At 41.0% G+C, this 72089-nt stretch overlaps 2 protein-coding genes and 2 long non-coding RNA genes across 4 annotated transcripts; 2 read left to right on the top strand and 2 right to left on the bottom strand.

The window, feature by feature from the left end:
• The first annotated feature begins 20716 nt into the window (after nucleotides 1-20716).
• On the top strand, nucleotides 20717-30334 carry LOC111852778 (uncharacterized). The gene is made up of 3 exons (XR_002840316.2): nucleotides 20717-20826; nucleotides 29412-29661; nucleotides 29761-30334. It is a non-coding gene; the product is annotated as an uncharacterized lncRNA (long non-coding RNA).
• An 817-nt stretch (nucleotides 30335-31151) lies between these two features.
• Nucleotides 31152-55418, bottom strand: LOC111852755 (uncharacterized). The gene is made up of 3 exons (XR_002840314.2): nucleotides 55287-55418; nucleotides 39764-39849; nucleotides 31152-33350 (listed from the first exon to the last, which is right to left on the bottom strand). It is a non-coding gene; the product is annotated as an uncharacterized lncRNA (long non-coding RNA).
• Nucleotides 47160-50982, bottom strand: LOC111852754 (zinc finger protein ZIC 2-like). Its single transcript, XM_023828985.2, has 3 exons — nucleotides 49273-50982; nucleotides 48234-48397; nucleotides 47160-48134 (listed from the first exon to the last, which is right to left on the bottom strand). The coding sequence occupies exons 1-3, from the start codon at nucleotides 50240-50242 to the stop codon at nucleotides 47943-47945; spliced, it is 1326 nt and encodes a 441-aa protein (XP_023684753.1). The 5' UTR covers nucleotides 50243-50982; the 3' UTR covers nucleotides 47160-47942.
• Nucleotides 53746-58154, top strand: LOC111852753 (zinc finger protein ZIC 5-like). The gene is made up of 2 exons (XM_023828984.1): nucleotides 53746-54887; nucleotides 56187-58154. Exons 1-2 carry the CDS (start codon nucleotides 53852-53854, stop codon nucleotides 56609-56611), a joined length of 1461 nt encoding a protein of 486 aa, XP_023684752.1. The 5' UTR covers nucleotides 53746-53851; the 3' UTR covers nucleotides 56612-58154.
• The last annotated feature ends 13935 nt before the right edge of the window (nucleotides 58155-72089 follow it).

Raw genomic sequence — 72089 nt, 5'->3', positions numbered from 1 at the left:
ACCGGTTCAGGCAGTCGGCCACCTCCACCCTCACCTCCTCAGCGGCTCCTGAAGGACTCCACTGTGAGGAGAGCACAAGGGCCCAGCTAGCAGAGGGACGTCGCAGCTTACCTGCATAAATATGCAGAAAATGAGTCCGCCTGCAGAGAGGAAGGCAAAGGAGCATCCATAGGTTCTCTCATTATTAAATAATCACACAGGCCTTATGCTGGTGCCAGCGTGGCCTCAGCTTCACTGTTTACCGAAGTTCTCCAATTTATCAGATGGTTGGGGGGTGGATTCAGAACAGTCTTGTTTCTGCCCTCAAACAGTAAAAAACCAACGATACCGGCAGCAGTGTACTCAATACTGACTAAACAACACCAGACTTCCTTATCTGAAGTTAAAAAGCTAAAAAGGAATATGTGATACATGTAGATGTATATGACTATCCAGACATTGCTGGACACTGAAAACATCAAGGTCTGCACTGACTGGCCATTTAATTAGGTAACTCTACATGGCAGAGAGTAGCAGCCCCTTCTGTCTCCAGAAACAGCCTTTCTGCACGCCATCTTTGCACCAAGCTGTTATCTTTGCACTTGTGGCTCTCTCTTGAACTTTAACGAGTCCGGCTGTTCTCCTCTGACCTTTCTCATTAACAAGGTGTTTTCAGCAACAGAACTGCCACCCACTGGATGTTTTTTATGTTATTTACCACGCCATGCTCTGTAAACTTGAGACACGGTAGTACCCGGAAATCCCAGGAGGGCGGCTCTTTCTGAGGTACTGGAAGCACCTGGTCTGGCAACAATAATCAGACCGAAATTTAGAATCACTTAGCTCACGCATCTTAGCCACCCTATTGCTTAGCCACACAGTAACCGAACTTCTCAGCCCGGTCTGCATGGTATATATGTACTCAGGAGCAGCCAAATGATTGGCTATTTGGAGGATCGGGCAGTTTGCCTTAACAAGCTGGTCTACATAAGAATAACAAAGAGTGCATAGCAGCTCGATGCTAATTAAGAACAGCCCTTATGGAACCTTGCTGTTTCCTGAGAATCCTTTGGCTAGAGCTTCACTCAGTACACAGTATGGTACTTTGTCGTGATGTCCAGTCATTCGGTCATACCTGCCTTTCATGAATTTCATCATTGTGTTGCCATGCATATTGAATATGCGTAACGTTGTAATCGATCCAAAAAAAACAAGATCCCAGATATTTTTCTTAACATAATATTGATTGCAGTGTAATAATTTTCAATATATTATTTGCATAATTACATTATATTACAAAATTGCATTATGATTATTTATATCTGTAACATTGACAGCAATTATTGACGTGGATTTCCCACCTGTAGCACCAGTATATAATTCTTGTTAAAAACCTTAAACATTAAAAATGTCACATTACTCAAAAAGACGCATCAAATTTTTAGCGAGTTTTAAGCAGGACCCATTCATTGGTCCATTGACAAAAAAAAATGCATGTAGCTTGTTAGTTTTTATCTGAAAGATAATTTTTATTTTCCATTATGTAAAAATAGAAAATCAATAATTATTACATTGTTATTTAAACTGAAAAATATTCTGGCCTATGCAATTTTAGTAGCAGTACTTTTAATTATAATTTTTTAAATTATAAATAACTAATAACCGCACAGACAATTTTAACTATTATCATACGTAAGATAATTCTGGGTCACTGACCAGTGCGCAGGAACTGGGGGGGCGGGAAGGTCGTGTCCCTCCCAATATTTAATTTGGATCCTCTAATTAAGCAGACCTTCGTATTTAAATTATTATGTTATACCCCCCCCATATCACCCTATCTACTTTGCTGTTATCTCTGTCCTTCCTTTGTAATATATAGCTGTGTTTAAAGCTGTAAACTGCTGCGTTTAAGTGTGACTTAGGAAGGGATGTGCCTCAGAAGACTGGCGATGTTATCAATGGGACTTCATGCAGAGCAGAGGGTGTAAAACTATGTTAATGAGACACGCTGACCACAGCCCCATCCAGATTGAGACGGACATGGAACACATATCAAGCTCTCCGCTTTGTCCCCATCCGGCATCCATTTTAAGCAGATGGCAGCCAGACAGTCTGTCATGTTTGGTGCTGCATCCCTAGTAGAGAAGCGTTCTGCAACATGGTCCCGTGAGCGACCCCCTGGGGCTGGGGGGGGGGGGGGGGGGGCAGCGATCAGAGACACTGGCCACCCGCCTGCTTCTCTAAGCTCCTCTACCTGTCCAGACATGCTACATTTACGGCGATTAAAATGAGCATGCGATTTGCATATGCGGTGACACTTTCACTGTGCGCCCATGAAGGCCTAAATGCATTCCAGTCCCCATGGAACTATGGGGAATTTTTAGTGCAACTGTAAATGAAAGGAAGTGATTTACAATCTGCATTATAATGAAACAACAGAGCTACATTTGGACTTGGTTGCATGACTTAAAGTTGTATATATTCACGTATTGTATGTGGGTTGTAATGCCCCTTGTAATGGGATTGGTGGGCTTTGACCTCTTAGAAATTCAAGTTCCTTTGAGGCCTTCTTGAGATATTGGGACTTCATTCTTACTGTCTTTCTTATAGGAGAACTTAACATCAAAACTTGCCAGCTTTCCTTAAGTTTTGCAGAATTCCTCCGAATGGTGTCAAAACATAGAGTCCAGATGTCACTTTGTTACACCTGGTCTCTGGGAGGCTAAGAGTGCGGCTGGATGAGGGGTTTGATCTTTAACATGTGAGGGGGGGAAAGAAAGGAAACAAAACAACCAAATGACAGCCGGCTTGAGTGTTTTTTGTGTTTAAGAGATTTGCTCTCTGACACCAGAAGATTTTATTACTAATGAGGTCTGGCAGCTGACATGAGAGGCTTAAAACACCAAGCCAGTTGTGTAAATACGAGGTCGCATTCTATCAGAGATGAGCCTGGTTTCCAAATAACAATACAAGAGTGAAGCTCGCGAAACCTTTCGGGAGAAGTGTGTTTGAAGTGTGTTTGAAGTGCCTCGATTCTGGCTTTTGGTGAGTGAAACACAAGCCATTGGCCGGCCCACAGGACTCCCTGATTGAGAACATGTGCGGCTTCTTCCTTTCCCCACTGTACACTGCAGACACACAAAAGCGTGCCCACACACACACACACCCATACACACACCACATCAATTGACTTCATGTAAAATCTTTGTAACTTGGTGGTATTACAAATAAAAAATGAATCTTTAAGTTCAGGCCTCATACCGCTGAAGACTTTCTAATAAACAAAAAGCGAAGTCATCGATTGACAGGAGACTTTAACTGTGTCACATGACCAGGCAGCAGAAATGGACCTCAGTGCAGGCGGCCAGGTTTTCTTTCAGCAGAGATGCTCCCGCCGCTTGCCAGGGCAGTAGGGATACAAAGCGACGGCAGAAACCTGGAGGGAGCGAAGGAGGAGGAATCGGAGAGAGCAAAGAGGCTGGAGAGAGATGAGATGGGGGTCAGGCATGTGAATGTCCTCAGGTCAAGGCCTGAGATTTTTAATGTGCTGGAAACCACAAAGGTAGCGTGGTGGGGGGGCAGAGTCAAGGCAGCCAGCAGGATGGGAGGAGCTCAATGAGGCAGATGAAAGCCAGCCAACCGTTGGCTACTTTGCAGGGGAATCGTACCCCTTCCTGGGCTTGCACTCCAGCTGCTCCACTGACAGCCTCTCGTCAGCGTTCTGGCTGAGATCAACCACCGCTTGTTATGACAACACACACACCAAACGGAATATGGCCGCATCCGGCGGACTCCGGCAACGTCTACCCACAGCTACGGTGAGCCCTCGCCTGGGTTTGGCTGCTACAGTCGCCTCTGGCAGAAGATATTCAGCGATAACAAGAACATAGAGCACAGCTTCTATACGAATACAAGTGCGGTGAAGATCCCGAGTTGAGTCACATGTGTTGTCTGATTATTGAGTGTTTTAGAGCTATGGGCCTGTTGTGTATTCCCGAGCTCAGTGGTGGACTGCTCTATAAAAGTCATATTTATAAAAAGTACTGTTTTTATAAAAAGGCGCAGTACAACGGAATATCGCACTTCATGCTGTGTTTACGCTTCCTCTGCTTTGCACAAACCCAGACACTTGAGGCCAGTAAAACAGACTCAGATAAAAATAATAAAAAAAATATGTCTCCAGACATTTATATGATTACTGATCTCATTATGCGGGTTAAAACTGTGCCCCCCGCAAGCAGCAATATCAAATTTCACAGTTTTAAAACTTATTAGGAATTACTTATGACACTTTTAATTTGAAGTACAACAAATGACCCAGCTGATGATAAAATCATTCCAAAATGATATTCTGATTCAGTCGTGTATGTTATTGGGCTTTTCTACCATTATTTCAACAGAAATTCACTTTACACAAAACCTTCAGGAGGACACTGGGCAGTGTAATCTTTTACCAGTAAAAGGGGTCTCCTCTCTGATGTCATCCCTTTATGCACAGAGTAAAAGGGGTCTCCTCTCTGATGTCATCCCTTTATGCACAGAGTAAAAGGGGTCTCCTCTCTGATGTCATCCCTTTATGCATAGAGTAAAAGGGGTCTCCTCTCTGATGTCATCCCTTTATGCACAGAGTAAAAGGGGTCTCCTCTCTGATGTCATTTTCATGTAGTTGCTATTTCTCTCCTTTTTCTCTTCTTTCCTTTTTGAGAACATGGCCTTCTCTCCTCTCTCACATCCTCAAATGTAAACAAGGGCTTTTCCCCCTCATTAGACAGGAGACTGGCAGCTCACCAGCAGCCCGACCAGAAGAACCTCAGTGACATCCTCCTCAGCAGCCCAACCAGGGCGAGAACCTCAGCGACATCCTCCTCAGCAGCCCAACCAGGGCGAGAACCTCAGCGACATCCTCCTCAGCAGCCCAACCAGGACAAGAATCCCAGCGACATCCTTCTCAGCAGCCCAACCAGGGCGAGAACCTCAGCGACATCTTCCTCAGCAGCCCAACCAGGACAAGAACCTCAGTGACATCCTCCTCAGCAGCCCAACCAGGACAAGAATCCCAGCGACATCCTTCTCAGCAGCCCAACCAGGGCGAGAACCTCAGCGACATCTTCCTCAGCAGCCCAACCAGGACAAGAACCTCAGTGACATCCTCCTCAGCAGCCCAACCAGGACAAGAATCCCAGCGACATCCTTCTCAGCAGCCCAACCAGGGCGAGAACCTCAGCGACATCTTCCTCAGCAGCCCAACCAGGACAAGAACCTCAGTGACATCCTTCTCAACAGCCTCTTGATGGGGTCGACATGCACAAATGAAAGTTTCACTCACACTGGTCCTCTTGTTTTTCTGTTTTTTCTCCACAAAATGAGCAGAATAACAGAATAACACACACACACATATGACTTTACTTATTTAGTTTTGGTTGATGACTTCTGTATAAAATGTGTCAGTTTTTGGTGTCTCTTGAGATACTTGAGGTTAAATATGAATTTCCTGCTCCAAGTCATTTAAAATTAATATCATGTCACAGGCATCCCCTAGTAGAACAGTCCCCAAACGAATTAGCCAAATGTCTGATAATTAAAAGTAAAACATTATGCCCAGGTAGAATTTTTAAGTAGTATTTGCAGATACAGGCCTAGGCAGAATCCCAGCCTATTAAGATGCCAGATTGTAGTGGTCTTTGCTGAGTGGTTGGTCCACCACTTAGTCAGTGTCCAATCAGAGGGACAGCCCACTGGTGAGTGGCAGGAACGGGCCAGCCTCTGGATCGCATGCTGTGTCTGTGCCTCCCCATGGCACTTGGTATGGGGCCTCTACAAAAATACTATCTTTGGCATCAGACCAGGAGTTCGTGTGAAGACTCTACTGGAGCTTCAGCATGTCCAGATTCTCCAGTGTGGGAGTTTTTACTGGAGAAAGTCTGACAGAGGCTTGAGGTTGAAGTAATAATCAGGAACAGACGAGGATCACTGGTCCATATCCAGATTACTTGGGCTGTCCTTTTGAATTCCACCCTCACATAGATAGATACAACACAGAATGTTAGGGGCTACTTTACATTATCATCAAGAGTTAGTTTTTAAAATAATGCCATTGCGACTTAAAGTAAAACAGTGCTTATGGTAAGAGTTAATTTTTGGACTCTCTTTGAAAAGATCGTTTGATATGAAGGAAAAAAAAAAAGTGCTTTATTATAACCTACATCATATATATATATATATTTAATTCTTAGTTTCCTCAATTCCAAGAAACACACCAAGCAGCTGAACGGACATGAGCTGAACTTTATAAGTAATGAATTTAAAGAAAAAAATGTTAAAAAATTATTAGACATATAAAAATAAAAAAAAATCTGGAATGAAACTGTAGATTCAGACATATTGACAAAATATATTAAAAGTATTGATTGATAATTTTGGGGCATAAGTTTAAAAGGAGCCCAATACCATTATCAGTACAAGTTGGAAAAATAAAAACATACAGAACATTTTGACCCCAAAACATCATTTAGTTTACACATCATGGGAGGATTAAACATATGGCTCTTTTACCCAGTTATTTAGGCATTGAAGTAGTTGGTATTAAGAAAAACGTATTTATCAGGATTAGCCCATGGATGATTGTACTCATTAAACACGCAAAACCCACCAACTCCCATCAAAACTGAACAATGAGGATTAGTAATCTGACAGTCACTTATCTGTGCACCATAAAATAAAATGCTTTTGTGTTGTATTCGCAAATACCAAACATTGCTTTCTCTAATCAAAAGTTTGTTTCTGACATTTCTTTTTTTTTACGAAAAGATGCATCCATAAAAGACTCTTTATGTTTGTCTTCTGTTACACTTCGCATGACTCAAGGTGTAAACATGTCCCTACATGCACTTCCTGTGGAGCTGCGCTTGAAAGGTACAACACTACACATCTAAAATGTTGTGCGGCAAACGGGTCACCAGAGGAGCAGAAAGGCTGCATTTTCTATTCCACTAGGAAGAATTGATTAAAACAGAGACACGCAGGGCCAAGAAAATAGTTCCGCTAACAGAGCAGAGACGGTTCGGGGTTCCTCAGGATGACTGGTGATTCTTGGCTTTTAATTGCAAGGAGTCCTGGCAAGGAAACTTCTATCAGGAGCAAACAAACTCAACATTTAGGGGCCACTTTAGCAATTCGCATCGGAGCTCTTGTTTAGCAGGAAATATGAATAAATATAAATATGAAGGGCCTCCAAGGAATGAGATGTTTAATATTGAGGAGACGGCCAGGCCAAGGGAGCGAGGGCAGCAATAGCAGAACGAGATGAAGAGAATATACTGGTAAATCAGCATCCAGACAGCATACAGCTAAATAATCATTACAACACTTATAGCACTGATGTATATTGTATAGTCTTCTACAACATGGAGTAAAGAAACACTTACATGACCACAACAAACTCAGCCTCCTCACCTTCTCCAAGAGAATCAAACGAGCATCGCTAACAGCCGCTGTCACGACAAATGGAGGATGGGTACAGACGTCACCCTGACTCATGGTGACATGAGCCATATCCCTTCACCCTGGATATGTGCCACGTGGCAGGCAAGCTGCACCGAGGAACCCAGCGATGGCATTCCTGACCCAACGATGGCATTCCTGGCACAGATGCATTGCTTATGAACAGCCTCAGTGTTAGCTAGTGTCCCTAGAAATGTGAAAAGATGTTCTGCTCCAGTTGAGTTTCAGAAACCATCCTAATGAATAGGGGGCAAAAAAGCAGGTTTAAACGGGAAGATGAGGTAAAGGACTCACTTACTATTACTTTGAGCTTAATGTACATGCATTTGTCTCTTGATAAAAGGAGACAAGCACCTTGACATTGAGACATTCCCTGGCTAATTAGGGTCGGCTTTTAACCTGGTTGGGGTCCTTATTAGAATGAAAACACCAGTTCCCTTGCGGCTACTGGAAAGCTTTGGTGCCAGCTGACTAGATTTTTTCTCTATGAAGGGAAAACTGTTCCATACTGGGGTTTGTCCATCAAGGTCAAAAAAACAATCATGAATTTTGGAGTACACTGTTTGTACACCTGTCCCTGTGCAGGATGAAAGGCATAGAATTTTTTATTTACTTATGAGCCAGCTGTGAAAATAAGATGAAGGAGATGGGAAAAAAGTTATGGATCTTCTTAAAGATATTTCAAAATACTTCGCTGTATCTTGCAGAATGTAATATAGCAACCAGAATGACAGTATTGCCCTTTTAATATGAATTTTCATATTTTGTTATTTTTATTATTTTGTAGTTAACATTCTCCACCCTGGGTTATTCCCTGCCTTCTGCCCACAGTGTCCGGGATCGGCTCTGAACCCCCGCGACCCTGCATTGGACAGGTAGGTATAGAAAATGGAGGGATGGATGGATTTAACAAGCATCACATCCCCGGAGAGTATAAAACTTGTATTTAAGGTTTTCATGTATTAAGTTTGCCGTTTCCTTGGAATATAACCACAGCAACCTGATAGGATGCAGGCCTAACCCTGGCAACCTGATAGGATGCAGGCCCAACCATGGCAACCAATAGGATGGGGGCCCAACCAACGCAATATGGTCAGGTGGAGATCCAACCATAGTACTACAACAGGATGCGGGCCCAACCACGGCAATACAGAAGGATGTGGGCCCAACCACAGCAATACAGAAGGATGCGGGCCCAACCACAGCAATACAGAAGGATGTGGGCCCAACCACGGCAATACAGAAGGATGTGGGCCCAACCACGGCAATACAGAAGGATGTGGGCCCAAGCACGGCAATACAGAAGGATGTGGGCCCAAGCACGGCAATACAGAAGGATGTGGGCCCAACCACGGCAATACAGAAGGATGTGGGCCCAACCACGGCGATACAGAAGGATGTGGGCCCAAGCAAGGCGATACAGAAGGATGTGGGCCCAAGCACGGCGATACAGAAGGATGTGGGCCCAAGCACGGCAATACAGAAGGATGTGGGCCCAACCAGAGCAATACAGAAGGATGCGGGCCCAACCACGGCAATACAGAAGGATGTGGGCCCAACCAGAGCAATACAGAAGGATGCGGGCCCAACCACGGCAATACAGAAGGATGTGGGCCCAACCAGAGCAATACAGAAGGATGTGGGCCCAAGCATGGCAACACGATGGAATGCAGACCTATTCATGGCGGCGTCTGCTGTCTCGTAAGGCCTGGGTGGGGTGACTGCCAACTTCATGCTGTAACAAGGCCAAATGAGGATTTCTTACTTCTTCGCAAATTGTTTCCTCTTCCCGGTACAGTTGGAGATGCTGCTACTCGGGCAGTCTGTGATGCAGGCCCACTGACAGCGCCACTCAGCGGGATGAGTGAAAACACTGAGGATTCGCCAAGAGATTCAGAGCAGAAGCCCCCCCCCCCCCCCCCCCCGGGCTAAAACTCAGTACATCCACATGTATGTTATTGCAGGAGGAAACATGGGAGATCAAAAGTGGGGAACTTATGTTCCCAGATACTGCACAACTGCCCTTACAATCTCCCACAGGTTCATTACTATTAAACTGCAGTAAGGTAATGGTCACACTGGGGCCAGTTCATTATAAGTTCACTATAAATTTGGTGCTAAATTGATTTTATGTGTATACTTTGCTAACATGACACTGACCTATGGGCATACTTGACCCTTTCTTTAAGGGTATATGTTTGCCACTGTGTGAACACGCGTCATAAAACTCAATCAATTCCAAAGAGTCCTAGTAAAAATAATAGTTTCTGACGAAAGAGAGAATAGCACAATGATACTGATATTACTGGAAGCTTTGCAGGATTCCCAAAAAGCCACATATTATAAGAAAATCTGGAAATACCAATAATCTGTGCTTTGCCCAAAAAAGATTAAAATAGTAACAAAACAAGGAAAAGGAACATTTGTGTTGGGTTTTATATGCTGGTAAATTTGCTGGCAAACTTTCTCAAAAGTATGTTGATATACTTGGCAATTTTTTTCTCCAAACAGTTGGGGCTATCGCAGATCCAGCTTGGGCTTAATTGGTTTTTCTCACAGGGTTGAATCCAGTCATCTCTCACTCACCAGAGAGCCAAAAACCGCTCCTATTTCCGAAGACCAGAACCTGCCCTAGCCATTGTGATCACCTTCACCCCCACATCAGATACTCTGCAGTTCTTCACTGCATCTGCACCACACCAGGAGCTCTGGGCAACTTTGGGAAGAAAAAAGAGGAACATCTGTGAGGTGCAGCCTATGTTTCGGGTCATTTACCTGGGGTTCCATGGAAATTTCTGGAAGAGGAGCAACGTTATTGAGGCCTTAACATGGCTAGCAGCCTCAGGCTGACAGCTGGTAACCCACAGGGCCAGTAGCCCTACATCAGGGGGTAAGTAAATAAACTAACCAAATACCTAAGTAACAGAATAAAGGTGAAGGATCTGCCCAGTAGAACTGTCTCATTGTCCTCAATATGAATGAATAGAAATTTTCACGTTAGGATTTCAATTTCAATACACACAAGATAAACCTACGCTTTGTAATTCATGCTCAAGAGGTGGAAGTATGTCACGACTGATAGTCCAGTTACAGTCTAAATGAGAATGTATAGGGGATCTTCACAGGAGACCGTCACCGCTTATTTTCTCAAAGGGCCGATTTTTTTTCTCTTTCAGTTTGCTGGAACATTTTTCATTTACACAAACACACATTGCGGCAAAGAGATCTAGATCTGCGTTTTATAATAGACCAGTTAGGTCAATTCCATTAATGAAGAGTGTGACTGGAAATATCACCGAAAAAACACAGTGGGATGCTTCTCCCCTGTAGGGACAAAAAAGCACACACTTCTTCCCCTTGCTGTTTTCTCGATGCAGAATTTTCGGAATTAGGAAAAAGCCACCCAGGGCATTTTCGGCGCTGCACCAGACTCATAAAACAAAGAACTTGCACAGTGTGATTAAAAGATGCTCAGCGCCTGGCCTCCTGTTGTCGAGAATTCTGAAAAAGGCACCAGGAACCCTTCTGAGTTATAGTTGCTATCCAATAACCACTCAGGTACCTTTTCAGCCTCTCTCCCCAAATCCAGCATCTGACGACGAAATTGCTTTTGAACTCTAGTTTACCGATGCAACTATTTTCTGCTGTATTGGAGCGTGTTCCACATATCTGTTCAGTAAACTGTGCTTCAAAACACGTTTTGAAGTGTAGGGGGTAAATAATGAGTGATAGCACCCCGTGGGACCGCATCCGAAAGCAGGTGGTGCCAAAGCATGTAGCATGATGTAACAGGCAGCAATGTGATGGGGAACAGGCATCTCTACCACCTCATGCAATGTATAATGATCCTGAATTTGGAAATCCAGCACTAGACACGTATTATACACAATCTTCTATACCTTTCACCAGTGACATAAATGCAGCAAGTTGCTTATATATTGTACTGTAGTGAGGAAACAATATTTATTGACTGATTCTGAGGGGACTAACAATTCCAGAAGGCTTTAAACTACACCTTGTCTCTGTGGAATGCTTTTCCATGTTATCTGGCATGTTTACAAACAGGAAATAAACATCAAGATGCAGGTACTGCATGGTGAAATATACTATTTGCAAAAACAGTTTGCCACCCAAACAGTCCATATATAACATTTTAAACTGACATAAAAAATGAGTTTGTATATTGTCGTAGGACAACAATCAGAAAATTTGCAGATGTATTGAGAAACTGAGCAAGAAAATAGGCATCAACCCGAACAGATAAATACTGAGCTTCATTGTGTCCCATTTGCCAGCAGTAACGATACAAATTCAGTTCCTGAGGTTTCTGCTCTTTCACAATGGAAGGGAAAAAGCAGCCTTGCTTGAACCTAATACAGTGCGCCTTGTCTAGGGAGTGCTGGACACTGGCCAAAAAAGCCACTCTCAAAAACTCACTGCTTATTCCTCACAGCCAGAGTGCCGGCTCCAAAGAAAGTGAGATAAAATGTCCCTGCGTTAGAATGAAAAGCAGAAAATTTAATTTTCAACGCTCACAAAGGAGGTAAACACACCCAAAAGAAACAGAAACCATTGATAAAATCAAAACTTTCGCAGGGGAAAAAAAAACACTGATGTGTGCAGGTTAACTTTTTTTCCAGTCCATCAAAGGAAATTTCTTTGAAAGTTCCAAACAAGACCTCATGCATGTTATTTAGAAAGAACTCCATGTCAGAGTTCATGAGGTCTCCATCTGGGAGCTCATGGTGGAGCTGCAGAGCCATGACCTCCCTCCAGCTGATGCAACTTCCTGCTGCTTTCAAAACATAAATGAAACTCCACGAGCTGCATATTTAAACGATTCTCCAGCATTACGAAGTCACAGCAGATTCAAGACTGTTTGACAGACAGGAGGATTTCTGTTCATGTTTCCTGAACTCTGTGTTACTTTTCAAATGAAACGTTTATGAACTCTTGTTTTTCACTGTTGGAAAGCAGTTGCCCGTGTCCTCAAAGTGATAATATCTAAGGGATGAATGTGCATCTTCCCACCACTTATACAGTGCAGGGTCACACTGGGGCCTGATGCCTCGACAGGATGTCACTGCATTACAGTGGCATGCATGGGGGAGATGGTGGCGCGGGAGGTAGTGCTATCGTTCAGCAACTGGAAGGTTGCAGGTTTGAGCCCTGGTTCCTCCTGACCCCATCAAAGTGTCCTTGAGCAAGACACTGAACCCCAAATTACTCCCAGTGTGCAGGTTGGTGCTTTGTGAGGCATAAATTGTAAAGCGCTTTGAGTACTCCTAAGAGTAGAAAAGCACTATATAAATGCAGTCCATTTACCATTTACAGGGCACAAGCGAGCACATACTACAGTGTACACCTTCAGACAGCCAAAGGAAACCAGAGGAGCTGGATGAAACCCAAAAGAACACAACGATAACAAGCCATCACACACACTGTATGTTTGTGCCTCAGCGGGCTGTGTCTCTGAGATGGGAAGGTTGCTGGTTTGAGGCCGGTATCTGCAGAATCATCAGGTCCACGGGCCCTTGAGCAAAGCACTTGACCCCCGGGTGACGGGCGGCTTGGCCCGCTGCGGGCGACTGCCCTTCAGTGCCGAGCAAACGCTCACCTACGTGTGTGTCATGGAGAGCGAGATGCGGCAGGCGAAAAGAGAATTTCCCCATGTGGATCAATAAAGTGCTGCTATTATATCCTGAAAAACATTTAATAACTAGCTTATGAATTCCAAAGACCTGAACCTAGACATCTCCAAAGATTTACAGGCGAGCTGTGAGTCACCAGTATGTTTTTCTGTCCCAGGTGAGCTGTATTTATTTGTTCCTGTATTCGCACAGAAATGTGACTGATGCGGTTTGTATGTATGATCTAATCGCTAAATACATTAATATCTGTTCTTTATGCCATCAAACAGAGGGGCTGAAAAGGAGAGTCTTATCAGGAGCCAGGAGGAAATTGTTCCTATTTTTGCTTGTTTTTGGTTGATCTCCCTCAAGACTGTAAAAATGTAAAAAGTGTCAAAAACAACACTGACATCAGCAAAGGTTTAGTGACATTCAGAGCCGCAGTTCATTTCCAGCCCCCCATGCGCTCTCAGCATCATTAATGCAGACCTTGGCCCACCTGCTGGATGTGTGAGAGTGACCTTTCCTACTGCCCAGCAGCACTGCTCACACCAGCACATTGTGGGAGCTGAACCCGGGAACCTGCATCACAGCCCCTAGACCTGGGGGGGGGGGGGGTGCCCATAAAGTTTTACTTATTTCAAATAATAGGCTTCGATTTGAAATGCTAATATGTTAATATTTTAAAATTAATTTAGTTATTATATATGCATTATGAGATATAATGTTCTTGGGTATTTGTACTTTGTGAATTGATTTCTGGACAGACATATGTTTGGTTTTTTTTGGGGGGGGTGGGGGGGGGATTGCGTCAGAGAGTTCGTTGGAGAGAGAGCGGGAGCTGAGCTAAGTGTCTGTAACCGTTCTGGTTAGAAACTCAATAAAAGTTTTTCTAAATGAACTGCAACCGACTCTTTTAATCCACGCATTTTGGGGAAGTATTATTATGTACAAAAATGTAGGATTACAAAATTATTTAATCATATTAAAGAAAAAATAAGAAATTAACCTGAATCGTGGCTGCAACTGAATTTTGTAGAGCATGCAGTTTCGGTTATGAAGTTCGCCTACCGTCCGGCCGCGTACCAGAACGGAAGAGCGCAGTGCGGAGGACCTGCTGCTTCAGTTTGGGACAGAAATCACCTTTTACTGAGAGAGATCACAGGAGAATGAGCAGGGAGACCACAAGTGCAGCTGCCTTCCTACATATCTAATAAAGTCACCTCACTGAATTGCAAAATATTAAACATTTTCCTTGAAAAATGTCCTCTTTTAAACAGTGAAAGAAACACTGTCCTCATCAACTCTCTTTACTTAAGTTTAAGTGGTAATTTATTCATTTGCAGTAATTATTGTAGTATTTAGCAATTCTGTGACCGTCCAGTATAAGCAGTTAGAAAATGGATATTTTGCAATGATGCAATATTTCATGTTAACTTATGCTTTAGATTAATATAACAGAAAAATCATTATTCATTCAGATTTTTTTGACAAGCACGCCTGATGGTTTTAGCACAGTGGCAGTGTGGGTTTCTGCTGCTGTTTTGCTTGTCAGGATAGAGGGTTCTAATCCCCCCCCCCCCAGCTCTCTGCTGCATGTTCCTTCCTGCTCATATGGGTTTCCTCTTGCAGTCTAAAGTCTAGTTGGCGTTTCAAAGTTGCCCATGTGTCCTGCAGGGACACACCCCCCCCCCCCCCCCCCCCCAGGCTGTACAGCAATGCTGTGTGGTATGGCTTAGGGTCCAGACCCCCATTGCCCTGACCTGAACAATAGACTGAATGATAGAGAAAAACAGCCTTTAATAATAAGTGTGCATCTTTTCCGATTTATTATGTCAACAACAAGGTTATATATAGTTCACTGTCTTATTCTGGTAAGTCCAAAAATATTGTTTCTATTAATAAATCACTCACCCCACTGAAAACAATGCTTTGTCTCTAAACAAAATACACCAATACAAAGACGTCTTATGCCGTTTGTTTTCTTTCCGGGTTCAAAGCAGCTATAAGACACCATTCATCCTGGGCATCACGTCTTTGTTATTTCATGAGCAATATGAAAACAGTTTTTAAACAGAGCAAAAGCATAATAAAGAGATTTTTAAAACCTCAAAAGGCTTCCTGAATATTATCTGTGCTGCGCAGGGGACGAATGCCGAGGTACACAATCAAACGGCCTGCTCTCGTTTGACGCGCTGGAGCTCAGAGGGCTCTATGGCGTGGGTATTATGGGCTGGTCCCTTGGAGTACGGCCGCTAGCCTGCCCTCCGTGTACCTGAGGAAGAGGAGCCCGATGTGATTTAATGTTTGCGGAGGAGTGGATTCCGAGGCCTTCGCGATGGGCCGAATGTGATCGCCATGGCGATCCATAATTGCAACCGCCATTGCTTTGACTCATCCTGATGGATCCCAGCAAAAATAATCCAGCTTGAGTTCTCCTGCCTCCAATCTAATTATCTATTCTCTGGGCCGTTTAGACAAAATGCAACCTTTCCAAAAGCACACAATTGCCGCTTGCAAAATATTTAAGGCATTCTAATTGTTTTTTCCCCTCCTCTCCACCTCATCCTCCACCTCATGTGGTCACCTCACAAGTGTAAGTGTTACTACACAAAACTCCCGCTGTAGCATTAATTGAAGGGAGGTATGGTGGGAGAAAGACCGTAGGGGGTAGAGAATGTCCATTATCACTTATGCTTTCAACAAGTCTCACATTCTGAAAACTGCAAATTGCGAAAACTTGCAAGGGCAAAATGTTTGACATTATTTATCTGCAACCATATGGTGAAAAGCTTCTTTTGAAGAGATAAAAATAAATAAAGAAAAATAAAGAATAATTCTCATGAAAAGAAGGACAAGGAGAAGAAAAAAACATAAATGGGAGTTTATTTTTTTATTTTTCTTGGAAATTTCATCTGTAAGGCCACCTTTTTCTAAAAAATAAAAAGATATTTTTGCGTAATTCTGGAGGCAGAGGAGCAATTGTTAACTAAGCGAAACATTCCCAGCTAACTCTAAACAGCTAAATGGCAACCAGCATAATCACAGAAGAGAGTCTATGCGGATGTTAGCTTACTAGCTAGTCTGACGTCTTCATTAACAGCGGGATTTTTATATGTTGGTAGCATATTCAAATGAAAAGTATTATAACAACATTATAACAAGAAGATTATCCCTCACACCAGTGTTATGTACATACTGCACACTGACTGTTTTGCATTATGCCGTCTGTGCTGCCATATTCTCTCTATGTATTGGATGACCATGCATTCAAGTTTCAGTAACCAGCATGTATAGTAAAGTGCCTTTGAACTCTAGTTCACCAATGTAAACTGTGCTTCAAAACACGTTTAGTATTTTAGTACTTTTAGTACGTTTAGTATTGAATTTGATACAAATATTAGTACTTGGGTCAGATGGGGAGGGAGGTCTCTCCTGACCCCCCCCCCCCCCCACATTATTATTGTTCCAGGTTTATCTTCATAAGCTGTAGAGTAACACTGTAGGAGTGAAGACCTAATGGCTCTAATAGTAATTACTAATGAAGCAACTTAAAAGTGCAAGTGAAGATTTCTCCAGTGGTTGGTGGTTCATCAGCTCACATGGGAGATTTATTTTATCATAACATCCTGGATAGCATCATCAACACTTTAAACACGCAGGAATCTCAACCTTTTGAAAATGATAACAAAGGGACCTTCAGTGAGGTCTTGTTCCAACTTTAATGGAGGTGTGAGCTTCCAGAAGATGAACAATATTAAGAAGCCCGGTCTGAATGTATTTGTTAAACCTTGAAGAACAGAGGATGATCTCCCAGCAGTGGAACGGGTCCATGGGATGAATTAGCGAGGCATGTTATTTCAGCTAATCCAGGGAGTGTGCTAGGCTTCTATCGCTAATCACATGTTTACTCAAAATCAAGCTAACAATGCTAGCGGTCTGGCCCCTGTCATTCTCAGTGCTGCGTAGTTCTAAGGTACAGACTAACTTTCACACAACATTAAGCTACTATACGTTTTTTTTTCCTGTGGAAATCTTGTTTACTATTTCATACAAAACAAATAAAAAGGAAAACAGTTGGGAAGCACACAAGAGAAATATATGTATTTTGAAAATCAAGCTGCTACATATTCGGTATCAACTAATGTTTATAGAAACTGTCACGTGACAAAAATGAAAAACTGGGAGATAGAAATGAGAATAATCAAATTTTTATTATTCAACATGATAAATAAACGAGCCATTGTTTTATTATCTACACTAATCAGGATGTAGAGAGAAACTAATTCTGGTTTTACTGACTCAGAATAAAACATATCAGTGATGCATGGACAAATACACCTGATGATCTGAGAAGATGCTGAGAAGACATAGAGAAGAAAGAACCTGGAAACAGCCAACAGCTGCACCATGAATTTAAAGACACTAGGCAGGACTTTTTCTTGCCTAATTATCTCTTATTATATCATTAACACAATTAATTACTGCTGCTTCTTTTCTTTTTTCCCCTCCAAACAAGCAGCGAATACATCTACTGGCACACTAATGACTCAGAACCTCACTCTGATTAGCATGACAAAGAAAATTATCACTAGGTTAAATAGTTCAAGTAGAGAATGGCGTCAAAGGCATGCAGGATGTAAAATCTGTAGGAAATGAATGTAATTAAAAAATGAAAACCTACAACAAAAGCTATGAATGGGAGTAACCAGAAGAAGTAATTACTTAAAGACTATTCTACCGCACTACAGGATCCGCTCCACTGAAGGGCCAAAACACTTAGACCCAAAGGCATAGCTCTAGGCTAAGCATTGGCAGGCGGGCGGGGGTGAGGTCTGCACCCACTTATGGGGGTCCAGGGAGAGCTGTATTGGATACTTTTGATTATCTCCTTATAATTTATTCCCATGTCTGAACCCCAAGGATGGTGAACTTACATCAGATGAGTTATCAATGGTAGAACCAATCCAATGATGTTTTAAATGTTAAATGTATGCATGGTCTTTGTGATACTTCACAATTGTTGCTCAAAATAACACACCAGCCTTTAAACTGATGGGTCTTGAACAAATGTCAAATGTATTTGATCAAACATATTCCCATGTACAACGTACCAAGAAGTCCATTGGCAGAGGTAGAGTATTTAACTGCAGATCAAGAGCTTCCCCAGTTCAATCCCCAGTGCCCCCGCCTTTTCCACAGTTCCTTTCCAGATTAATAGAGTATCTAAGTGGAGTTTACTCATATCTCTTTTCCTTATCCGTTGTCAAATTGCTAATAATTAGATAAAACTCCCTCTTCAAATACAACTAAAAGAAATCATAAGGCCAAACAATTTAAAAAAATGCAGAGAACAAATATGAAATGAGCCACAATCGCCACAATCCAATGAGGCAAACTTGGGTTCCCCTCTTCATTGAGCACGTTGGCAGCCTCACTTTGAGAATGAAAGAGAAATCCTATTTGTTTAATGCCCCCTTTGGGATCTTTAAGATGTGTTTGGGACACTTTGTCAATGTTTGCACACAGTATTGGCACTGTAAAATGCTAGAAAGTAATGCATTTAGCTTCTATTGTGATAATATAATGGTGATCAGGGAATTAGATTCACATTTCTAACACTTGTCATCACCAGTGAGTAAACCCTTTTGCAGCTTCCCGAATAAATTTCACAAACTTTGTGAAAATGAACAGATGAGCCTGCTAATTAGCTCCGCTTGTGTTGTAAATCTGTTTATAAAGAGAGAAAGGGTTTCAAATATCTTGACACGTTTTATTAACAAATCATATCTTGAGGAAACACCTCAGGCCACCAAGGAATTCTGGGCTCCTAACGACACCCAGGCGGAAGAGATGAAAGTTTGGCAGAGCGAATCCTGCGGCGTACTTGCCGCTCATGAATATGAATGCCAGTTGGCTTTTATATTTTCTGCATATGCCATGAGTCCAGACGTTGTTCATGGTGCACTGCGCATCTGAACTGACCGACGGGGGTTAAAGAAAAGGCACAGGCTGTTGGAACTGACCATGGCCCTCATCACAAAAAGGAACAAAGTGCTGTAAAAGGAGCCACAGTCTGACACAGTCTCAAAGGTAACACTGAGAGATTTTTCAGCTAAATATGCTGGGGAAATCAACCAAACTAACACCACGCCCCAACATGAATGCTCATTATAATGACCGTCATTGGTCTGTAGCAGTTATTTAATAAGATCAGACAAGACTGATGTGTTGAGCTACTAGAACCAGTCGCGGTGTGCACAAATGGAGACTCTTCTCTTCTAGGTTTTACTATTTACTGAAAGCTAGGTGACATGGCCCTTTCAGTATATAACTAGGTGCTCCCAATAACTGTCTAAGATGGGACAGAAAGGGCTTTGACATTTCAGGTAGCTGCCAAGAACAGATCCAGGTTCATCCACATCAGAAGGACTATTCCTCCACCCTTAAAGTTCTATGAACAATGAATAGGAATTCGAGTTGATGTCGAAGAAAGAAATAATCTGTCTGTAAGCACAATGTCTGTGTCCTGCAGGCCTCAGCTGAGAACCATGTTGAGAGATGATGTCCGTGTTATGTAGGAATGAGAGGATGACACACAGCACAACAGTGCAACGGGAGGTATTGCTACTCACACTGAGAGAAAATCACCTCAAGTACCTCAACTGGAGCTTCACAAGTCTCACATCAATAGGAGACATCCAGCTAATGGTACTGAATTCCCCATGTGTAGAAATAGCCTCCAGAAGGCATGCATGCACAGACAGACAGACAGAGTCAGACAGACAGACAAACAGAGACACACAGACAGGCAGGGAGACAGAGACAGACACACAGGCAGTCAGGCAGACAGATAGAGAGAGACAGAAAGACAGGCAGACAGACGGACACACAGACAGAGACAGACACACAGAGACAGACAGGCAGACAGATAGAGAGAGACACACAGACTCAGACAAAGACAGACAGACACACTGACTGACCGACAGACAGAGAAAGACAGGCAGACAAATAGATAGACAGGCAGACAGACAGGCAGACAGATAGAGAGAGACACACAGACTCACAGACAAAGACAGACAGACACACTGACCGACCAACAGACAGGCAGACAGACATGCAGGCAGACAGATAGACAGACAGACACAAACTGATAGATATTTCTAAATGTTTTCTTATTGCTGAAAAATAGCATTGAAGCTTTTCATTGTGCTCTGTGTTAGGATTCAGCTTCTTTGTGTTCATATTACTGACAGGTCACTAAGCTGCCACTTTAATCCAAACTGACTCATTAATCTGGCCCTTTATTCAGCCAGCATCACTATGGCAGTAGAACCTGAGCACCTGGTACAACCAGGAGCGCCGTAAAGGGGGGTTAGGACCAGGGCTCTGAACCGGTTCAAGGAACGAAAGCGAAAAACGAAAACAAATGACATTGAACAGGAACAAAAACAAAAACGAAAACAAAATCAATTTTAATCGTTCTGAACAGAAACGGAAACAGAAATTCCAAATTAACCGGTTAATAACGGTATTTTTTATCGTTCTCTTTATTATATCAATTTGGCAGACCAAAAACACGAATTCAAATTGTGTGCGCAAATGCGACGGTGACGCATACAACGTGAAATGCCCGCGAAGCAGACGTCATAAGCAGAGCCCTTTCTGATGCGACGAGCTTAAGGTTACCAAGCACCTGGCTGTTTCATGTGCAAAGGTATGTTTAGGTTTATGTTATTGTAGCCTAATTAAAACTTGTAGTTAAAATTACAAAAAATAATTACTGATTGTCTATCTATTAACTGCATAAAGAAAATCCCTTTCGTCAATTTTTTTATATGACAAATCGTCTGATAAATCGATCTGTAATATTAAAGGATGCGGGGCAGAAATAGCTGGGAATCATGGCGGTAACCTGCAGAGACACATTCAACGTAAACACCCAACGAAATACAGTATTTTGAGTCGACCAGCAATAAAAGGTCAGCAGCTGATAGACAAACGACTCTAGACGCGGTCGTAGTGAAAAAGCCAAAGACAACAGGCCTACATGTTCAAATGTCTCCAGAATGTCTTCCAGTAGACTATTTGGTATATTATAATTTAAGTTGTTGATCTGTTTTGTTAAATGTTAAAAAAAATCTGTTGTTGTGCATCTGTAATGCATTGTAATGTTACAATGCATTACGTTTTCTTTTACTTTTATGCATTAAATGTAAAATCATAACTATCTGGAGTTCTGCTTTGTTTGAGTGAAAATAGCCTATAATAGGCTATTATGCATATTAGGTAAGGAATAAGTCAACAGGTTTTTATCGCAGATTAAGCCGTGTGGTCAGGATGTTAAGCGGATGGTCTTGAAGGGGCTTATTTCGCTATAGTATTATCAAACAAGAAAATTGTTTTAAAAAAATTATTAGCGCATTTGTAACGAGTTTCCAGGTGAACTCGTTTACTTTCGGTTTTAAAGACAAGAAGTTCAAATGACACGAACACGGAATTTGGTTTAATCATTTGTAAACATAATGCCAAACATGTTATTAAAAGGCACACACTATCTATCTATCTATCTATTGCGCCGTGTAATAAAATAACGTTTATTAACCGGTATTTTTTCTAGAAAACCGTTTTCGGAACGTATTGTTTAATGAGGAACGCAAGAACAGAAACGTTATAATATCGATTCTGCTCGGAGTGAACCGAATGGATTTTTTTTTTTTCGTTTTTAAGCCCTGGTTAGGACAATTCCATGCTTTCATGGGGCCCAAAATCTTTAGCGACACCCCTGGGTACAACTGTAGTCTACCTCAACCCTTCAAAGAACCTTTGCATTGTGAGTCCATGCCCTTAACCACCAAAGAGCCCCTCCCATTATAAAACTGTACTGCACCTTTCAACCTTTTGTGTTAATGGGCTGATAGGCAGTCTAATTATATAAGTCCTATGTCCAATAGTTTAATCATCACACATCTCTGGTGGCACACCGGGTTCCGTGCTGCTGAGGAACAGGGAGAGGACGGGCACCTGTAGACCTACCACTTGTTCATTAGAGTGACAGTGCCATCTGTTTACTTACGGACAGTGATACTCCCTCTGTGAGTAATAGTCCTGAATGCAAGCATGTACCTATAGTCCTTCATCGCTTTGTAGAATAACCTCTTTCCATGAGAAGATAATGTTTGCATCACCCTCCCTTTACAGCTGACATGCTTAGCACAGAGAAAGGTATGTTAAATCACTAGGTGTTTTTCCTCACTCTGTGGTTTTTAAGGGGGTCAGAGGTCAGCAGTCTTTGACAGGCATGCAGATATACATACATACTCCTGAGACCAAAAGTTGCTGATCCCTCACTGAACTTGAAAAGGACACATCAGCTCATTAAAGAATGCTATTCAGCCTGTTCATTATTACCTCCAGTTCCTTGCACTGTGGTCTTTGCTGGCTTTAATATACGTACGGAAGGGGGGACTTTTGTGACGCCACCCAGTGGAAGTCCATTGTGCTGGACAGTACTGCTGCTTTTCCATAGAAAAGATCTCTAATCTTACTGAATGTTGCAAACAGGATGATACTTTCCTTCAAATGTTACAAACTTCATTGACCCAAGTAGTTTAAGAAAGACGATTAAATTTTTAGTAATTCTCAAAAGCCTGCTATGGCATTTTAGCTAATGTCAACAGACATGCTCAGGCTGTGTGTCTTGTGGTTTGTCGTATACGGAAGACTTCATTAGCGATAAATTAGACTAGCTACTTTTATTCTTAAGGACAAATTTAAAATTGTACCAGCTAAACGTAGGAGTTTTATATAGCAATTGATGTTGTGTAAACCGACTTGTGAACTTGACATTGCAGATCACATGCGTCACAGCCACTGGTCCTGTTTTTATTTTTTGAGCGCATATCTAGAACAATTTCTTGGAGTTTGTGCATGCTCGGCACCCTACTGTATAACAAAGCGGGAAATTGACATATTATCATAGCTAATCTAAGAAAGCGGTATTGTGCGTAATTGCGTGTGTATTTGTAGACTTTTAACTGCGGTGGTAGATTATTTCCTTCAAATGGTTATGAAGAAATGGCTCGGTCCCTTTTGCCTGAACAAAATTAAGTTTTTATAGTCCTGAACAATCGCTATACATTTTGTTTACATGAAACTTTCTTTAACATTGAAAAGAAACATCGAACTTTCTGCAACTGAACAACGGATGACGTCTTCAACATTCCCTGGTGAAATGGCCACTACGGAAAAATTGTGACGTTATACGCATGCAGCTTAATACAACCCATTCAAGACAAGTCTGCATAGAAAGGGTTGGTCGGGCAGCAGGCTGTTATTCTGGCTTTTATAGGGGTTATAAAATAAACATAATACATTGCTTAAGCAGATGATAGTTTTCTGCGGGGGTGTATAACCTGAATCCCACGACCTTCACAGTTCCTTTAACTGGCATTTATGTTACGTAATCAAATAGAGAAAATAGAGTTAGACGGGAAGCACAACGAAGGAAAGCCACCCTGCGGAGAGCAGGCCGTGTGACGTTTCCGCCAAGCGCGCACGGCCGTGTGGATTACATCAGCAGGCCATGTGACGATTCCGTGTGGATTACATCAGCAGGCCATGTGACGTTTCCGTGTGGATTACATCAGCAGGCCATGTGACATTTTCGTGTGGATTACATCAGCAGGCCATGTGACGTTTCTGTGTGGATTACATCAGCAGGCCATGTGACGTTTCCGTGTGGATTACATCAGCAGGCCATGTGACGTTTCCGTGTGGATTACATCAGCAGGCCATGTGACGTTTCCGTGTGGATTACATCAGCAGGCCATGTGACGTTTCCGTGTGTATTACATCAGCAGGCCATGTGATGTTTCCGTGTGGATTACATCAGCAGGCCATGTGACGTTTCCGCCAAGCGCGTGCGGCCATGTGGATTACATCAGCAGGCCATGTGACGTTTCCGTGTGGATTACATCAGCAGGCCATGTGACGTTTCCATGTGGATTACATCAGCAGGCCGTTTGACGTTTCCGCCAAGGCACGCGGCCGTGTGGATTACATCAGCATCTCCTGACGGTTTAGCGCCCATTCTCCTGTTCTCTTTGAGACGTCAATAAACTCACAGGCACACACAGGTCTCAGTATCATGACAAATACAGTGCTGTGCAAATGTCTTAGTCAGTAATAGAAAATGGTTTTTAAATGATCTTCATGTCGGTGTAAATTTCAAGCCATTTCAAAAACTCCCCTAAAGTCACCCCAGTAGTTGCAGCAACCGTCCAATACACCCATGTGTTTGTTGACTCGGCCGCTACCCCACCTTGATTGGTTACTCAATACCTCATTGAGTTCTTGAATTAATTAATTAATTAATTAATCAATCGAGCTGGTGGAGAAATGCAACAAATACATGGAATGGCTGAGGTGCCCCCAGGAGAGCAGAAGAAATTCATGTTTATTTTTTTGTGTTACTGTTAATTTGTGTATTTTCAAATTGTCTTTAAATTGTCTTTTTTTTTTGTTCTGAGCAAATATACACTTACTACCCAGATAAACAGCCTTAAACATTTTCTTTGACTGCCTAAGACTTATTTTACTCTATAATTTCCTTCCTTCCAAACTGGATATTTGGGATATTTTTTAGATTTAAAAATTTTCGTCGTGACTCAGTTGATACATCCATCCTGTAACGTCTTAAATGGTAAGAGTCACTAAGAGAGGCAGCGTAGGCGATGAGGCTGGGGTCCACAGTGGGCAGTCCGCCTCGCTCCACAGTCATTCGTTCCTACCTGTGAACTAACCTTATTAATACTGGCATCACCTATTAAGCACTCCTGAATTTGCGAATAAAAACCCCCCAGTTAGAGCTTGACCCCCCTATTAGCAGCAAATTCAGACAGGAACCTTGTTAAAAGTTATTGAACCTCTGTCTTCTTTTGCACCAACTGGTTTCCACACTGTCTGCTTAAAGAGTCTTCAACAGCCATCTAAAGAGAGGGGAACAAGGGGGAGGAGGGTGGGGGGTGGTAAAGTGAACAATGAAGGGGACTTAGCCCTGTGTAAATAGTGACAAGTAACAGTCAATAGCTTTATGGTAATTTTCAACAACATGACAACGGCAGAGTTTGGTCTGACAGCAGAGTAAAGGAGAACGTGCGGCCTTGATGGCCCCTGTTTGCACCCGTCATCGGGCCCGCTTACCCTTGGGGAACTGGCGGGGAGAGTGTCCAATCGGTGAGCTCCGGTCCCCTGGCTCAGCCTGCTACGGCCCCGAGGATCAGGCATGGCAACCGCATGCTTTGTGCTGCCCCGTGTCGGGTGGTCCACGTGGTCAGAGGAGCAGCGTAAGTGTGCATAACAGCACTAAAACAAAGCACTACAGTCACCGCTGATGATGCGGAACTCCTGCCAATTAACGTTCCTTGTTATAGAAAATCACATTTTTTTAAATATATTTTCAAAAAAACGTAAAAGTACAGTCAAAAGAGGCACCAGCTGAACACCTCCCTGATAACACTCAAATATCCAGCCCATAATAAGTGGTTTCCTCAGAGCTCTGGCCGTGCTGCATGGTTCATTTTTAGACAGGATCTCACACGGTTCCATTATGATTCCAAGCCATCCCCCTGTCTGTCCCTCTACCACCCGCTGATGCCTTGATCGTGACGGGGTAGCATGCCAGTGGGGAACAATTACACATGAATCCCGCCTTTGATCACTCGGTTATGCCAGTGTGACAGCTGACCATATGTCTGCTAATGCGCTAAAACAATAAACACTTTAAAATCGCTCAGAAGAGCCTCCCGGCAACCACAACAAGATAGCGCCTAACAGATTGTGAAATAAATTCCAGAATATTCTGCTGTAGGTTGAGAGAGTTACCATGACTGAACCTAATGCTAATTCAGGTTAAACACCAGCTGATTTCCGCCACGTACAGATGTCAACATCTATATGTCAGCTGTCTTTTTTATGTTCAGCCTTCTAATAATTACATTTGTTGCACTATTTGCAGATTCTTTGTAAGGGTCATGAAATCCCCAAAATACACATTTGTAGACTTTTCGTTTTTTTCCAGCCCCCTGTAAATTGCAGTAAATCTCGCTTTTTGGTTAGCTTTGTAGGGATTGACTGATGATGTGGATTGCAGTAAAAAGAGCATTATGTTGTCTTTGAAGAGTAACACAAGTCCAGTGGATGTACTATAGAGTTGTACCAAACAGACATGCTGAAATAGAGCCTCTTTACAGCATTAGTGCAGCACATATCATGGGTCCTTCTCTGTTTCTTCTGTCATTCTGGCAGCTTCATGTGGTATCTGTGAAAATTGGAGGCCACAGGCAAAGGTTAATCCCAGGACCCCCTGTCATCTTATTCCAGAGACTTCCTAGAAATGTTAATGTTTGTAATTGCGCTGTGCAAGTAAAACTGTCAGGATAGAGATCAACAGTAAAACTCCAGTGTGTTCCACGAAACAGACGGATTGTGTGAGTATTGGTAAGGTGTTTTAATTACAGCAGGCTTGGTATGAATGGGCTTTTCTCTTTCTGGGAAACGAAAGTCTCGCTGGGAAAGACTCAAATAGAATTATCGCAAACGACCAGCAGGGGGAGCACCGTCTCTATTGTTGTAGCTCCAGCGCGTCCTACCGTGTTTTACGCTTTGTATCGAAAGAATTTGGATCTGTCCAGTCAGGACTATGTTGTAGATGTGTTATCGCCCTAATACTTTCGGTTTTTACTACTGTTTCCATTACAAAATAATACTAATAATAATAATAATAATAACAATAACAACAACAACAACAATTATTATTACTATCAGTATTGTTATTCATAATAATAATAAAAATAATAATATTTATTATTGTTGTTGTTGTTGTTTTTGTTATTTTTATTATAAATTGTGAGCCTGCGCTAAATATCTGACTAAAGGGAGACATAAATTGGGCAGCACAGGGGCTCAAGCTTCTGAATCATGCTTCTGCTGTCTGTAGTATTTACATGTTCTTCCCGTGTTACACTTCCCTACCATCTAAAGGCAGCCAATGAAGTTAATTGGCGTCTCCAAATTCCCCGTAGTGTGTGTGTCCTGAGATGGACTGGCATCCCATCCATGGTGTACTCCAGCCTCGTGCCCTGTACCCTGGTGACCCTGACCAGGCAAAGTAGCTGAAAAATAGCTGGAATAAGATTAATTGGGCTGGCATAGTGGTGTGGCAGCGTGGTACGGCAGCCTCACAGCTCTGGGATTATGGTCTGGCTGGTGTCTGTATCTCTTTGCCGTTGTGTGTTCCATGTTTTCTCTGGGTATTCTGTTGTCCTCCTACAGTCCAGGAATATGCAGCAAATTGGTGGTCCTGAGTTGAGCATAGTGTATAATGAACTGGCATGTCATCCAAGTTGCCCTGTGCTTTGTGAACTCTGCTTAGTGGTATAGGCTGCAGACTCAGCGTAACTGGAAAATGGATGGTAATATCATCATTAAACATTCAAGAAACGACATGAATCATAAATCACGTTTATTCTAGAAATAATATGTAAAATCGAACAGCCATGCTTGTGCAAATGGAAAATTCAAATTAAATATGTCAAACATACTAACACTGAAACCCAGTAGCAGCAGGTGTTACATACTTTCCAAAATTGTCACTTTTTATTATTGCAGAGATTAATTAACTGTGTGCGTGTCGGAGTGCTTGTGCGTCTGACTATGCGGACCTGAAGCATGCCCCCTTTGTTTGCTCTGAGACGTAAATGCTGACTAGGTGTAAAGCCGCAACGCCAGGCTCTCCATGCATAATCCTTTGTTCGCCTCTCTGACAGTTATGTGAGAACACTTTGTCTTTAACAGCTGCACACTTAGTGAGTGTTAAAACTGCCAGTTGTAGACAATTAGGATCTTGCACTGAATTTTATAGTCTGCGAGCATAATGGGGAAATTTATACCAAAGGCGGGTTTTCTTGGCACTTTTTCGTCACGCGTCCAGTGGAAGCTGTAAGTGTGAGCTGCGGTCCAGCCGGCAACTCACTGTCACTAATATTGTTTGGTGATAATTTCCCATAAATGATTCACAAAATTATTTGCACTAGGTTCAGAGATTCATGATCAGATGGTTTGAGCACAGCGGTCCAAGCGTGACAAGAGATTCCCTAAATCTATACCATGTTCATGAAGGTGGGAAAGATAATTTGGATCATTTGAAAGAGTCGTCACATCAGATTGAAATACGTGTTACCCGGAGAGAACAGACCTTCTGAAGTTTTGAAGCATGTTATTCGCTTATATTTTGAGGTTTTATGATTTTTCAGCTAAATATATTATATTAAAATAATAATATTTCCCTGTGACCCTGATTAAGATAAGCATTTAGAAAATTGATGGATGGATTGATAAATAACTTTATAAAAACAAAAGATGAACAAAACTGTTACACTTTAAATTTATGTTTAAATTTTCAAGCCAAAAATGGAAGGAATCCAAGAATCAAAGGCCTAAATCCCGTTCCTAAGCTCAGCTTTGTTGTCCTCTGCAGTGGCTCTAAACAAGGAAAAATGGCTCCCATCGCCATGTTGTGACATTTTCCATATGAGGCGCAATTAGAAAGCGGGGCCTTCCCAGAGTGCCCCCCCCCCCCCCCCCCCCACCATGTCACTCACTTTCCGCTTCTTAACTCCCTGATAACAGTAAACAAACCACTTTGGTGGGGGGTCTAGACGAGAGCCTCCCGGCCTGGGGAGGGCTGGCTGGCGTGAGTGTGGCGTCGTGCCTTCGTGTGTTTGCACGGTACGTGCCGCCCCGGTCTGTGCACAGGTCTGTGTGCGCTGGACAACTCTAATACATTGTAATTGAGGTGCAATAGGGGAATCCTGTTACCCCCCCCCCCCCCTGCTCTTCCCAGATGACCTGCTCTCTCATTCAGTGGTGGTTCTTTACATAATAAAAGAGATCCTCAGCACTAATCCTGCAGGGTCTTCCCCGTTTTCCTGAATATTGCTCCAGGCAAGGCAGCGCACAAAATGCCTCATTTGCATCCCTAAACTGTCCAAACTGTGAATAAGCCTTTTTAGTTGCAAATGGAATTACATCTCCATTTCCAGAGCAGAACAGAGGGGTGGACAGCCCTCACAGATTCATGGTAACTCATCTCTTCTTCAGGCTCGTCAAGCTCAACACTGCCTCTGAAATGCAGTTTGAAATGGAAGTGTCGCCGTTGATGACATGCAGATAAGGCAATTCAGAGCCAAACGAGGGTCACTTAACTCCTGATATTCGAATTCCCTTTCCTTCCCTCTACAGCCCCCCGGCAGATGAGCCTGCGCACTGGAGCACTGGAACACTGGAGCACTGGAGCACGAGTGCTACATTACACCTGAGAAGCTTGCTAGCTCCGTGCGGATTACCTAAGTGAGGACCAGAAGGGAGAAGAACAGTGGGGATTCAGAACCAGCCACCAAGGCGCCCTGCCACCCCACATTCCCCGTTGTGCATCAAGGTCACGCCGTTGTGTCTGCAACCTATAAATCACCCATAATTATCACCATTTTAAGTAAGTTCAAGTTAACTTGCCTACAAAAATTCCCAATGTAGTCAGTCTGTGCTGTTAAAATCAGTAGGTGATGCTGCCCAATTTGTATGTGTACCACAGTGAAGTCTTCTGAGGAACAAAAAGATTCTTCACGGAGCCGGGAGCCTATCCCAGGCAACACAGGACATGATAAAACATTCACATAAACTTCCCAGGATATGGGCATTGTAACTTATACATAAAAACCTTACAAAAATAATTGGACAATTATTTTATGAGTAACCACAATCAACAATGTAACATCTGGTTTAAACCAGTCACACAATGCATATGGGTACTATTAAGAACTCAAGTTATATTCATTTGTTACAATGTGTCAAAACCATTAAAACACACATAGTATTTCCACATAATCTTTCCATAAAGTATCACTTTATGACCTACAACTGGCCCTTTCTCCTCAGTTTGAGGTACACCTCTCTTCCCACTGATTTCATTTTGTCTTGTGACAAATATATGTCACAAATGAAAATAAAAATGCTTACTTTTGGTAATCTCCATCCATTCTATCCATGAATTTTGTAGTACAATGAATTAATCATTGATTTGTGTTTGTGTAGACCACTTAAAGATAACCTTCCAGAATGCAGCCAATTCAGAGCCGGGATTTAGGGCTGATCCCAGAATGCACATAGCCAGTGCCACCCAGCACAGGGCATAGTGGCAGAGTAAGTGTTTAGTGACAGAGAGTCACCTCAGCTATGTCTCTTTGGACTTTGGAAAGAAACCAGATTATCTGGAAGAAATCCGTGCAAGAATGTGAACACCATTCACACAGATAGAGTACAGCTGTCAAAGACACAATTACAGCATTTTTGAGTATGTCACTTATATATCTTATATATACTGATATTTATATATAAAAAACAACTGTCATAACCTGCTATATGTTTCTATCCATACCTGATATATTACTTACTATTCTGTTACCATTTCCCTTTAGTTTGACTAAAAAAACAGTCAATGCCTTTTAATTTGTGAAGTTATTTTTTTAAAAGCGGAAAAAATAAAGAAAGGAAAGAATTTCTCCTCGCTATATCACCCTATCGAAAAATGAACAGAAAATGCGAGGTGTTAAATTGTATTGTTCTGTGGCTGTTATCCCACATCTGATTCACATTTCAGTCAGTTGTTTGGCTTTTTAATCCTGGAACTATCTGGCACTAAATTTCACTGAATTGCTCTCATTACTCGGCCAAGTGAGTTGAGAGAATGCACCCCATTTCTCTGCCTCCTGACGAACACAAAAATAAACTAAGCTAGTGTTCCATTTCCATGGAAACTGGATAGTTTTCATAGTTCCCTTCTCAGTGGGTGGGGTCTCAGCAGATCATTGGACAGATAGCTGTTGCATGTCTTGTTCCTGCGACACAATTAAATCAGATACAGCTATAAGGGAAAGCAAGCGACGCAATTTATTAACCATGTGAAGCACACATATTGGGCTACAGTCTGTGGGAAAGCTACTTTGCTATTCATTAGGAAAATTATGAGATGGATACAAAACAACAAAATTCACACATGTGCTGAAATTAACATTTAGACTGGCTTCTCTGTGGAGCTCAGTCCCACCCACAGATTCCTCTTCTGGGGGATTCTCCTTGCCGGTGTGATTCACAGAATCCATTCTGTACTGCTCAGAAGGACAGTGATATCCCCGGAATTGCCTCTTCGATTTCCGAATGTTCAAATAAGTGCAGTGGTAGTAGGATCTGCTTCAAAATGACCAAATCAAAATCTACTTTTTTGACATAATAAATTACACCATTACTAGATATTTTCAGACAAAATAAATTTTCAAGCATGAAACAGCAGCCCTCCAAGGGAAACGTGACAAACAGTAGAAAAATTATTAAAAATGGAATTAGCTATAATGTAAAGCTTCTTTGGTATTTTTACTTTGTTGCATTGGGTAATGTGAGACAATGTTACATATTCATTGATTTTAACTGCAGTTGAATGATTTATTGAATGCTTGTTGTTCCCCTCTGCACCTCACAAAGTGGTAGGTTTTGCAAAGCAATAATTAACAAAGGAAAATACAAAGACTGCACATGGCTTGATATGGCATAAATGAATGAAACCAATATTGTGTTCAGAAATGAATATACCACCCTTAAACTTATATCACATCGGTACACAGTTTATGCGCAGGCACGTGTTGTGGTAAAAAACACTCCTGCATAAGTTCTCCGCCTCGACCACCTTGTGTGCTGACGCTGAGGTCACTCTGGAGCTGAAGTCTGAGCTGCACAGGTGACTCTAAACAATTAAGTTCCGTTCTCAGCTGCATCTCCATCTGCTTGTCCTCGGCCGTTCAGAGCAGCTGTCGTTCAAATGGCCGGACCAGCCGCTCAGCTTCCTGTCCATGAAATACACGGCACCTCATGTGGGCCACATCGCTGCCCGCCACATCCCTCCCACATGCTGCACATCTAATTACGCTAGCATGGCCAGCAAGTGCTCTTCGGGTGGCTATTATTATTATTATTATTTATTGCTGCCGTTGCTTTTGTTGTTGTTGCTGTTGTTGTGAAACCTATGGAATAAAACGTTAAATAAAATAAAAGAACAAGCTCTCAGCAGACTCTTTGCACAGCTCAATCTATTTTCTCCACGTCTCTAAAGAAGAGACATGGAGATGTGATTAATGGACGTTGAAGATTCCCTTAATGATTTAACTTAACTTAGAGAAACTGTCCCTCTCCTGAGCTTTGGGGCCGTGGCCCAACATTCTCTGTGCACCTATATTAATATATTAAAATGTATTAAAAACAATTCCTCCGGTATAGCTAGCTCACAAGTACAAAATGAATAAATGTCAAAAATACTTTAACTGTAACTCTTTTAATTACATATAAAACTCTGTAGTACATTTGATTGTGTAGTGATACATTTGGTAGAAAAATTATTTGGAATTGAACTGCTCCAGGGACCAATTTCTCGATTGTACAATGTTTTGGATAAAAGAGTCTGCAAAAAAATAAAATAAATGCAAGTGCTCAAAAATGTAAATGTGATCTCACCCCATTAGGTTATTATTACAAATGGCTAAGAAACAGCTGAAAATCAAAACATCAATATTCATAATAAGAATATATAAGGACCAGCTGCGTTTTCCAAAACTGGTGAACCACTGCTCAGTCACAAATCTTAAAAAAGAGAGATCCCAAACCAGTACAAATATCTACAGATTAGTTTATACAAACTCACTTACAGGGTTTGACGTCGCTTTCTGATACGCACACACACACACACACACACACACACACACACACACACTCTGCATTTTCATTGTAACAGCATGTGGCCGTGCACCTTGATTTTATAAAAGGTTCAGTCAAATCAATGAGCGACAAAGGGACCCAGGCACTGTAATTCCCAGGCATGTTAATAATAATCTCATCCTGGGGTCCACAAAGCCCATCCAACCTTTTGTTTCTCCCAGATTCATTGCATAACAATGAATGGCAGGCTGGCCATGCAGGGGGCAGAGGAACCTAGCAGAGCTGCATTGTCTCTCTCCCTGTGAGCAAGGTGCTGCTTCTTCACGGAAACAGGAAGCCAGGGGCCCAGCATAATGTGGGACGGCCGTGTGTTTAAAAGCGGAGTTACACCTGAAAGGGGTTCAGTCAGGTGAAGTTCTGTACCTGTGGTGCAGAAGGAGAGAAGAAAGACTGAGTGGAATAATCTGCTTTTGTTTAACTGAACCTGCCGTTTCAATCTATTTCCAAACCAATAATTATGTTAGTAGGAGGATTAGTAGCACATGTTTATTGTTATTTTTTGTAGATATTCTATTCTTAGTTATGTGCACATATTGGCTTTCAAGAGTTTATGGAGTAAATTCATTTAAAAATGTAAATCATGATAAATTCTATTACAAAAAACTGAATGTTTTCAACAGGATTAAAATCAATTGTATGGAAACAGATTTTAAAGAAGCAGGAGGAATACAGCTAGCTCTCAGCAGCGAGGCTGTAAACACACACACACACACACACTAGGAAATGTCTGGTTTTCAATATGATACCTGATATGCCACACATTTACAGTTATTGGTGTAATTTCTGGTGTAATTTCAGTCTTGAAATGATTTTAATGTAACCTTAAAGCTAGCTTTGCTTTTTATATGCCAAGGAAGCCAAACTCACGTTATAGTACCAGAAACATGAAGACCGGCTAAGTAAGACAATCATATCGAAAACAGCACATCGTCAAAGTGTGACCGTCCGTGAATCAAATAGAGCCGCATCTGCACACGACAGGAGGAGAGCAGCCGCAACTCTCCAGCAGGATCGAGAGGGTCTCCTCTCTGTGGAGCACCACCGAGACCCATGACAGAAGTACCTGCGATCTGTGGGACGGGAGTCCAGGGTGTGATGAGTTCAGGAACCTGATGGCACAACCCAAGGCTGTCATCTGTATCTAATGTGCTTCATTTACTTAATGATATGTCATGCCGTGAAAAGCAAGAACCAGAAATAATACAAAAAAACTGTAGATCTTCACAAAACAGAAGCGGGATCTCATTGCTGATATAGCCCATCCTGTCCTTTCTACGTTTTTTCAATCCAAAAACTAAGATATATAGGCTGTTCTCAAAATAAGCCTGCCCACTAAGATATAACTAAAAGAGTACTAACTGCCCACTAAGATATAACTAAAAGAGTACTGACTGCCCACTAAGATACAACTAAAAGAGTACTAACTGCACACTAAGATATCACTAAAAGAGTACTAACTGCCCACTAAGATATAACTAAATGAGTACTAACTGCACACTAAGATATAACTAAAAGATTACTGACTGCCCACTAAGATACAACTAAAAGAGTATTAACTGCACACTAAGATATCACTAAAAGAGTACTGACTGCCCACTAAGATACAACTAAAAGAGTACTAACTGCACACTAAGATATAACTAAAAGAGTACTAACTCAACCAAGAAAGGAGCTGAATGCTGTGAGCGTGGAGGCCCAGAAGAAACTCTTTCAAAGAGGCAGCTTTTATATATTTTTTTGAACACACTTGTTCCCCAATCCAGTTCCACTGGGCCTTTGGCAAATGTGTCCCACTTGAACAATTTATTTGTTTATTTTGCATTGAGCTGTATAAAGGTAAAAACATTTTCAGATGTGAATGACTAGTAGAGGCGTTTATAGAGACCCAAAGCAACGCCCACAATACTCAAATAAAAGAATGAACCGGAGGCTGACTTTGGTGTCTGGTTATTGGTGTCTTTGGAGGTGTGTGGGTTTCTAAAAGCTCGGCCTGCTGATCACACCTTTAATTCAATTAAAACAAAGGGGTCAGCCGCTGCTTGTCTAAACAGAGGTGAAAGGCTACAGGATGACATGAATACCAATGTGTGATGTATAAATGAGCTCCCCCATCTGTCAGACAGATCAACGTGAATATTCACATCCAGCCTCCCGGCCTCCGCGTCTCCCATTTACCTCTGCGGATATTCCATTATCTTTTCCCATGGTCATGCCAAGAGATAAGTGACCCAAGGAGCTCATGTTTATTCTAAAATCGCTTTTCTGTCTGCCACCTCTTCTCCATTTGTGAGTGTTAGCTTTTTTTTTCTCTCCTTCGGGCTTTAATTTGCACTTAACTGACTGCCGGAGAAGGTATATTTATGGTTTGGGATTAAATACTCACATTGCTCTGAGCTGTCCATAGGTATCACAGCGTTTACCGATGAAATTTTAAATTCTATATGTAATACAATTCACTATGAGGATTAAATGTTGTTTAAATAGGGAAGTAGGGAAAATTAAATAGGGAAAATTATAAAGTGTTCCCAGGTCCCCAGAAATGTATATTTTTCCAATGTATATGTAATATTTTTTCCAGTTATGGAAAAAGAACAAGCATAGACTTAAACAACGATGAGAATGGAAACCCATGGTGTGTGGAGGATTTTTAGTGAAAGATAACCTACATAAATTATTGTTGTATCTTAATACAAAAATATTGTCATATTGTTATTGGCAGGGATGGGTGTATTCTGTGAAATGTTCTCCATGGCATTTTTTGAGGATAGGTCATTGTCACAATGTTTACTTTGCATTCTCACGTAGCTGTGAAATCAGCCTGAATGTGTCAAAGAGAAAACAAACAGGCACGACTGGAATGCTGTTTTCTCCAAATGAAGGTGAAGGCACGCTTCAGATGGAAGCCCGAAAGCCAGACGATGTGGCAGGACATATATTACCCCCACTTGAACATCTTCTGCTGCAGAAGAACGAGGATGAGGGCAGCCGACACTCCCACGATGAGGGAGGCCGACGCTCCCATGATGAGGGAGGCCGACGCTCCCACGATGAGGGATGCGCCCGCGATGAGGGACATACCCACGATGAGGGAGGCCGACGCTCCCACGATGAGGGAGGCCGACGCTCCCGCGATGAGGGACGCGCCCGCGATGAGGGACATACCCGCAATGAGGGACGCGCCCGCGATGAGGGACATACCCGCGATGAGGGAGGTCGATGCTCCCACGATGAGGGACGCGCCCGCGATGAGGGACATACCCGCGATGAGGGAGGCCAACGCTCCTGACGATGAGGGACACGCCCGCGATGAGGGACATACCCGCAATGAGGGAGGCCGACGCTCCCGTAATAAGGGATGTGCCCGTGATGAGGGACGCACCAGCGATGAGGAAGGCCGACGCTCCCGTAATAAGGGATGTGCCCGTGATGAGGGACGCACCAGCGATGAGGGAGGCCGACGCTCCCGTAATAAGGGATGTGCCCGTGATGAGGGACATACCCGCGATGAGGGATGCGCCCGCGATGATGAGACGCACCAGCGATGAGGGAGGCCGACGCTCCCGTAATAAGGGATGTGCCCGTGATGAGGGACGCACCAGCGATGAGGGAGGCCGACGCTCCCGTAATAAGGGATGTGCCCGTGATGAGGGACATACCCGCGATGAGGGAGGCCGACGCTCCCGTAATAAGGGATGTGCCCGTGATGAGGGACATACCCGCGATGAGGGACGCGCCCGCGATGATGAGACGCACCAGCGATGAGGGAGGCCGACGCTCCCGTAATAAGGGATGTGCCCGTGATGAGGGACGCGCCCGCGATGAGGGAGGCCGACGCTCCCGTAATAAGGGATGTGCCCGCGATGAGAGTGGCCAATGCGCCCATGCGTCTGACACACCCAGAGATCGCCGACACTGTTTGCAGCTCAAAATTAGTGTTTGTCAACTATCTTGCACTGAGTCAAAATAAAAGTATGGAAAATAAAACAAAAACAAACTTAAGGGCAGGATCATAGATGAGTCCCCCCATTCTTCTATTTGGGGGGGGGGGGTGGTTTCGTCCTTTTTGGCCATTAACCCAGTGCTAATCCTGGGCCCGGACATAGCGACATCCCTGCAGGACTCAGTGGGAGCGTATGGACCTCAGGCCGGTATCCGCCAGCGCGGGGGGGGGGGACATGGGTGCAGCATGTCCGTGCAGCGAGAGAATGCTTTGAAGGTCATGCTCATTGCCACACCGGGACCCCACATCTTCACATCTCCGACTTCAGTCGTGGTGTGTAGACCCCTTATGTAACATTCATTACTTTACTAGTTGTGTGAATGTCAAGCAGCACTTCCTTTCGTTTAGGAGGGCATGGCAGCGTGACAGGACAGAGAGCCTGGGATGACGGCACAGCCCGGCACAATTATAAAGCTCGCTCGATGTCCGTCAAACAGATCCTTTAAATTCACATCTGATTATTAAAGTACGACTCGTCTTCATGGAAAGTGTACATTTAAGGTAAAAATATCACAATGGGTATTAAAAAAAGGCAATGGCCATGTACAGTAATATGTGATCTGTATGCCTTCTCTTGAATAATCTAGCAGACAGTTGGAGTGACCCTTTATAATTAATGCCATCTGTCGCAGTATAAAACTTCTGGTGAAAACACACGGCAGAGGTGCCACACAGAGTGAGTCCTGCTGATATTCCCCTGCAGTTGAGCGGGGAATGGCTTTACTCCTGATAAGCACAGATAATTAAAGAGTAATTAAATAAATTGACAATAATTATTCAGTACCTTCACCACCAGAAACACTAACAACCTGGCAAAACTTTCAACCATCGTTTGTTCTGTATTTTTCTCCATCACAAAGACAAAACGAAATAAAGAAAATAATAATAAAACTGCGAGGGAGGAATTCAGGAGGCTGCATGTGATTTTAAAGGTAAATAAATATTTAGCTAAAACTGTCACAGTTATTAGACATGCACACTCGAGTGAACATCACTGCTACAAGCTGTGCCTCACGATAACGAAAACTCCACATCACTGCTACAAGCTGTGCCTCACGATAACGAAAACTCCACATCACTGCTACAAGCTGTGCCTCACAATAACGAAAACTCCACATCACTGCTACAAGCTGTGCCTCACAATAACTAAAACTCCACATCACTGTTACAGGCTGTGCCTCACAATAACTAAAACTCCACATCACTGCTACAAGCTGTGCCTCACGATAACGAAAACTCCACATCACTGCTACAAGCTGTGCCTCACGATAACGAAAACTCCACATCACTGCTACAAGCTGTGCCTCACAATAACTAAAACTCCACATCACTGCTACAAGCTGTGCCTCACAATAACTAAAACTCCACATCACTGCTACAAGCTGTGCCTCACGATAACGAAAAGTCCACATCACTGCTACAAGCTGTGCCTCACGATAACGAAAACTCCACATCATTGTTACAGGCTGTGCCTCACAATAACGAAAACTCCACATCACTGCTACAAGCTGTGCCTCACGATAACGAAAACTCCACATCACTGTTACAGGCTGTGCCTCACAATAACTAAAACTCCACATCACTGTTACAGGCTGTGCCTCACAATAACGAAAACTCCACATCACTCTTACAAGCTGTGCCTCCGTTTTCCAAACAATAATGAAAATTCCACATCACTGCTACAAGCTGTGCCTCACAATAATGAAAACTGACCCCCTTCAACAATAGACAATTAAAACAATCAATAAATAAAGCAGCCTTTCAAAAAAGGTTTGAGGAGGACAGAGCGGTATAGGGGGTTTCTGAACATAGGACAAGACTATTTTAAGACACAGGGAAAAGTGTAATTATAATGCACATAATACTTATAAGCTCATCCACATCATAAAATCACTGCAATAATCAATATATATATATATACTCATATACACGCACACACAGTTATATATATATATATATATATATATATATATATATATATATATATAGAAAGAGAGAGAGGTATACAGGTATAGCTTTGCCTATTTCTATAAGATTAAAATTGGCCGTGCCTGCATGTGTGTTCTGTGTCCACGTGTGTTAGTGTAGCTGCATTTTTAGGCCTGTTCCATCTTGGACTGAAAAACATGGATAGAAGCTCATTTCCAAATACCAGCAAGTAACAGAACTTTATTTCCTTGCATTGTTGCTTCTGTCCTGGCCTTCCTCTCTCTCTCTCTCTCTCTCTCCCTCTCTCTCTCTCTCTCTCTCTCTCTGTGTGTGGCACAGGCTTGGGCAGAGGCCAGGGCGGCTCCCTGTAGTGCAGGCTGAATCCAGCAGCCCCCTGTACCAGCCCTCGCTAAGTCGTCTGGTCCACATTGGCACCAGGAAACACCCAGAAGAAAGAAAAAATATATTTATGTAGAGGAACATCAAACACGGCCTCATCTCTTCCTCCGCATCATCTTTTCTATGGGTTTGAATTTGGGGGTAGGTAAAGCCCAGCCCAAACACATTCAAACTGACAGTAGAGACTCCTCTCTGCCTGATGGCCACCGTGGAATCATCCATGATATCTTTTGTGATTTAGGGCTGGTGGAGCTGATGCAGGCAGAGGAGCAGATCACCTCCTCTGCCCTTTTATCACACACCTAAGACAGACACAAATAAAACACACTACCTACAGCTGTAGACAACGTGACCCATATTTTTGAAGATGTGTGATAGTAGTGTTCCATGCTATTTTCTCAGCTATTTGTGCAGTAAAGCAAACTCTGGGTGGAGACAGGATAATTACATTAATAGGGAGAGTGGAATGAGCTTCTCTGCAGACCTCATCAGATTGAACTTCAACCAGCCAATGGATGTTCAACAGTGATCCACCTGGAAAATGATCCACAAAAACTGAGTGATGGTTCATCCACAGATGTCCCCTCTGTCTTCAGTCAGTTCATTTAAGAACATCGTGCATTCATAATCTGGAAACATATCAGTAAACCTGAATATCACTCCTTTTCCATTCAGCCATTTTATACAGGCACACACACACACACACACACATACCCTTTGTATTCACTCGTTTTTAGCAGACACACAGAACTTAAGATAATGAGGTGACAGACAATGGCGCTCATGGGAGACATTCCTGGGAGTCAAAATAAACAACTGGATCCACCCTGCTGGGAGGACGCGGCATTTAAACATTTTAAAATCTTTTCACTGTGTTTCCCCCCAAAATATTCAAAAAGGAGTTTTGCTTCCTACGTTTTATATTTTAGGAAAATGTACATAGAAATTGTACTGGATAGAATTGCTGAGAGCTGGATTAATGCTATTCTGATGAGGATGGTTAGTCTGTAATTTAAATTATTTAAATAATTTAAGTCAACGATTTAAAGACGCAGAAGAAAACATTTTACCGACAGAAGGGGTTTGGCCATATAAGGAGTAACAAAAGATTTTGTAAATTTTAGCTTGGGCACTGGATTTTCTCCAACTGCTGTCACTGGGAGTTCATTGGGTCCTATAGCTACTACTATGGTTTATACTTTTGTCATATTATCTCTACATTCACCACCATTTCACAAGCAAGGCGGGGTTAAGCTCAGGATATTCATATATGCCAGACACTCAATCACCCAAATTGAATTTATAACCACTTATTTCCTGTTGATAGGAGGTTGGGAAGGTCATGCTGGTCGTACATATAGAGGTCATGAACTCCACTAGACACAAGTGTGGACAGAAACATGCTCTCCAGCATCTACTGTAACTATCCAAAATCACTATCAGGATCTTTACTGCCACAGGACCAAGGCAGGTGTAAGTTCCTGCCGGCACAGTTTGCTACTGTTCGAAGTGCAATGAGAATGGAAAACTAACAACTAGGACACAACACAGACAGCGAATATAGGAAAGAAGATACGCAACAGGGAAAGAAAAAGGTGAGACGAGTGATAGATACAGTAGTTATGCACATATACAAGTAGTTGAGAGAGGCACAATACAAATAACATACATGTGTACATATAGTACAAGACATACATGAAATGTGCAATTATAATGTGCAAACAGATTTTGGGGGCAGAGCTTACGCAAATACACACGTGGAATTCATGCTTCAGAAACTTGCACATGCTGAACTTCATTAGGAAAATGGTTCAGTTTGTATATCCCTCCTTTTCCTTTTCATATCATTAAAATAAACAGGTTTGCAAAGCCACAATACATCTTTTGAGTCTTCATGGGAGCGATACATATGTGGCTATTCTGGGCATCCAAAGTTCAAATGACAGTGACTGGGAGCAACTTGAACTGAACCAAATTTTTTTTTTTTTTTTTTTTAAAAAACATGATCTTTGCATGAAATCCTTTCCCTAGAGACCCATGAGCTCAGGATTTTAACCTGTCAGCACAATTTTAGGTCCTGACTGCTGAACCCCTGTAGATCTAGGTGAGTTGACAGTCCGCAAGGAACATGGTTTTATCTGTGATGGCTGGGACAGGGTCAAAGGTCACTTCAGTACATTCAGCCTCTAGTTTACTAAAAGGATCATGTCATAAATTGTGAGCATTAGAATAAACTAAGAAAAGAAAATGAGAACAATGAGCCAGTAGTGATGAAGCCATATGAGATGATAATGGAGAATATAGCTGAAAATGTACCAGAAATTGGTACATTTTTTGGACACATTATATATTAAATCAGAACTAATTGATAATAATCCACCTATTGCTGTAAGCAAAACTATTAATGAAATATGAACACTCAAAATAAACATGTGTATCAGAGCTTTGTATGGTTTTTAAGAAAACTGAACAAATTCAGAAAAATACAGCTTTACATGTACAAAACTGAAAAAAAACTTGTATTACAGCTTGCTATGGCATGAACAAATCTGAATAAAACAGTCAACACAATCACATATACGAGCCCTTGGTCTGGACACATGAAGATGTGCAAACAGGAGATTTTGTTGACCAGGGGGGTTTGGTTAAATTACTTCAAAGCACCATATTGACTTGGTTATCAGTTACCGAAGATGCACAAATCTTATTGGTGCGTTTTAAACCAAACGTTAAATTTAAGTAGTGATGAAGTAAGATAATGTTATTTAAACAACCTGGTTCTCATGAGAATAACTTTATAGAAATAAATCTGAAAATAAGATAAGCCATCAACCCATTGTTGTACTATGTATTAGCTCTGATTCTGAAACAATATCTTACTAATGAGGTGCAAGAAAACAATTCGGGAAAATTGTAGCATCCGAGTGAGAACTGATAATAGTACAGAATAGCTCTCACCGCTTTAAATGCGGCGTCTGCTACAGCAGCACCGTCGTGTTGGACTTTGACATGAACATCTTTGCAGTTGATGGATTCCCTGCTGCATCCAGTTCATCCAGTGCCCCAGTGATCGGCACATTAGCTCCTTCCAGCCCACCGGCTCCAGTACCAAGTGAGGGACCATTATAGACAGGTTTGACGTGGACCTTAGCTGGCAGTCCATATATTGATAAACATAGTGAACACAGACATTGATGTCAAAGATCACAGGCACAGCCAGTGACATGGAAACAACTGTAGGTACATTTTACATTTTAAAAGCTAAAACAGACATGAATAGTTTTGCTATCCAATGAAAACTGCATATGTCCACTTTTGCCAATCGTGATTTTTTTTTTTTTTACTATAAATGCAATTCCCTGCTGTCTACTGAGAGCATTTAACATCTAATTGATCAATGAAAAGATGTGTTATAAAGTCATCAATTTCACTAGAATTTATGATTGTACTAGTTATCATTTGTATTCATTATGGTTGTTTGTATGGATTACTTCCTATCGCAAATTTTAACAACTTAACATTTATAAGTTAATTATGAATATAAAGAAAGATTATTTTGTATCTTGCTGACACTGACAAACAGTCTATGTAAGTCCATTGAAAACATTAGACTGATCACTAATAGCTGTGTCACGGTTTCTATTTGTGCCTTCTCGTTAAGCTGTTTTGGGTTTAGTTAGTAATGTAGTTTCTGAGAAAATGCATTTTTCTCTACTGAAATTATGGATTTTTAAAGATATCTGTTTTCACTGGACAGCGACTATATGTAACATACTTCTCATTACAAAACCTTACAAAAACTGATACCACACTGCGTATGATTCAAAAACATGATTAGTGAAGTTATTTTCATGTTGCTCTACTAGGTTTTGAAAAGTGGTTCAAAGGGAGTTTATCACAAAGTTGTTTAATTAGTGTCGTTCCCTTACATGAAAATTAATTATAATAAGCCATTGTGCACAACATGTACTGTGCGTGCATATATATATGCAAATATATATATATATATATATATAGACACACACACACACATATGATTTCTATGTATTTACCTGAAGAAGAAAAGGCACATAAGTTTAGGCTTTTAATTGAAAACTAAAACCGTTGTGTTCTGCATAATTTTGCCTATTATTCTGAACTTTTCTCCAACTATTGAAATATTTCTTTCAAGATCATGTTTGAGCAAAGCCATTGGACCAGATGTCTATTTCCAATGTCCGTCACTTACAACTTGGGTCACCCTACTGTCATCAGAACAATATTTTGGTTGCATGTCCAGATCTTTAACTCTCATGTCACTCCATATTCAACCCATCCAAGCGTCATTCTTAACACTTGTTCTCCACGGGGTCACAATCAGCCTGGAGACTATCTCACAAAGCAGGGGACAAACGACAGGGGACAACCTAGGGTTCTGGACAGGACACACACTAAGAGACAGCAATTTAAAGACACAAATTTACATAACTGCATGTTTTTGGACAGTGGAAGGATATCCAGTACCCAGAGGGACCCTTTGAAGACGAAAAAGATAAGCACCCATAATAAGAATAATAATAATAATGGGTGCATTTGGCAAGCTGACTTGTGTTGTAGTCACATGCCATTCACATTTATTCACATCTATTTTTATGAAAATATGTATAAACTACTGGGGATTCCCATTTTCTCAGTCTTATACCAAAGGATCAGCTTCTTACAAAGAGCGCTTTGATGTATACATGTTTTTATTATTTTTTTATTATTTTTTTTTACTTGTAAACTGTCAGTATCTATACCGCTGGGAAAGGCCAAAGGTCAGAAGGTCACCCAGTCCATTATAGAAAGGCAGGAAACTGTGTCTTTAAATAAAGGAGACGATGTTACAAACAGCAGTAGCAGGTGTTTCATATGTTATTGAATCAATATACATGAACCATATTATAATGTATCACATAGAAATGGGTTGGCAAATTAGCGGAGGAATGTTAGATCTTCCCACGCACACTTGAGGTTTATCTGTTTGCATCCTCACTTACTCCAATCATTAAGCGTCAGACTATAACGTGACCGGAATTGATTTTAATAGAATTAAAATCTAAAGAATTCACTGAACTCTAAGTGCAGAGAGCTGACATGGTAGGTAAGACTAATCAATTAAAAGCAAATGGTAGATTGACATTGTGATAATTGTATAACATATTGTACGTGTTAAATACACAATTCGTTCAGTAAGTCTCGGTACTAAAAAAAATGTCTGATCCCATTTCCAGTTACCTTGAAAAGGGTAAAACGCGAACTCCCAGTATGCGGGGGAGGACAGTGAAACAGGATCCTGCGCCCTGAACCGCCACGCAAAACGGCTATCATAGCGGGTAACCCAGCCCTCATGCATGCCACTATCATCATAATACATATTACATGTACCTTTAATTTCGCTTTATCGGAAAAACAACAGAAATGTCACTGTATTGGTTTGGACAGCAGGCTTAATGTTCATTTGAAATTTGTGAAACTTCACATTTGTTATATATTTAGTAATATATTGTTTGTGGCCTTAATTTGTTGTTATATAATAATCGGGCTTTTATACTTTTTATAGCTACTACACGAACCATTACCAGTGAATCGTACCTTATGCATGATTAATTTAAAATATTCTACCAATTTACATTATCTACTTGGTTCGGTTTTTCGTTTGCTCTGTGCTTTGGAATGCCGGGTATATATAAAATTAACAATCTAAGATCAACGGCGCATGCGTGTTAAAAAATGACCACTCGTTATTGAATCATGTCGTCTAGGTAGCTGTTTCCTATACATTTAAACCGCTATACTTTAATAAGGGTCGGGCGACTAACCTTCCTTAGAGTTTAGATTTTCCTTCCTCAGGTGAAATACTTTTTTCCAGTTCAAATAAATCAAGAGTGAACGTATGTAATGATATAGTGAACAACAATAAAACAAAGATTTATTTTTAACATTATAAACAATATATTTCTGTTTAATTGGTATATTAATTTTCCTTTAGAATTCGGATGTAAACCTACAGTTCATAAGTAGCAGAATTTAATCTGATATTCTATCTACTTCAAAAAAGCTATGAATCGTAATATGATGTTCATACACTATTATTTTGTCAATCAAGTAAGTGATCACTTTGGGGACAAATGTTAAATAACTAATTAGTCAAGTCTAATTGAACTGCACACTTTTGAACTGCACACGTTCAAAAGTAGAATCATATGAACATAATAATAAGGATGATGTTTTAAACAGTTTATTTAATTGTTCATATGAAACATTTGTTTCACTCGGATTAATAAAATGTGTCCAGGTGGGTCACCTGGAGTTGTAATTCACCAGGAAGATTTCCATCTGTCTGAACGGACCAATAGCAGTGCAGGACAGGGGAAACAACTTTCCCGACACGCAGAATGCTTCATTTTTCACCACAGGTAAAACATGGGATCCCTAATTTCAATTTACACATAGGCCTATATTTTTCATTGATTAAATTTTACAATGTTGTCACCAGAGTCGCAGGAAAAAAGGAGTTAATTCACGTTCAGAAAGACTGAAGTAAAACGTCACAATAAGGATATTGCGTTGTCGTATGAAGTAAAAATCAATGTTATCTAAGGCCCCACAGCTCAGTTTATAGTTAATGATGTAATGGTTAACATATGATTCAATCAAAACCTACGAAATCACAAGCTAAGTCTCAATAATTACATGGAAAAATTATGAGTAATTTTAATACATCGAATTACGGTTTGTCTACAGGGACGTTGGTGCTGGGCCCAACATTGCTTTAAGAAGCTAGAGTAATAAAAATGTATGTGCACGTGTGTGTGTATATATATATATATATATATATAGGCTATATGTGTGTGTGTGTATATGTGCGCGCGCGCGCGCACACACACACACACAACCTGCATTCTGTGTTATAAGGTATTTCCTCTATTAATACGTCACTGCACTAAACACAATTATTACGCTTTACAGCGGATGTCCGACGTTTCATAACCTGTTTTGCACACTAGTCAAATTTACACAGCACAAATAATTTACCTTTCACGGCAGGGCGAATATCGTTCACTTTAATGAAAAGCATATGAACCAAATACAGCGAGGCTTGAAAATGCCCCTTTTTTTAGACACAAGCACATTTGATGAGTTATAATTTAATATTACCAGACATTTTTACGAGGCTCTGCTAAACGTACTCAGACGGAATAAGCAGAAAGACAAAGTGCTCCTGTAAATGTGGGTAATTTCTCTTAACAACTTGCTTATGTTCACAGAAACAATGCATGCTGGCAACTAAAAAACCATAGCAGTACATAATACAGCATCTGACCACATAGACACCTTTTGTAGTCTACCACGCTGCAGACAAACTCACACCAATGTCAAGTTCAAGTTTATCGACAGCCGTTGGAAAACCAGAGGCAGCGACCCGGAGGAGGCCGTACCCTTCAGAAAGTTTTCTTTCGGCTGACCAACTTCGATCGCCGTTTCAATTCATAGATACTTATATATGAAATATTACGGTCGCAAACTCGAGCTTGACTGCAGGTTAAGAATAACATGATACCGTCACTAAAGTACCAGCACTTACTAAATATCTAAGTATTCATAATAGTCAGGCTGTATTTGCGGTCAATCTAACATATACTGCAGATCGATTGTTTCTGAATTAACAAGGATATACAGTATATGTATTTGTATTTCTTCGTAAATGAATCGTTGCCTGCAAACCTTAACATTTTATGTAGAATGAATGTAATTATGTGCAATTTGGTTTTGAAATACGAGCTACTGACTGGTTTAAAATAAAGGATAAATGCAACAATAACTGACCACTTGCAACACGTTTTATTATATCTCTGTATACAATAAAATTCTTAAAACGTATCACGAGAATGGAGAAAACACATGTCAGACTAACAACATAAAACATCAGCGTGTGTTTTGCTCATAATTGTACATTTCAGTCATAAAGAAACTTTTTATATAAATATCGTTTAATCTGTATCAAGTAAATACCATAATTTAATTACAAACTGATAAATATGGCAGTTGATATTTACAAAAGAAAAGGCGTGACTCCAGAAAATGTAACAACACGTTACAATACAACGTATATCTTTCTCAAAATCTTCCAGATATTATATTCAAACTCTTAAAGCACAAAACATCACAAGGTAAACCCGGCAAATTAAATATACATTCACATTAACAGTTAAATGTTAACTTTGGCACTGAAAATCCAGTTTAAAGTTGTAAAGCTGAAATCAAGTACTAGTTTATGTTAGATGTTAGTGTAACTGAAAATGTCGGAGTAGAAAAGATCTCGTATATTTGCACTAAAAGTTCATATGAATAGCTACCGTTGAAGGAACATTCATACAAATGTGAACGAGGTTTATCACTGCCATGAAGTGGAGAACGAGAAATCACAGACTCTTATTTACAAAACGATGAATAAATATGCTTCTTCATTTGACTGCTGTAGCAACAAGTCCATCAGAGTGGCTTCTATCGCATTGCCACGCCCATTGGGTGTACATATCTTTATATACGCTTATTATACACGTGGTTGTTTTGTGTTGTTTAGTTCTGGATTCTGCATCTCTGACCTAAACGTACCATTCACTGAAATTTGACGACAGGGTGTTCTGCCCGGCGTTATTGTGAGCCGTGGATGCAGGCGACAAAGTGGTGTTGCTTTGGGTTTCGGTGGATGGGGAAACCAAACCAGGGGGCGTCGATGACTCATAGCCAGAGCTGGCTGCAGGCGAGGAGTCAGAGGCTGAAGAGTTTTCGTGAACCTGAAAATAACGCAGAGAAAAAATAAAACCCATTGTTATGGATCAACCGTATTTGTTTTTGATGTGTAAAGCAAGATGACGTTTCCGCGTTTTGCCTACCTTCATGTGCTTTCTCAGGGAGCTGGGGTGAGTGTACGATTTATCACACATTTTGCAAAGATACGGCTTGTCCGACGTGTGCACGTGCATGTGCTTCTTCCGGTCGCTGCTATTTGCGAAGCGCCTGTCGCAGCCCTCAAACTCACACTGAAATGGTTTCTCGCCTAAACACGGGAAAAAAGGGATGCGTTAGCAGGTCCTAAATCGCTCCATACCGGTGAATAAGTCATTTGAAGCAGGTTATTAAAAACAAATTGTTAGACTGGGAAAAAATTATCATAGCCGTATTACGTGGGCCGAATTAATTTAGTTATTTGATTTATTTTTTAATGCAATGCACTTGTTGAATCTAGAAAATTACATTTGTAAACACATTTTAAACAATTTTAACGTGCACTTTAAACAGTACCATTGGAATAATAGTAAAAATAATTCTCAAAACAGAATTAAATCGCCAAGCAAATTACCAAATATTTACCGTTTAAGTAGTAGTCTAGGACTGTAAATTAAATTAATTAAGTTCCGTTAGAATAGAAGGGGTCTTTCCTATAAAAGGAGATTGATTCACCCAACCATCCATGCATATTTGTACCTTTCTTAATTTCTAAAAAAAGCCGTTCGACAAAAAGAAAACTTAATATCACAGTCCTGCCCGCTCATTCTTGCCGTAAGTACTTATCCATCCATTTCCATTGTGATTGTGACTAGTCAGTTATGCACATAAATTCAGATGTCGACTGACCTGTATGAAACGGGTATATAACAATTGTATTATCTAGATTGTGCTGGTCTGTCCTGTTTTATGATTATAAACCAACAAACTGCAAGAAGTTTAAAATGAATTATAGGTTTCTCCATTAATTCCATCGGTAAATCTAACTGCCGTCGAGTAGCAGCGATGGACGAATACATATAACGCGCATTTATTTGGGTTTAAGACATCCAGTCAACTACGACTACAAGTTGTAAAGCAACTTACAAAATACAAATAACACAGCCGTTGCGCCCCATATATTTGCCAAAAAATACACATAATTACCTGTATGCGTCCGCTTGTGTATCTTTAAGTTTTCCGAGCGCGCAAAAACCTTGCCACATCCAGGGAAGGGGCAGGGGAAAGGCTTCTCTCCGGTATGGACCCGAATGTGATTAACGAGTTTATATTTCGCTTTAAATGGTTTGCTTTCTCTGGGGCACTCTTCCCAAAAACAGATGTGGTTGCATTGCTCGGGTCCTCCTACGTGCTCGACCGAGACGTGGGTAACCAGCTCGTGCATGGTGCTGAAAGTTTTATTGCAACTCTTTTTCGGACTGTTCAGCTGCTCGGGGTCAATCCACTTGCAGATAAGCTCCTGTTTGATGCACTGCTGCCTCATATATCGGAAGAAGGCACCGGGGTGATGATGGGCTGACATGTTCATGCTCATGTTCATGTTCATGGAGCCAAACTGACTGTGCAGTGGAGCAGTGGAGTAAGGGTCGGTCCTCGGACTGGACACCTGGTGATACTGATCAGTCCGCCCAAAAACGTCTCCTGGTAGTCCAAGTCGCATTTGTCCGTTTAATACAGCTGGTGTGCTGTGCGCTCCATGCTGATCGTGGATCCCAGGAAACAATATATGGCCTTGACTGTCTGAATGGGGGTGATGGAGGGACCCCGCTGCGGGCCCGAAAATAGCATGTTGGCTGCTCGCCGGAGACGAATCTCCGAAGCCGCGGCTGCGAAAGAGAAAGTCCCGTGTGGAGTTGAAGGGTGAACTGGCGTACGAGGTGACATGGGCGTGAGGCCCCAAAGCCGCAGCCGCGTAACCCGGTGCCTGCGAAGTGAAAACGGAGCTCTGTCCCGGCGAGAGGTCGTGGTTCAATTTAAACGCACCCATGTGTGCAGAATCAACAAAGCTGTTCTGTGCTAAACTCAGATCCCTGTCCTGCATTTCGCTCGCGGAGTGATGCCTAGTAAATGTACCAACTCCCAAACCAGGAAACTGATGACCAGCGTCCAGCAACATAACTTCTTAGCAGATTCTTTCTGTTAGGACCAATATTACATGCACGGACAAGTAACTATATATGTTATATATGCAGGTTAAAAGAAAAAAAAAATAAACAAAAGTTAATCTCACCGTCTATAATTTCAAGCGAAGTTCAGCGCGGCGAAATGCAAATAGAAAAATAAAACTGGAGTTCTACTTTTTCTATATAACCTGCAACTGAAAATTCCCATGAAAAGATGTATTCGTCTAATGCAAGTGTGGCGAACGTGAAGTCTTAAACGATTTTCCTGATAAAGAGGGAAGCCTTTTGGTGCATCTTGGCGCGACGTCCCAAATGGTGCGCAGCTTTCTTTCTGTTTTCTGTGTTTATCACAGACGATCTGCTTTTATCAGTGGACTGGCAGATCGCTCCCTTACGCCCCCTTAAACTTAAGCCGGTCATTCACCCACTGCGCTCCTATTGGCCACAAATCAATATCAATCCGAGGCTCTCTTCCAATCGCAGCAGCGCATTTTCACCACTAAAGGCTGCTCATAGTTGTCCATTCTAAACTGCAGCCTACTTTTTCCCCAGAAAGACGTCTGATAGGTTTAAAAATGATCGTCGTTATAATATCTGATTGCTTAGCTTTATAGACTGTCATGTCGGTGATAGACTGACATTTCCATTGTAGACAATTACATGCGTTTCGTTAATGGATTGCATAACCCATTGAAATAACTCCAAGCTAATTAAATGAGAATGCTAAAGCATGCACCTTCAGTATGTTGAAAAATAAAGAATAGCCTACCGTTATTACGCAATCACCTTGCGGAATTTACGAAGCGCACGAAAAGGATCGCATGGGTATTTTATGTATAAGGCATATTCCTCTGAGAAGCAGTCGAATATGCCGGTACCTGCGTAATCGAGGATATTGAGGGCATTAATAAAACCGCTACCCTACGGCATCAAAGTTTTGTAATACAATGCCGTTTCATGTTCTAGCCTGGTTAATTATCTTATCGTAATAAAGCAGCGAGCCCGCTCTTATTGAATCCGCGTACAGTGGATAGTATCATGTGTTTATCGAAGAGCTATGTTCTTGTTACTTTAATGACTTAATGATTTATTTAGGCAATTCAGTCAGAAAATAACAATATTTACAGCACTGCGATCGACTGGCATCCCCGGCTTCTGTCCTACGCTGCCTGGGATGGCCCGGATGGGCTCCCACACCGCCTCAACCCCGTCTAGAATAAGCAGTTGGAAGTTAGATGGATATTTACAGTATTAATAATAAAAACATTAAATTATCGCGCGTTTAAGTAATTAATATACTGTACCCTTTGTTTCGAGACCAACTCCAATTTAACTGCTCAGTTACTGCAGACTTAATTACAATATTAGCATTTGTTTGAATTCCCAATGCCGTCCCAGCACGTCCTCCTCATTGTCATAATAGATACAGAAGCACGCAAGATAACTCGATATGCTCAAATTTAATTACTTCGAATTAGATTGAATCGCATGTGTTATTTGTTGACAAAATATACAGGATTTGCATTTTAATTACTTTGAAAGGTAATAACAGTGTTGAGGAAACGCAAAAAAATAATAAAGGTTTTCTAAAAGTATATTTATGCAAAATGTCTCAGTATGATGTTAAGGAAATGTGGTTACACTAATTGTCATGTCCACGGGTATTTTGTTAGACCTGAAATAAATAACAGATTCGCTGCAATGAATATAATTAAATGACTTTGAACACGATGCATGACTAACTGGATTTCAGTCGTTATTCACAAATTTCGGTGCTGCCATCACCTGCAGTGTCACGTAAGTAGGATTTAAAAAGGTTATCCGACCAACGCTATATTTACACGTATGTTAACGGAAGATGCAGGACAATTTACAATCACAGACTCACGAGGTCTGACCCATGATGAGAGACATGTATGCTGACTCTTTAAAGAAATACTAGAACATGAAAAACACAAGACTCTGGTCTAGTAATGGAAAAAATAGCAAGGATAAAGAAAATAAGTATAAGTAATGAAATCCCATATTCCTCTCAATTTTCAGACAAAAATATCTGCCTAATATTCACCTAGAACTATTTTTCAGCAGGTTAGGACATAACGTGTTGTTACAACGTGTTTCTCTTTTTATCTGTAAAAAAAGCTTTAGGTTATATCTATGTAACAGACGTCACTGTGCCTGTTACAGTTACATTTGGGAAACCATAACATAACAAACGGCATATTCTATAGTACGTTTTTCTTTAACTGAATAATCGCTGTTTTCTGTACATCCTATTGTTCTTCTGACTGCATGGCTTGTGACAGGCTGGATTCTAGAACACAGTGACTGGTTTCGTGTCCGTAATCTAACTTCAACCGGGGACTAAGGCAGTTCATTTCTATGGCACTGTATCCGTACTGCATAGATGTCAGGCCTAAAGTGCTTCCAGAAACAAACCTTTGTAGATTAGTGGTTTCTTTACATAACCGAGATGTGGCAAAATATCTAAAATTTCAGTTGTACAGTTTAACCAAGTACATGATTGTAATGAGTTTGTATAACGAAGTAGTTATTGAAACCTCCTGTTTCTCCAGTCACTGCTTTTGTTTGTTTTTGTAGTTAAGGTTTTGTAGTTTACATTCTCTTTGAAGTGATCTGTGCTAACTCCACATTTAAGTGGAGACAGGAAACCAGCCCTACGCTTGTAGTTTAAGTTGAATAGACACTGTCACTGCCAGACAGCTTAATATGTATATGCAGAAATAGATTATACATTTAGATATGATATAACAAGAATGCATTCTACATATTTATTATCTCTGTAGGATAAATAAAGTTCTAAAAACAAGTTACGATCCAAATCAGGATTTATTTTCAATTCACATTTTAAACTTCCGTATATAAGTCGCAGTAAGCAAAGTGTTTATTATTATTATTATTATTATTATTATTATACATATATTGTTGCATCATCTACTGTAAAGTAAATGATTCTCAATTGAAGTAAATCTAGTTCAATAGTTTCTTTAAATAGTTTAATTGTTTCATTTCAGGTAACATTATTATTATTGTTGTCATTATTATTATTAAAAATAATAACTTATTTTATTGCATATGAAATATTGAATCTATCCCAATTCTTAATATTTATTTGGATATGTACATTAAATATGATTTAAAAGTGATTTTAAATAAGGTCATTTAATTTTTTTGAAAGATCATTAAACATTGGAGAATGTTATGTAGCCTATATGACACGTTTATTATAAGCTAATTTATTTTGAAGCGAGTGACAGACCCCGAATCCGGATAAATATTACACAGGCAGACACAGATACACAGTGATGATGAAAGAACAAAGACGGGGCGGATACCCGCTGTGTTTTTGCTATGAAAGACATCCTATCGCTTCCTTCTCTTAACTGCCAGTCATAGAAATTCGTCCAATAACAGCAGTCCAAATTCTGAACTCTATTCCCCACCGTGCCATCCAACTGTTGTATGTTCTGCCAATCGCTTGAGGACAGAGTGGGGAAAGGAACAAGCAGAGTTACAGAAAGAACAAAAGATGAAAAACCTCTGTCCATAAGTTATTGTTACTGATATTGCTTTGTGTGTATATGGGAAAACCAACAACAGATAGTGTGGATGGATCTGGCAGTGCAGTTATGGAGACCACTTTGAGCAAAAGGAAATTGGCGGTGAGTTTAGCGGATCTGGCTGCAACTCGAGCCCTCTCTCCTCAGAATATTCACCTTCACTCGCACAATTTCCATCTTCACCCCGTGGAGATGGGCAACAACTCTGAAATGTTGCCGCATATTCCATTCGGACCTGAGCATATGACACAAACAAATTCTCTGAAAAACACTCCGTTTCAGATCACCGACAGCCGCGCCGAACCACAGACGACATTTTTCGGCTCTGCAGTTGGTTTAACAGTGACAAAAACCAACTCAAACTACCAAACCAGCAGGGACTACATATCAAAAAGAGAAGCCTGTCAATCTACTATGCATACACTTGGTAACCGACAAGGTTCCGCCTCCTCTCCGGATCAACAAGGCATGTTCCTTCACCCAACAGGTGTCTGTGGATACGAGAATGGTGTTGGCCATCCAATCCTTGTCGGACTTAAAGATGAAACTATACCAACTAGCCGTGACAATGGCCGTAACGGGTGTTTTTCGGATGTCAAAGACAGGCCAGAAAACTTCGGTTACGGGCCAGATCCCTGTGAGTCTTTTCCTCGCAAATGTAATTCTACGAACTTTAATGTGAACGTCGCTTCGACTAGTCACGGCGAAGCGGGGACGTTTCTGAGGTACAGGAGACCGCCCGTTAAGCAAGAGTTAATTTGCAAATGGGCTGACCAAGGGCGCAGTTCGAAGAAAGTTTGCTCACTAACATTCAGCAATATGCAAGAACTGGTTAACCATGTTACCGCCGAGCATGTCGGGGGAGCCGAACAGAGCATCCACGTTTGTTTCTGGGAGGAATGCGCACGAAAGGGAAAATCTTTTAAAGCAAAGTATAAACTGATAAATCACATCCGAGTCCACACGGGAGAAAAACCTTTCCCCTGTCCTTTTCCGAGTTGCGGGAAAGTGTTTGCTCGTTCGGAAAATCTTAAGATTCACAAGAGGACGCACACAGGTTAGTGTAATGGGGTGGTAATAAAAGAATGAATAAATATTTTAAGAAAATATTGAAACTGTCAAGGCACTCTGCGTGACTATTCCCGAGATGTATTCCCATAAGAGGGACAGATATTTTTAACTTGGTTATAGCGTATCCTATTTATTTTCCAATGTGGCAGTCTACTTTATCTCTGTGTATAACGATTTCATGGGCTTTGTTAATCTTTTAAAACTAAATGTTTTACTAAAACCCAAGTTAAGTAAAACGCTGATAAATAGGCCTATGCCAATGTTATAGTATATGTAATATCTATACCGAGTTGATATTTGCATTATTCCGAGGTCCGCTGCGTTACGACAGCCTACACAGCCTAACGGTTTAAAAATATGATATTATCAAAATATTGCAAATTACCTTACAAAAGCACTGCAGGTGGACCATCCAGTATCTTAAGATGGCAATTATGACCATTATGGTCATATTCTTCGAACAAATGTGCTCCAGATTTAGGAGCAAATGTGCTACGGATTTAGCATTGGTGTATTACAGTACATCGCCTTCTCTAAGGTACAACAGCAGCGCCCCTTTCGGGGAGTTAAGTCGTCAACATGTACATGTTTTTCACCCCTGCTGCCTACTTGCCTAGAGTGAAGAGAAAGTCATCCTTTATATCTGATCTCCTTTTAATTGTTCACCTAATATAATGCAAGCAATATTTAATTAACGTGTAAATATATAATTCGATCTACTTTGCTTTCAAAGTTTGTCCCCAAAATAAATGAGAGCCAAATACTTTAAAATAAATGTCTCGGTTTGGCATATAAAATTATTTCATTTGCAGAAACGGGGTTGTTTTCTAAGTTCGCATCGCATAAACGAGTTTTGCATAGAGCTGTATACCTATGGTTTTAAGTATGACGGATATTTTACATTTTGAAATTCACCTGGTTTTTATTAGGGGTGAATTTTAGCTCATTGCGTCTTCGCAAAGTATAATCATTTTTTAAAATACCATGTTAATTATGGAATAAAACATGCAAATCATATCCACACAAAGAAGTAACGGCTTAGTCGCAAGGGGCAGCCGCGGTACTGGAAGGATCCAAGCTACAAATAAAGAGGAAATCAAATGAAAAATATAACTGAAAATAATGTACAATTTTCCTGACATTCCTACAGCATAACATGAAACAGCTCGTTAAAATATGTCGGTGAAGTTTCAATTACAGTATTTCTCGTTTGGTTTTACTTTACTGTTGAATCACATTAAGGGGATTTGTTTGCTAAATACTTGTGCGTTTATCTTATTTTCAGGAGAGAAGCCATTTAAATGCGAGTTTGATGGATGCGACCGGAAATTCGCCAACAGTAGTGACAGAAAGAAACACTCCCACGTCCACACGAGCGACAGGCCGTACTTCTGCAAAATACAGGGCTGCGACAAGGCCTACACGCACCCCAGCTCGCTAAGGAAGCACATGAAAGTTCACTTCAGGCCTTCTCCTCCTTCATCTCCACCTTCCAACACAAAAGCCGCTTACCGTTCCTTGCCCAGTTATACCAGAGAACCCTTTCCCCCGATTCCTGGCCATACAAAATGCGGTGCAGTTAAACTATCGCCCAAGGTTAATAACCTCAGCGAGTGGTATGTTTGTCAGGGGAGTGCAGGGCCTAATATTCTTTGCATTGGGAGCGAGGACGATTCTTTCAGAAATTCAGAGCCAAGATCAATAATCTGATAATGGCGCCATTACACGTGCTGCCAAATAGAATAAGCAGAGAAGAGATACAACAAGTGTATATGCTGGAAAAGGAATAATATCAGATGTCAAGTCGTTAAGGTCAAGAGCAGTTTAAACCAACGCCCTCCCCCCGCCCCCAACCCCTTTTTCTTTTAATGATAATACGATGTACACGTCCAGGATTGAAATATTCATGAATTATTAATATGTCGCACACAAGAACCCGCTCAAAGAAACAAAAATTTCTAAGACTGTGAGACATTAAGTATCGTGAGTGTGTTGAATGACGTATGTATGATGTGTGGTAGGAATTACGTGATTCAGATGTCACTGGTTAATTATTAAACAGTGACATTGTCCATTTGATGTAATTATTTACGTAACTCTTCACAGGTGACTGGTTTGATCGATGTCCGATCTCAGCATGAGCTTATAAATCAGAGTTTTTCTGTCAGTTAACAGCCATATATTTTACATACAAGAAGGTGGTAACATTTTGATACGCTATGGTTATTAATAGATAAATATCATATGGAAATTATTTTCGATGACGATGACGCTTTTACGTCTATGTTAAAGGAGCATGCTCTTTTCTAGAAATTGTAGGTATAAACTAATGCTAATAATAATTGTTATTCATATTCTTTAATCTCTGTTCCCCCGAGACCATGGGAATAGTACCCATCTCATCTCCTCGAAATATGTAGGTTATTCGTTATTTTCCTAGATTTTCTTATAGGTGTTTTTTCTGAAGCTGTTTTGCTTCAATAAACCATTCCTACCAAAATCCACGGGAAAAATTCTATATTAAATGTTAATACATTTAAATAACTGGCAATATGTAATACTCCAATGGAGTCCCTTCTTAGAGAACATCACAGAGGCGCGACACGGATTCGGACTTTCATTTAACACGCACATACGCAACAAACCTGCCCTGCTTCGTCTTCAAATGATCTCTTCTTGAGCGGAAGAACTAAATATACGGAACGGTTTGGGAAACCTGTAAAAACTGAAAAGAAAACGCAAAATATTTCGATACCGCTAACTAAAATTAATTAGTGGGTAACGAAATTAGAAAACAACAGCTTTTAACGTTTGGCGCCAAATATTTCAAGAAAAAAACGTTACTGCTTTGCTCATTTTTCCTTTGGCAGTTCACACCTTAAGAATAAAAATTCGTTCGAGGAATCCAAATAATTTGAAAGACGTATTTCTCTTCGAAATGAAACGTGATTCCTTAGTAGTCCATAAAATATAAACATTTTTAAAAGACAAAGGGTGAAAGGTAATATTCACTCTTCGCTCTTGTACTGTCTTAGTTTCATGTGATGTTAGCTAAGTACATCTTGACATTAACATATTTTGGCTCCCGTACTCAGAATTTTCTGTATGTACATAATTAAATTTGATGTGGACCAACTGGTGTTGTGATCCCAGTCTTTTGTCCATAAATTTCTATTTGGAACGATCAAACAATGGTTCTATATTTAACACAAGCACTCCTTGAATGGCGAAAAATAAACAGGATGAAAAATAACCAAACAGATGATTCCTCCTAGTTAAAAGGAGGGAATTAATAAAAGAGTGAAACAGTCACCGTTGAATGAGAAATGCTTTGAAGTGGAACTTATTATCTGTGGAATACTTCTGGGTTGTCCTAACGACGCTGGCGAACTGAGAGTACTCTCCTTTGTTGACGATTTGTTCTCCTTTATTCAGATACCCGTAGAAATCGGTTACATCGACTACTTTAATCAGTAACTTTCCATGTCAGACTTGCAGACGCCTCTCCATATAGAACAAAGCAAAAGTCGCAGTAAAAACACCGTCCGTCCTCTTCCATTTTCTTCTTTATGTGGTAATATGCTTCGAGTAGTCTGATTACCCTAAGAAAAGCTGTCAATTCGGATAGCCATTCTTACTTGCAAGTTGCTCTCAACCAAATCTCACGTAGTTCTACAAATTAAATGATTAGATGATTTACTTATACTCACGTACATTTAGTCGATGTTTTCAGTTTAAAAATTCCCTCAAAGTTAATAAACTAGCGTGTATAGCCATTTACTGCTTTCTAGAAGCAATCCTAACATGCAACGGCATTATAACTCAAGCAGTACCACCAACTTGCTTTCACATTTTCGCTTTTTTTTTTTTTTTTAAATCAACTAATTAATCTGGTGCCTTTATCAAAACCGGCTGACCACAAAAGGAAAGGCTGCATTTTTTCTGATGTTTGCTGCCTGGGATTTGAACCCACGACCTTTGCGTTGTTAGCGTAATTTGCTATTTGTTGAGTAAATTACTTAAAAATCTTATATCTACAAGACATGTTCTACAAATATATATATATATATATATATATATATATATATATATATATATATATATATATATTCATTTCAAGTGTTCCTTGCATTTGCGCTTATGCAATGACACATTCGTGAAAATCCGAACAAATCTAAGACAAACCTAATTGTCTTGTGATTAAGCGCACGGATTTGCCTGCAGGTTATACGTTCACGGTCATGGGGCGGAAGCTGTTGTCTCTTTGAACAAGGTGCTCAATTATCCAACTATTCAAACAGGTAAAATTTATAAATCGTTTGAATGAAAGACTCAGTTAAGCACTTAAATATGTGATTTTTCAAATGAGAAGGACAAAGTGTTATTAAAAGTATTAATTACGAGATAATTACGTGTAGCCCTGCACAGAAGATGGTAATAATAATAATAATAATAATAATAATAATAATAATAATAATAATCGTTATCATTAGGTTATAAATAATAATGATATTCTATTTCTGGATTTCAAATAGGAAGAAATATCACCGTTTAATTTACCGAAAGACTAATCTGTGCAAAAATCGATCATTAGGTGCAGTTGATATCTTGCGGTAGGTATGTGGAAGGTTCGGCTTTATTGGCGAATTTCAGGGACAACTTGTTGATGTTGCAGGACTCCAGTTCCAGCAGCTGCGATTTCACCTATTAGCCCCGATGTCTTTCAGACGAGACGGTTTTACTCTAACATTAGACAATGGGCTCTCCGGGGTACCACTCGTCTGACCTATGCCCACTTTTAAAGCTTTCATAAGATCTTCATTAAATCAATTACGAAGCAAGCATATCAAGACGTATTTATCATTACCTCTGAAAATCTATATTAATGTAGCCGATTTGCAGCAGAAACGATAATGGACTTCTGCAAGATCCTTTGACTGGTTGCATTTTCCTTAAAAATCTTAATTTGGATTATTTGTGCTTGGAGCTCCATCGTGCGTGGTGCATTCAGTTAAAATACTTAGAACTCATTTATTAGGAGTTTTGAAAAAGCAATTTATTATAGTTTAGAAACATGCCTGCAAAACTTCTGAAATTATGAATAAAAGCAATAATTTTCGCTTGTCTGAAGCTACGCATAATACAAAATATTTCAAATAGTAATAACAAATCTTGAGATAATCATGTTTATTGATTACAAGTAAATGTATGGCGAGCGTTTGGTCCTCTGTACGTCTCTGTACGTTCAATTGTATATTAAATTATGAAATACCCTTGTCAACAAAACAAAATTCTTATATTATGAAACGAATAAAACTTTCGATCAAAACTTTCAGAAAAGTTTACAAAAACTAAATCATTCTACATACTCCGTTTGCCACACACGGACTAAATTAAAATAAGGAAACAAATCACGTGCGGACGTGATTTAAGGCGTGACTTCTTCACCTTTTTGGAACTAAATTAAAATTTTCAACTTCGCGTGGGTAACAACGGTTCCCCCTACTGGGATTAAATATGAACGCTCGTGTGCGCAGGTCCAGTTGACTGAACACCGAACGTTGTAGACGTTACTTTTCTTCACATACCAGACAAGCGGGATGTTTAAATAATATATTTTTTATGTTCTTTTTGGCTAAGGCATACTAGTCCTTTGTGCTAAGACTAAATCTCGGCTCTTTCTGTTTCCTTTAGATTAACGGTGCCCTAAATCAAGCATAATATTATATCAATGACACACTGTATTTTTTTGGAGATAAAGACATTAAGCAAGAATCTCCGCTAATTCAGCGAATTAGGTAGAATTCACCAGAATCTCGATTTACCCGCAATAGTAAACCTAGCCATAACTTTGCCTGGGATAAGAAAGTTTTATATTTGCGCATAATTATTTAAAAATATTAGTATTTTGCATGCAAGATATGGATTTTGAATTTAAAATTTAAAATAATAATAAATCATTATTTGTTTCGTTTTTGAAAACAATATTTAATAACATTTGGCAATCTCAATTTACTAAGTATGGCAGTATCAGGTTCCATGTAACTGAATGCCAAACCCAGATGACTACTATACAAAAACCATTCCATTTCGGATTGAATGCAGAATATACATCCTGTCTACTATTTCCACGTGAATGGAAAACTAAAAGAAATGCACAAGATTCAAGAAGATCAAATTCTGTAGTGTATTTTTTAAACAGTATTTTTCAGGCACATCAGCTGCAAGTTTAAAAAAAAATGTGTTCACCTGCAAAAAGAGCCATTTCAGACAGTTCTGCTGGACAGTATTCTACAGGATACAGTATTTCATCCATACCTCCACACTGTCAGAAATAAAGTACCAATTTGTACCTTCGAGGGTAAAATTACTTGTCACGTGGGCTGTACCCTCAAAGTTCTGTCAGATGAATCCTTGTTGTAGGTAAATGTACCTTTTAAGGTACAGAAATGGACTCTGATGAAATTTTTTTGTAGCATTTGGGGTACATTAATGCTGTTTGTACCTTGGGAAACAAAACTGTACTCTTTTTTTTTCTGACAGCACACAGGAGAAGCCTGATTTACTTCTCAAGCTAATTTTGTGAATTTCAGTAATGGCACCTAACTGAAAAGGAAATAGCGAAAAATGAAAGTAATGATCTGTGAAAACATGCAAAGATGACCAAAAACTTGAACTGGTTGTAACTGTTAATTTGGCCTGTTGCCTAATTGATTCGGCTGTAACACCTGTCTTAACAATTTGCAAACCACTGAAATACAGACAGAGAAAAACAAAATGACTATTAAAGCCATTCATAACTGTTCAGAGGCTTGGGGACAATGCAGGTTTGCTTGCACACCAAGGAATCTATGGGTTCTGTCTGTTTTGTTAGGTTAAAATGAATAAATACTGAAAATAATTACATCTAAGCCTATACATAACGTCAAAAGGTAGCACAATAAGACTGGCTAATCTTCAGGAAGTGATTTTGCTGTTCACTGGGGAATTGAGTGTAATCTGTAATCATCTATCTAGGGCTAGCATTTATGACAATTCCTTCCATGTAATCATTATGCTCAAGTCTTAATTAAAAGTATTTTAATTAAGAAGCAGTAGAAGAAAATGTCTTGTTTAGAAAACAGTCAAATTACAGCATTTTCATAGTGGATAAAAGGGGCGATATTGAAATCAAGTGGCGTCCCATGCAGGGCTGACTCAGGCTCCAGGCTCCAGGCCCCTCACACCCGCGAGCTGGATAAGTGCTTAGGAGGTAGATGGATGCATGTACGATGTCATCTTAAGAATTACAAGAATGTAAAAGCACCGGAGTATTACATCTGTTCGAACCAATGTCACCCAGAAAACCCTGAATTAATTGAATAACAGAGAACATTTGTCATCAAAATGCAAAAAATAAAAAAATAAAATAAAAAATCGAATTTTAAATAGTTGTAATACTTATTCGCTAGGATGAAATATAAAAAATAATCGCAGGCAATAAACGTTTTATATTCGCACAATAAGCACGCGAACATGACTGCAAGACATTTCAGGTTACCCAAAATGACACATCATACGATTCCGTTACTTAAACATTCAATGATGACTTTATGGAGATTAAAAAAAAATCCTGAAAAACAAAACACAATTTAAAAACGTCTTCTGCAAGATACCTGTATTACACGCATCTGGAATATCTGAATGTTGCTTCAGTGTCTAGTGTCCGTTTTTGTGGGTTTGGGAATTCGCTGGGAAATTAGAAACAGACCTACATTTACTCCTCAAATAGCTTTTCGCTTTGATTGAAATATAACAATTTATTTCACAAGTTGTCTGAGACAATGATATTTTATTAAATTTAATTAGCCAGAATAACCAGAAATAAATTAATATTGAAATAATGTTGTTTGTTTTATTATTGATCAGGTACAAAAATACTAATTTTACATATATAAACAAAAAAAAAGAGATTTCATGCACGACAAATAAGCCTGTGAAGATATTAGGTATGAATACGTCCTCCTGCAGAAACAAGGGCGACGACAAGGCAAGGGTGACGGATCGCGTTCGACCGCCCGCCGAGCTGAAGCCTTCAAGTGCTCATGTCGGCGCTGATCACTGCTGTTACTCTGTGTATATCTAAAGGGCACAGCTGACTGATCATTCGTGCCTTTTGGCTGTTGGCATCCGCAAAGTGCCAAATAGCGCATTTAAAAGCAATGAATGAACGTGTAAATACACAGCTTAGGCTGCATTATTTACCTAACATCTATTTGTATAGAGGTTTACCAAGGTACGTCAGATCCAGGCCTTTATTTACAACCTGCTGTCGGGAAACATACAGGTAGCCTATCTTGATTACGTCCTGCTTTCCCCATTCAATTTTTTTTTTTTTCAATTAAATTAATGTTTTACATAGATATAAATACTGAAGCTCTAATCTGGGCAACAGGATAATGTTTTTTACATGGAGAGACATACGCAATCTAATGAAAATATTGAAACACGTTTAATTATTTTTTATTTTAAAATACGTTTAATAAGCAGTAATGCAAGAATGTTATGTCACTGATTATTCCGAATAACGAATATAACTTGCAGGAATTTTGGTGTATGTATCTGTCAAAAATCTAAATAATTTGCCATAAAAATGAATTAATTTGAGCTCGTTTCTAATTCGATTTATTTTATATGGCGGCCTTTCCCCGTACGGCTGCCCCAGTGCGCTTAATGGAGCGCGTTCCAAAAACCACAGCAGAACGCGGAGGTGCCAGGAAAGGGGGAGGGTATAGCGGAGTTTCATCGTGCCAAGCAGCCTCAGTGTTTATTGTTTATTACAATAAGGGTGGAGGAGGGGGGGGGGTCGTGACGCATTAAAAAAGCGACGGTGACACTTATTATAATTGTTTGCTGTTTCGCTAACCATATCACTAAGCTATCATGTTTTTAAAATCATGTTCTGCCAACCAATTTAATGCGTTGTTTTAATTATCTAGAACGCCCCCAGAATTTTTCCGATCATACTGAGGAAGTCGTATTTCCTCAAAAATACTATTAGTATGCCATACAAGGGCAGTAATCTGTACCATTCATTTAGAAATATTCATACAAGTTACAGGACTACATACAGTACAATTATCGACAGAACAGGTAAAGGGTCAAAGTTCTGCGCGTGACTGCTTGCTGATGTAGACTATCACAGAGGACCAGCATACCTCTTTTCTAACGCGGAGGACGTCATCACTAAATACTAGGTTAATTTACTTCCATATGTGAAGTATAACAGACCAAATCTGTATTGTCAATAATTAATTAAATGATTCATTCAAGAGCTACCCCGTCCTAGAATATGCTACTATATGGATCTCTTTAAGGGCATCTTAAAACATCTAAACTAGCCTATCTAAAAGCATTTTTGAAAGCGACAGAACAATATTGGTTTAATTACGCCATGGACTATGATTTATACATATTGGCGAAGAATCACACTCTGCCACAGAAAGCACGCGTTCAAGTACCCTCCCTGGAAACGGGATTCCTTGTAAAAGCCTGTGCCCTGGTATACTCGCTTCTAACAACTGGGAAGCCAAGCCGAGAGTTTATAAGTATCCGTTTTTTCTTTTTCCTGGCTTCGAGAATATCCGCTGAGAAATTTTATGATGCGCGCCTGCGCCCTTCAGTTCTTATTAAAACCCAGTAGGGGTGTGGAACCAGTTGGACTAATGCCCAGCAAACTGCTCTGCACACAGAATTATATTTCTGAAATATTTTGCCTTCCTGTTCCATCATTCTGATTTTAGGATAATATCATCATCGATTATTCCAACCGTAAAGTTTTACAGTGGTTTAAAATAAATTACTGGTATGCCATAAAATCAAAACAGGAAATGAAGCGAAATGCATTGACATGTATGACTGCAAAAAAATCTAAATAGCACCAAAACATTACAATGAGCAAGTACGTCATATACGGTACAACGAAATACAAACGCCTACATTTACAGGCTTATTGAAAAGATATATGTATCACCAGGGGCGCCGTAAAGGAGGTGAAGATAGGATGATTCCTATGGCCCCTGAGTGGCAGAGGTCTGAAAAACTTGGAACGTGACTGGATTCGTTTGTAAAGTCGGGGCTTTGATAGGCTTTCATCGGCTCCACAATCTCCAGCGGCGGGCCTGCCGCATGTTAACCGCCGCCTGGGAAGCCCTAGTATTCAAATATAATCACGGGCATCGCAATTAAGGGTTATCCGTTCAGTGTAAAGCCAATCTCGAAACATTTCCTCATAATGTAATTTTAAGAACCTTTTAAGTCTGTGTAGACTATCTCTTAAGGTCCAGTTAGGATCGGGAATCATTTTGAAATGGTTCTAAATGCTCTGAAATAAATATGAATGCTAACACGTGTTGCATTTTTATTAATCGACAGGACAACTGTAGCCGAACTGAAGGACTATTTTAGTATGTATGCAGAATGTAGACCTATTTTAATTCCACATTGTAACAAGAAATAGCATACATTTCGAAAAGTATAAAATATTGTAAATCAACATATGATGAAATATCATAAATCAACACGGCATTATATATTAAAACACAATCGATCGCTGTGGCAAACGACTTCATTTTAACATCTGGTAGCGCTAGCTACCGAAACACTGGAAAATACTGCTCCTAGGATTTATGGGCGAGATGGGAATTATCGGACGCGATCGCAGGAGGACGGTGCCGTGTAAACAGGGGTCTTCGAACATAGACGCAATAAAACGACTGATGCTCAGAAGGCCGAACAATGGGAAACTTTGGGAAACTTTGTCGCCGTGACAAACGCTGATTAACATGGCAGTCAAGACCTCTCTTAGTTTACTTGTCTCCTAGCAACGGCAGACAAAGAGACTCGCTTTTAGAGGAGTATGCAGGCAGACGCCCGGGCCTTTGATCTGTCACCATTTAAAAGAGGGAATAATTTATAACTATCCGGGGGGCACGGTCGCCAACCTGGTCCCAGTATTAGAAGCGTCAATGACACTCTACATTTAAGGAAAATCACCTTTCTGAACAAATACTATAGAAGTTAAACCAAAAGCCAGAAGTTTCTCTAGTAAAGACAAAAACGACACTACTTCCACCACGTAGCTCTCCAAAGTATTCATAATGTTTTTAATTTGGTAATTTTGGTAGGATAATTCTTAAAACAAATCCTGAAAACTTTTTGGAGAGTATTGAATCATTGTTATTAAGTATCATTAAGTGATAGTTATAATAACTGCAAAATCTTCAACACGAAGTGCAATTAAGAATATACAGTTAACACAAGAATGCAAAATAACGAATCGGAGGCGTTAAGACTGACGGCAGATTAAGCGGATCTTTGGTCCACAGACCCTGAAACACCTGAATGAAGTTAGTCTGTGAATGAATTTCATGGGCGTCTTGGACACGCACGCGCGTGCTCGCACAGGGAGTTACACATTACCACCCATCCTGTCATTTGAAATAAGAAAAAAAAAATCATCTCATGATCTGTGTATAATTTATTTATTCTGAGAGAAGAACGTATTTTTGCGAATTCCTTTAATACTTAGATGTCAAGGCCAGAACTTTACACGACTCGCTATACTTATAGGAATCCATCAATCCAATCGAACGGCGTGACGTTTTGCTCATAAAAGCTGTTTTGCTCATAAAAGCTCCCTTTCACACTATTGTCGAGTGTTCTTATTTGTATAGCATCCTTACACAGGTTTACGGTCGCACGAAACAATACACATTTCAGTTATTTTATTGAATAGATCGACGGTAGTATATCAATTTCACCCCGACTGTCAATTTCACGTCAGTCTTTAACAATTAACCCATCATAATTTACATTGTCAGCGTATCTTCGCTATTATTTCATAAAAGGATATTTGACTATGTGCTACTTCTTTTTGTATTCTCATGATATTACTATTTAGGGTACTGTTTTAAGAGATCAGTGCCTCTGGATATAATAAAAAATAATATAATCCTCGGGTGAGTAATTGGGGATAAAATCCGCTCCACATCACTCCCATTTGGATTTATGACAAAATGGATTTCCCGCCTTAAATGTGCACGCTGATTTATGACAGCCATTTTATTACTCACATAATTATTGAATTAGGCTCATATGTTATGATCATTTTCACAACTGTTTAAATGGTAATTCGCAAACAAGCAATGTCCTTTACTTAGATTGCATATCTGAGTCAGTTAGAGTGAGTGAGAATAGGAAGTGACATATAAAATTACAAGGAATAATTCCCAAATTTTGACAACAAATATGTTAAAGAATTGCGTTTGTAATCCCAAAGATTTGCAGAGGTGAGTGAAATAATAATACTAATACTACGACGACTACTACTACTACGAAAAAAAATAAAATAAATAATAATAATAATGATAATAATAATAATAATATAGTGCTATAGTGTCAGATTGAAGTTCTTCAGCACCATTTGCAGCACAAGCTGACAGAGATGGCTGCACATGACCAGCACAACACATTGGAACAGTAAAGAGTAAAAAAAAAAAAAAATTGACACCAGACAGGTCTCAGGACTGGTAGACAAGATAGCAGGGAGAAAATGGGAATGAGGCAACAGAAGACTGGGCTACTGCCATTAGCAGAAAAGACCCCCTCAAACCCCCGTACACACAATGGGGGGAATGTGGCGGCACGCCAGAGCACAGTTAGGCTTCACACAGCAGTGTTTCTGTCGTTTTCCCAACAGAGAACACAGGCTGCCAGACAGCTTTCTGCAGATCGTGGCACGGGAAGTCAAACATTAAAACTTCAGCCTTTCACCATTGCAGTAATTTATTGTGCTTTTTTATTGTGAACTGTAACCATTCTATGTGTCTCTTATTTATTGTCTGAGCAGCTTTTCTCGCGGAGCTCATCCGTAATGAAACAAACACTTTCCTTCTGTATCATAATAAAATATGTGATACCTTTCTATCAGTCCATCTGGTTTTAAATAACCACTTACTCAGGCATTGTGAATACTATTGCTGGATGCACTGGGCGCACACGTCCACACGTCCACCAACAAACTAAGAGTAACTATATACCCTCACAAGTAATGGATATAGGTGTAAAGTTCAGGTTCAGAAAGTATAAATCCAGACCAAGATTTTGTTCCAACCAGCCAATTGAGCACTCTGTGAACGTGACTTTTTATGCTCAACTGTATGGTTGGAACAAAATCTTGGTCTGGATTTGTACTTCCTGAACCTGAACTTTACACCTCTGTCCTTTACCTTTGAGGGTATATAGTTGCTCTTAGTGTGCAGGTGAAACACGGTATCACTGCAAGCATGCAGCTGGGGCAGGATTTCAACCCAAGACCCCAGTGGGGGAGATGGGAACAATACCCACTGGGACCTCAAGTTCGGGAACTGCATCTGTGGTTTACAGTTGTTTTAAAAGGGGAGAAGAGTTTAAGGTACAAATCTTCCTTCTCCATTAAATGAACAAAATTAAATCAAATTGTCCTCAAAACAATTCAGAAATAAAGTGTAGTTTGAAATTTAGTGAATACTTAGCAAAATTCTGGGAAAATGACTGGATTTTGTTTTTTTACTATGAAATCCCTGTTTGATCAAATGATTTCCTAAGGAAAATACAATTAACAGTAAATTTAATGTGTTGCTTAGAGGAAATTATGCATTAAGCATACTGTATACAGGAATCTAAGCAATCAGGTCCACAAAAAAATATTTATAGATTAATCGGCTCATTGCAATGCCAAGAGTCTATAAAGGGAGAAAAGACAATGGGAAGTTTGTTCAGTCATCTTGGACGATTACCCCAGAAAACAAGAAAATTAATGTGATGTTCAGACAACCAGGGCTGGGGATTTGCATCTCGCCCAAGCTCTGTGTGTGTGGAATTTGCATGTTCTTCCTGCAGATTTTATTCAGGTTCTCCTGTTTCCTCCCGCAGTCTAAAGACCTGCAATTAGGCAAATTGGCATCTCTAAATTGCCCATAGTGTGTGCATGTGTGTGCCCTGTGATGGACTGGCATGCCGTCCAGGGTCTTTCTCTGCCTTGTGTCCTGTGCTGCCTGGGAAAGGCTCCAGGCTCCAGGCTCCCAGCAAAATGGAAAGTGGATGTATAGTCATACAATCCCCAGACCATATGCTGGCCGTCAAAATAAGCCTTCTTGTAATTGTTGAGCATCATGTTGAGAGCACCATGATTTGGGGCAATTTTTCTCTTTTGGGGCAATTCACAGTCCCTCACTGCAGGACCCATGATGAGAGGGAAAATGTTTAGATCTTCATCAGTCAAAAGACTCTGCCTGGACTGACTTAAAAATTATCCAACAGAACAATGAGCAAATCCATTCAAAATGTTTATCATAACCTGAAGTACAACGCCAGCTCCAAACCTTGCTGCTTCGTCCTTTGTCCTTCTGCCCCTGTCCTTACTGCCCCATCCTTTTGCACCTGTCCTTACTGCCCCATCCTTCTGCACCCGTCCTTACTGCCCCTGTCCTTACTGCCCCTGTCCTTCTGCACCTGTCCTTATGCCCCTGTCCTTACTGCCCCATCCTTTTGCACCTGTCCTTACTGCCCCATCCTTCTGCACCTGTCCTTACTGCCCCTGTCCTTACTGCCCCTGTCCTTCTGCACCTGTCCTTATGCCCCTGTCCTTACTGCCCCATCCTTCTGCACCTGTCCTTACTGCCCCTGTCCTTCTGCACCTGTCCTTACTGCCCCTGTCCTTATGCCCCTGTCCTTACTGCCCCATCCTTCTGCACCTGTCCTTACCACCCATGTCCTTACTGCCCCTGTCCTTACCGCCCCTGTCCTTCTGCACCTGTCCTTACTGCCCCATCCTTCTGCACCTGTCCTTACTGCCCCTGTCCTTACTGCACCTGTCCTTCTGCAACTGTCCTTATGCCCCTGTCCTTACTGCCCCATCCTTCTGCACCTGTCCTTACTGGCCCTGTCCTTACTGCCCCATCCTTCTGCACCTGTCCTTACTGCCCCTGTCCTTCTGCACCTGTCCTTTCTGCACCTGTCCTTACTGCACCTGTCCTTACTGCCCCTGTCCTTACCGCCCCTGTCCTTACTGCCCCTGTCCTCACCGCCCCTGTCCTTCTGCACCTGTCCTTACTGCCCCTGTCCTTCTGCACCTGTCCTTACTGCCCCTGTCCTTACTGCCCCTGTCCTTCTGCCCCTGTCCTTCTGCACCTGTCCTTACCGCCCCTGTCCTTCTGCACCTGTCCTTACTGCCCCTGTCCTTCTGCACCTGTCCTTACTGCCCCTGTCCTTACTGCCCCTGTCCTTCTGCACCTGTCCTTACCGCCCCTGTCCTTACTGCCCCTGTCCTTACTGCCCCATCCTTCTGCACCTGTCCTTACTGCCCCTGTCCTTATGCCCCTGTCCTTACTGCCCCATCCTTCTGCACCTGTCCTTATGCCCCTGTCCTTACTGCCCCATCCTTCTGCACCTGTCCTTACCGCCCCTGTCCTTCTGCCCCTGTCCTTACTGCCCCATCCTTCTGCCCCTGTCCTTACTGCCCCATCCTTCTGCACCTGTCCTTACTGCCCCTGTCCTTATGCCCCTGTCCTTCTGCACCTGTCCTTACTGCCCCTGTCCTTCTGCACCTGTCCTTACTGCCCCTGTCCTTATGCCCCTGTCCTTACTGCCCCTGTCCTTACTGCCCCTGTCCTTCTGCACCTGTCCTTACTGCCCCTGTCCTTCTGCACCTGTCCTTACTGCCCCTGTCCTTATGCCCCTGTCCTTACTGCCCCTGTCCTTCTGCACCTGTCCTTACTGCCCCTGTCCTTATGCCCCTGTCCTTACTGCCCCTGTCCTTATGCCCCTGTCCTTACTGCCCTGTCCTTATGCGCTTGTTTTTTATTAATCTTAATCTTTATTAATCTTATTAATCTGTCCTTTCTGGTTCTGTCCTCACTAGTCTGCCCTCTGTCATTACAGTCCCGCCTCTACTCCTTACAGCTCTGTCATTACAGTCCCGCCTCTACTCCTTACAGCCCTGTCATTACAGTCCCGCCTCTACTCCTTAAAGCTCTGTCATTACAGTCCCGCCTCTACTCCTTACAGCCCTGTCTTTACAGTCCCGCCTCTACTCCTTACAGCCCTGTCTTTACAGTCCCGCCTCTACTCCTTACAGCCCTGTCTTTACAGTCCCGCCTCAACTCCTTACTACCCTGTCTTGACAGTCCCGCCTCTACTCCTTACAGCCCTGTCTTTACAGTCCCGCCTCTACTCCTTACAGCCCTGTCTTTACAGTCCCGCCTCTACTCCTTACGGCCCTGTCTTTACAGTCCCGCCTCTACTCCTTACAGCCCTGTCATTACAGTCCCGCCTCTACTCCTTACGGCCCTGTCATTACAGTCCCGCCTCTACTCCTTACGGCCCTGTCTTTACAGTCCCGCCTCTACTCCTTACGGCCCTGTCTTTACAGTCCCGCCTCTACTCCTTACAGCCCTTTCTTTACTGGCCCACTTCCCCTTCTTAAGCTGGCCATATTCATCAGATAAAATCAATGCTGTTTTGGCAATACAATATCGTATGACACGTAATCACCATGCTGATCACCATTTTGGCACACTGCTTGTGCAAGGCCACCCAACCCCACCCACTATCCACGATTGGCTGACATTGGCTGTGGGGTTGGTCAGCAAGACTAAGTTTGCAGTGACTGGCATGTTTTGCACTGCACCACAGTTTGTGCGTTTCACTGGAGTGTAACCATGAGTGCTGTTCATACTAAGCTGCCCCACTTATCCTACAGTACTTATCGTCCTGGGGGAATCGGGGGTCGTGACATAAGAAGACTTTAAAATTTTACAAACTGCACATAACACTGATATATACCTGATATTCCGGATATAAGTTCTAAATCCATTCCTCACACCTCCATTCAGGTCACCTTTTTGTTCCATTCCACCACCTGCATGCTTCAGCCAGGTAACTGAGCGTTTGATAATTGCACGTCTACTAGAACCTGGGTACAGAATTGACAGAAAAAGTGTCAAGGGGGGGGGGGGGGTTGGTTTGAGGTCTGGCTTGAGAAACGAGGTGACATGCCAGATAACATTCTACAAATACTTGGTAGCTTGGTATTATTGCATGTAAGTAGGGCATTGATACATGAAAAGATACAAAATAATTAGCAAAATACTTCTTTTCAGCTAATTTG

This window comes from Paramormyrops kingsleyae, chromosome 16 (assembly GCF_048594095.1).
Source record: "Paramormyrops kingsleyae isolate MSU_618 chromosome 16, PKINGS_0.4, whole genome shotgun sequence".
NCBI classification, from domain to species: domain Eukaryota; kingdom Metazoa; phylum Chordata; class Actinopteri; order Osteoglossiformes; family Mormyridae; genus Paramormyrops; species Paramormyrops kingsleyae.
This window is presented reverse-complemented; position numbering and strand designations above follow the sequence as displayed.

Bases quoted from the DNA above. Each gene is read 5' to 3' on its own strand.
- LOC111852753 (XM_023828984.1), top strand. From the start codon at position 53,852: ATGGGAAAACCAACAACAGATAGTGTGGATGGATCTGGCAGTGCAGTT. The intron at 54,888-56,186 runs GTTAGTGTAATG...TCTTATTTTCAG, and splicing joins TCACAAGAGGACGCACACAG to GAGAGAAGCCATTTAAATGC.
- LOC111852754 (XM_023828985.2), bottom strand. From the start codon at position 50,242: ATGTTGCTGGACGCTGGTCATCAGTTTCCTGGTTTGGGAGTTGGTACA. The intron at 48,398-49,272 runs GTAATTATGTGT...TCCCGTGTTTAG, and splicing joins ACACAAGCGGACGCATACAG to GCGAGAAACCATTTCAGTGT. The intron at 48,135-48,233 runs GTAGGCAAAACG...CGTTATTTTCAG, and splicing joins CCCTGAGAAAGCACATGAAG to GTTCACGAAAACTCTTCAGC.